We start from the raw sequence: 72,089 nt of genomic DNA, 5'->3' as shown, positions 1-72,089 counted from the left end.
GAACAATCACATTCAACATGCAAACTTACAACATTTGATATTCTTGACCTATTTTCTAACCCTTTGGGAACTGTTTTAGGATACCTTTCCTCATAACTAGCAACATTTGAATCTTCCAAATGCTGCCTTTGCTCTCGTTGGTTAGAAAGCTCTATGAGAACTACTGCTACTGGGGTAGGTGGTGGCTGTGGATGAGGTGCTTCTGTAAGTCTTCTGTCATTGCGTGACCTTGCTACTGGCATTCCTCTCTCAGTCCTAAGCCTTGCCCAAAGTGCACAGTTGAGTCCAACAAAATGCCCTTGACCACCACAATAATGGCATGCTCCTATTTGTGTAGGTTGTTGTTATGCCTGAAATTTTCCCCAAGGCTGTCTTGCCTGCATTCTTTTGGGTCTTGTAAAAGGTCTTTGAGGCACTATATCAGACATAATCTGATTAACTGCAGCTGGTTGCATAGGTCTAGGCCTAGGCTGCATGCATCATTGGAACATGCTGTGCTATCCTGACATTAGGATTATACTAGCAATTCCAAGTCTCATGGCCATTTCTCTGGCAGGTATCACAATACTTGTCTTTCTTCTTAATATCAAAAAGTCCAAAATCTTGTAGCTTCTATTTAATCTTATTGTCTAGTTTACTTTCCACAACCTTTTCTTTGATTTGATCTTTTGTTTTCTTACCTTTGCTTTTGATTGAAAATGACTTCTTTTTCTTATTTTTCTTATACTTCTTCTTATTTGAATCATCCTCATCCTCTGAATCATTGAAATCATCTTCTGAATCCGAACTAAAATCACTTTCCTCTTCTCCCGTATAACTCTTTGCTCCTGAATCCAAATCTAAATCTGAATTTGAGTTTGTATATGAAGAATCATCATCTTTTTGTGACTTTGACCTAGAAGTGCCCAATCTCTTTTCCACTCTCATAGCATCTCTGATCATAGTATCCAAAGTATCATTCTAACCAAGTTCCAAATTGACTATAGGGTTCCTCACCTGACTTCTAAGACCCTTGATAGTAAGTAATCTGCATTTCTATGGATGGTACATCAACAACATCCAACCCATTAAGGAGATTTTTAAACTTCTAAGAATAATTAACCAGCATACTCTTTTGCTTAATCTTCTTGATCTTCCTCAAAATGTCTCTAGGAGTGTTATCCTTCCAAAAACCTGCTTCAAAATGTAGCTTTCAGTGCATCATATGTATTGAATGCTCCCATTCCATAACTACTAAATTGATCCATAGCTTTTCCTTGAAATGTGGCTGCAAACTATTGCTTCTTAACCTGATTACCATACATCTAGTTAAACCCACTTGGTGTCCACCTAGTTTCAAATTAGGCTACATGACAATCAGGGTCTTCTTTTTTCTTTCCTTAAAACTTAGAAGCTCTAACCTTTGGGTTGACAAGCTAATTGGGATTCATTATGTTTGGCTTACGAGACCTCCACAACGTTGGTAATGGATTAAATTTTAAAGACTTCTTAACTTGGAATGCTGTACTTCTCAGTAAAATTGATCTCCCAAGCACTATATGTTGCAGCCTCTCCAATGCCTACTTAGGAGGAGTTTCTTGATCTTCAGGTGGCAGTAATGGTTCCTCATCTTCTGAACCATTAAGTGAGATTGAAGGAGTTGGAAATCACTCTTCAGATTCAGCAGTAGAATTATAAATAGTTGTTGTATCCCCAAAGGGACCCACATCCTGATCTACCTGACTATTAGGTAGGTACAGCCTATTCCTCATCCAGCCTGCCTAATGCTGCAACTACCTCTGCATCATTACGAAAACCTTCCTATTGCTGTGGTCATGCCAATGCCTCCCTTAATTCTCATGATCTGCTCATGCTAAGGATGGGATTGGATAGATAAGGATAATTGTTTGACATAAATGCTGCCCATAGGAGGCACCTGATACATTGCCAATGCCATCAACATTCCTGCAACTTGATCTTGCCACTGAATTTTCCAAAGATTAATTCAAGATCTACACCTAAATCAAGAGATTAATTCCTTGAAACTGGCAGGGATTGCCAAAGTGTTTTGGGCATTTGCAAGAAGGAAGCAAATAATGCATAAACACACCATGGCACTAGAATGAAGATCACAAACATAGATGTATTCTCTGCATAAACTTCAACCCCCATAACCAAAAATCATTTATGGTTCTAGAATACATAAATAGAGATTCAAATACTTAAAGAGCATGACAAAAACATTGAGAACAACCTGCAACAACCATCAAGACCTGGTGCTGACTCTCTTTGTATATTGAAATCATGCGACTATTTTCAAGAAAATACAACTACCTGCCTATCAGAATCAACACCTGAAATACTAGTATCCTATCATATGACATTTAAAGGCACAATCACATAGGTTGATCTCAAACCATTATATCCTTATATGAAAGTAAGAGACTAAGGTCATAAATAGAATTCAAGGCCTAGGGATTTATGCCCCTAACATTGGGATAGCTAAAGTTTAGTTAAATGAAAAATGGTATCTTATGGGAGATGCACCCACCTCATATTTCTTTGAAGCTCTACAGATGAATAAGTAGAGGGAAACAATCTCTTTGATTGAAGACAAGGGAAATGGACTCACAAATCCTATTGAGATTGCTAAGGCATTTACAACTCATCTTGCTGCCATAGTTGGGATGGAGCTTGAATACCCATATGATTATGATCAGAAGATGGGAGCTTTTATCTAGTGTGGTAGCAATTTGATTCAAATGAGTGAAGCAGCAATGCTATGCAAACCCTTCATAGCTGATGAGCTTAATTTTGTAGTCACCAAGATGAAAAGGGGAAAGTCACCCGAGATAGATGGTAAAAGCCTTATTAAAGGGTGCTAGCCACCATGGGTACTTCCTTGACTCCTTTGTAATTTGATCTTCTAATGTCCATTTTGAGTATTTTTTGACACTTGATAAATGACATAAGGAAGGTACCTACGATACAAAGAGATAAGGCCAAAATACAAGGAAATATGAAAAATGATCAAGAGGATTGACACAACATGAGGAGACCTTTAGCGGCCCAGCACAACCCAAGGAGAGGTCCCTTACAATCTCAAGGGCCCCTCCTCACATTATAGTATCCTTAAGAGCTTTTGGAAAATTTTGGATACATTATTGAATTAAAAGTACAAAAATCTACATTCTACATAAATCATAGGAAAAATTTGATGGTATCACCATGTCTAAAGTAGCCCAAAACCCCCCCACCTAGGGCTTCAAAAAGCTCAAAATGGACTCTCTAACACCCTTGCATTTGGGACCTTTTCCATTTCTTCATACCTTGGCATCCCCATGTCTACTTTGAGCATTTTTACCTTAGAAGGGGCTTTTGGGCCACTCTAGATGCAATAGTACCATCAAATTTTCCCTATTCTCCACCCAAAATATAGACATTGATACTATCAATTGAGTAGTATATTTGGAGTTGCCTAAAAGCTCCATTTGCTATTAAAAGAACACTCAAAACTAGGAGACAAATTGTGAAGAAGCTAGGTGATTACCAATACAACACAATAAGGAATTTTCAAGCACTATGTTGGCTTTCCTCTTGCATTGTGCTGGCCTTGGGGCATCATAACACAAAGGGGGTGAGGATTCTTTGATGTTCTTAGACCCCCCTCACATTGTACTGGCCCCACACTAGCACAATGCAAGAGGAGAGTTCACATGGGGTTTGGAAAGACATTTCAGCCATTATGTATATAATAATTAATAGATAATGTACCAAAATCTACATCTTGGGTGAAGAATGGGGAAGAATCAATGGTGCAATTACTTTGAAGTGGGCCAAAAGCCCTGTCTAGGATCAAAAAACTCTTAAAATGAACACTTGAATATATCTAGAAGGATCCTTATAGTACAAGGGAACCCCATATAAAGTTTGTGAGAATCTCCCTTGTATTGTGTGGATCGTGTTGAGTACCTCTTCTATTTCTTCATATATTGGCCTGTAGTATCCATTTTAAGCATTTTTAGATCCTAAATGAAGGTTTTGGGCTACTTAGGATGCAATTAACCATTAGTTTTGCCCCATTCTTCACCCAAAATGTAGACTTTGTTATTATCAATTGATTTGTATATCCATAATGGCCCAAAAGCCCTAGTAGATATCAAAAAAGGCCAAAACAAACACTAGGAGATCAAGTTATGAAGGAGTTGGATGGAGATCAACTCAATGTTATAAGGCCTTTCTAAACACTATGTGGGCTCCCCTGTTGTGTTGTGCTGGCCCAAGGCTAGCACAATGTGAGTGGGGTCCTAAGACCATTAGGGGAACCCCTCCCTTGCATTTTGTTGTGTTTAGAGATAGCAAAATGTTAGGAAGCCTTGGGCCAAGGACAACATGAAGAGGCCTTGTACTAGGACAATGTAAGCAGAGACCAAAGCTCCCCTTGGATTGTACGAGACTAACAAAAAAAAGGGATAATTTCAAGAAAATGATAGGGAGAATATAATGATGTATGGGATTGGCAAAACATGTCATTATTTAGTATCTTAAATTACTCATAGCCTCTTAATTTTTATGTCTAAACTAATTTCTCCCCCAAAAATACCTTCAAATGTTTTATTGGGAATTTTTAAAAATGAGGTTAAACATCTAAAAAATGAAAGACCATGTTTTATCTTGATGGTAGCCCTTTATTGGTTGAGAGACTTTCTTTCCATTTGCTCATATAGCTCATGGAAGTGCTGGCCCAATTGAATGATGAGCCTCTTGCAATTCTTTGTTACTTCATCTAATTTTACTTATAATTTATTTTTATCCCTACTCACTTTCGCTTTTTCTCTTCTTAGCTCCTTACAAACGTTCTTTAGGGCAACATGGCCCTATCCTATCTCACCACTATCCTCATTAACGTTGTTGTTGGTTAGTGGATTTATTGGCCTATTGTTATCCTCCTCCCAATGCAACCATCTCAATTGCCCTCTTCTTTGTTAATTCTCAAATGCCATTTCAAAGGGATTGTAGTGCGGATATAACATCAATGATGCCCGGGGCCCTCCACCACCACCTTCTCTTTGCCTTTGTTTGAGCTCTTAACCCATCTTTCTAGTTTGACTATCCATTTTTCTCTCTCTCTGTTTCATGTCTTCAAACTTGCATTACTCTATTTACGGCCTTATCATACTTGGATCTTTTCTTTCCTCAAACTCTCTCTTCTTTGTTAGCATTGCATATTGCCCTTTCTTTCTTTTCTTGCCATGTCTTCTTGTATCTCCTTTGGTGGGCACCATGAGCTGAATGTTGGGACTTTGGACACCCTCTTATTGATTCAAGAGGTTCAACCACTACATTGATCACTACCTCTCATATAGTTTCTTGCACATGAGTCATCATTCAAGTGTAGTGAATGCACAAGGCATACTTTCATGCATGACAAATGCTCTTACACATCTCGTCAACCCCCTATGGCCTTCATCTTGCAAAAAGAGAGCATGGATAAAGGCAAGAGAGAGTACACAAGAAGAGATAGGGGCTTTACTCTTAGTCCCTCACCACACACTCTCACTCTCTTTTCCTTAATCTCAACCTCTCTCTCTCTCTCTTACTCTCTCTCCCACAAGGCAAAAGCAAAAATGCAAGAGCCAAAAGTTAGAATATACAAGAATATATTGTTCCATTTTTTATCATCCTCTTTAAGTTTTTAGGCATCCCCCTTGGGCATTCCAACCCTCTTTTTGGCCAAGTGGCCAATCGTTCATCGTTCCTCCTTCTATGCACCTAGAGATATTGATTTGCATGCCTCTAACTCAAGTCTACTCATTTGTTAATACAATTTGGACGAAAGGGAGCTTGGCTCTCTTTACATCTTTCAATACAATGATAAAACATAGTAGTTTGCAAAAAATTGTGGCCCTTGCATGCTCTTTTCTTCTTTTCTTTCTTCAATGTTATTAACATTTTGTCCCTTCCTACTCAATTACCATTCCCATGGTACTCATGCCATGAGAATGTGATGTAGATGGTGAGATTTCATGAGTCAATTTGATGAAGAGATTCTCGAGGGAAAGGGTTCTTTGATTATATGAAGAAAAGGTGGGATTGGCAGTGTTATGTAGGTTGCGATGAAGAGGAGGAGGATGACCACCAAAGGTGGAGGAGTGAAATGTACCCGACCCTAGTCCCCTTTAGGGAGGGTAGTTTGATAGTTGTGTAGGGACCAATCCTAGTCACCACCATCCATGCTAACTTTGAGCATGCGGACTTAGATGAGTGGGCATTCCCTAGGTCTACCTCTCATCTGAAGTGTCCAGTCTCATCCCATGAGGATCAACCTACATGTTCCTAAGGACATGACTATGATCTCTAGCAACAATTTGACATCGAGCTTAAAATGAATGCATTTCACGAATGTCCAAGGTCAAGATAGGCAAGCACCATACTTGGTTCAATGAGAGTGAAAAATAAGGGGAAGCTTGAATATCAACCCCTTTGCCCATAAGGCATAGTCTCACATAGGCCCCCTAAAATGGTGCTTACTAGTTCTAGGACTAACTCTTAGAGGAAGAAGGTCATGTGTATCAATCTTATTTTTTAACTTGGGGAAAGGCATCTAGCTAATGGGGCCACTCGATTGTAGGACAATTTTATCAAAAAATTATCCACCTACTTCCCACAATGTTGAAGCATATTTTAGTGTTTTAAATAGGCATGCTACCATGATGTGATGACAATTAAAAATTATTTTATTAATTAATATTTGCAAAGGGCTCATTGGCACGCCCTTAAGATACGGACATTAAGCAAACCATTTGAAAACACATCAAATTTTTTGTTTCTATTCTCATATATATACAATTGCTTAAAAAACCAATCAACCCCAATCCGAGTTACCACCCTTGCCATGTTCATCTTGGGCCTTCCAATGCTCAACCGTGTTCGGATCATATAGGTTTCCAACCCTATTTTAGCTATTTGCAAAGGGTTCATTGGCACGCCCTTAAGATACGGACACTAAGCAATCCATTTGAAAACACATCAATTTTTTTGTTTCTATTCTCATATATACAATTTCTTCAAAAGCCAATCAACTCCAATTTGAGTTACCACCCATGCCATGTTCATCTCGGGCCTTCCAATGCTCAACCGTGTTCAGCTCATATAGGTTTCCAACCCTATTTTAGCTCTAAGATTGAGATTACAACTCAAACCAAAGCGCCCTAGTTCTCATCCACCATAAGGGCGAACATTTCTATATGAAAGACCAAACGTACCTAAGCGATATTGGTTGACCACATTAGAAAGTGTGCAGCCTTGGGGATTGCATCACACCACATTCATGTCTATGTGGCTAGATGAAGCCGCATATGTGGTTAGTATAATTATTTTCATCCTTTAAAGCATACCACATTGAGTTTTTATTTTTTTTACCAATCATTCCTTTCAAAATAAATTTTCAATAAATCAAATCAATGAAAAGATTTTTTTCATTTTCTCAATCAAATGAAGTTCATCTTCATACATTTACATGTACTTCACTTACGTGCATATTAACATATCTTATTTCTTATTTTTTCGTTCATGAAAGTAAACCAAGTATTTTAATGTGTGTGAACGTACTCTAATGAAATAATGAGAAACTAAATTAATTTTCTTTATAAAAATTAAATAAATTTATAGTAATTTAAGTATTTATTTTAATTGATATCAAGTAATTAAGCAAGATCAAAAAGTTCTAAGAAAAATATTCTTTTTATAGAGTTTAATTTTGAATTTATGATAAAAATTAAATTTATAATTTAATCATTCAATAAATCGATTACCTTAGATGCTAAATAAAATTTTTCTATAAATTCACATTGATTCCAAGTATTTATAAGAATTTTAACTAAAATTTTAATTGAAATATTTTTAATTAATATTTTAAATATTATTTAATTAATTTTAATTTTTAATTTAGTTTATTTCTTTTATTTTTACTTTTATCATATTTTTCTTAAAATCTTGGATATTATTCTATCAATATTTTAAACTTTAATAAATAAAAATACTAAAAAGTAAGATAAAGATTATTTTATTATTTTAGAGTAAGTTTCTATTATTAAATTTAATTCATGTTTTATTTTTTTACATAAAATTAAAAATACTTTTAACTCCAACACAATTGTTTAAAAATTTAGGTATTATTTTGATTATTTTTTAACAATAATATATTTTTAAAATAAAATACTATACCTCGACTATATTAATGGCTGAAAGTTTAGCATCACATCTATTTGAGGTCTTGCTATGTCAATACATTTGCGAGGGGACATTATGAATGGGAATGACGAGAAAAGAAAGGATTTTGAGACAGGGAACAACATGTGAACTGCTACTGCTAACTTTTTGTAGATTTTCCTCATCTCTAACTCGTAATTGTTCACTCCCTTTTAAGAAGAAATAGATGGCAAATAAGGTTGAATTGGGTGTATTTAACTGTGAAATTTTTTGTATGTTACATTCTCTTCCCCTTAGAGAAATCAAGATGTACTAATCTCAAGAGAAACTTGGGGTGTTGCTTTTGAAATATGGATTTCTCAATCCAGGTTGCATCTTCCTCTAGAATGTCTTTCCATTGGATTAGATATTCTCATATAAGGAGTGATTTCTTAATGGTTTTTCCTTGTTGATTTCCAAGATCTTATCATATTGGACTTCAAAGATTCCTTGGGTTGGTATTACAATTTGTTCATCAATTAAGGATGTGTTTTGGATTGGAAACAAGGGAATTTAGTTAACTTATGTGGATCCTTAGATGACAAGGTAAGGCAAGCTTGTATGCATGTGTCCCAAGGCATTTTATAATTTTGTAAGGCCAGCAACACCTAGGACTCAGCCTTTTGAATTTTTTAAGAGATAGAGAGCTTTTCTCGGGTTGGGAACCCTTAGGAAGATCATACCACATTCCTTCAAGGCTCAATTAGTTTTCTTTGGATCAATATAATCCTTATACCAATCATGTGTTGCTTTTATATCTTGACAGATTACCTTAACCTGCCCTTGCATGCCATCTAACATCCTTTTAGATGCTTCGACCTTTATAGTTGAATAAAAAAAGTTTAGAGGAGATAATTATTTTTGCCCAAATAGTGCTTGGAATGGGATTATTCCAATACTTGATTAGAATGAAGCATTATAAGCATTTTAATGCTTCATTCCAATGCTTTGCTAGAATGAAGCATTATAAACATATTCTACCAACATCAAGTATTCAGTCTACCTCTTTGGCTCTCGGTTGCCAATAAGCCCTCAAAATATCCTCCTAAAATTTCCATTTATCCATTAGTTTGTGGATGGTATGCTATATTGAAGCATTAAATTGGGCTCGAAAGATAGTAGTCCAAAATTTGGTAAATAGGGTATCTTGATGACTAACGATTCTTTTCGAGAGCCCATGTAGATAGAATATCTCCTTGATAAAGATTATGGCAATGTCAAAAGTTTTGTGCATTGATTTTACTGGAATAGCATGAGCTATATTGGTAAGCATATCTACAATCACTAGAATAGTATCATATCCTACATGAATAGAGCCTGAACAGTGGGTAAGCCAACTATGAAATCTATGCTGATGGATTTCCATTTTATCCAAGAAATATCAAGAGGATGCAATTCACTAGGAAGTTTGATTCTTTCAACCTTGATCCTTTGACAGCTCAAATATTGCATCATGTACCTAAGGACATATGCTTCATTCTAGGCCAATAGTAGATTTTTCTTACCACATTTAGAGTTTTGGCATACCTTAGATGTCCAACTCTACTAGATTGTCATGAGTTTTCCATAAAATCTTATTCTTCAGCTCCCAGATTCTGGGTACATAAAGCCTCTATTGATAATAAAGTATTTTATTTTGTAGGACATAATGCTTAAATTTAGCTTTTTTCTTCGAGATTTTCTTTTCTAGACAGATAATCCTCTTGTTACTATACATCCATTAGGCTTGACTCATAGCCTCACCCTCATGATACTCTACAGGCCCTAGAGGACATGGATAGAGAGTAAAGAGTCGAACTATGTTAATCTTCTCAACCAATCCTCCACATCTTGTACTCAAGGTTGCCAATGTGGTCAACATGCATACAGTAGTTGGTATACATCTAGTATCAACCCATACACCACATCCACTAGCAAGCATGAAAAAAATGGTAGTGGGAAGATACAAAAATCCAAATCGTCAAATGGAGTATATATGGCTCGAAATATCTCAAGACCCACGGACCGCTTATTGTTTCAAGTGTTTCAAGCCAAATGCTAATGGGGCTGCCTCTCACATATTGATACATTCTCTCACACCTCTATGCTTGATTGAGTTGCCTCCTCCCTTAAGCACTTTGATAGCTCCATGATCTAAGGTGCAAGCTCAAACAAGCTCGATCCTCAAGCTCCAAGCTCCATGCTCTATTGCCACGTGAAAGACAAGAGGAGAGAAGAGAAGAATAAGAAGAGAGTATAAGCTAGAGAGCTTCTTTACCACAGTCCCTCGCCCTCACACACTCACTCCCTCACTCCCTCTCTCAAGCACAAGCTCAAGCAAGCAAGAACAAGAAGAAGAGAAGAGGAGAGCTAGTTTTGGTCACACACAAGAATGAGCTTCTCTATTCACTTTTTGGCTTTTATACATGCCCTAATCCCTTTTAGGCACCCACCCCTTTTTTACATGACCAGCCATTTTCACCTAGGTCCTCTTTTCCTATTCCCTTCTATTTACATTGTAGCTTCACCCATGCATGTCTACTCTTCCTTTCTAGGCTCTTTCGTGACCTTATCCTCCCAGTACCTTGTAGACTCTCTTCTCCATAATGTGGGTTTTCTTGCCCTCTCATCCAACCACCACTTTCCTAGCCTCTTCATGACCTGGATGGCTCCTTCGACCACTAGAGGGGGTGGCACTCGATTTAGGGTAGAAGGGTAGAATAATTCAAATGCAAATGGTGTGTACCCATTCTCCCACTACTCCCAATGGTTTAATTCTAGTGTCCAATTGATCTTCACCTCGGTTTGCAACATCTGGACCTCGGGCATGTCTTGTGGTCCGGCATTAAATTTTCTCCTTGTGAAGTTAGCCAACTCTCTCCATTTTCTTTTGGCCTCGATGATTCTTTCTGCAATGGCCAGATCTTCTTCTTCTTGGCCTTGTGCTTCTATTGATGGAGGTAGAGGAGGGCTCTATTCACTAGCCTATGCCGTTGTGTTGGCATGTTGCTCAAAATTAGGCCCTTCATCCCTTGATGGTTCTACCTGAGCTGCTTTGGCTCGTTGCTCTTGGTGCTCCTGTTCTTCAATTTTGAGTTGCTCTAACTCCTCTATTGAGAGACTTGCTTACAACAAAAGTTACCTTCATTGCACCAGGTTTAGGCTAGTGCTGGTCCTTGGGGTGTGCTCTTGGAGCACCTATTTTATGGCTCACCTTGAGACCTCTAGCTTCCTCTTTAGCCCTTCCACAGGGTCATCATCCTTGGTCTGAGTTAGATGAAGTACAATATTGAGGAAGGCACGTTGCTGAACCTCTAGCCCTACCTTCACTGCCTGGGCCCTTATCTCTACCATGATTCTCCTACTTTTTACTAGGGCAAGGCATTCGGCCAAGTCCTTGACTTTTTCTAGGTTCCTCTCTGCCCCAAGGCCATGGCCTTCTCCTCCATCTTGGCTTGAGTCCTCGAGTCAGCTCCTACAACTCTTGTGACAATGTTGTTACCACCTCTTCTTGTTTTTTTCCATATTGGTAGCATTTTTTCAGTGTCTTGTTTATGGCAATTCAGCTCTTTTTGTAGTCTTTCATGCTCTTGGAGAGTCTCGGGGAGTCACTTCTCTGCCTCTAGTAGCTTTTTGGTTGAATCCTTGTCCTTTTGTGCCTTGGCCTCCTACAAGTCCTTGAGCACTTGTTCCTTTTGCCTTCTCTCTTTATGTTGTTGTGCATGATCTTGAGTCTTCCCTCTTTTCACCTCCTCTGTGAGTTCATCCACATTCTTCTTCAATTGCTCAAGGACCTCTTGCATGTCCTTCTATCCTTGCTGAAACTTGAAAAATGCATTTCCAATCTCATTTAATCCTCTACCTTCCCCAATTGGAGCTCCTCAGCCTGCTCTTTTGTCATTTGCAACTAGAGTTCTTATATGCCTTCTTCTTTTATCACCTCCACCTCCTTCTCCTTCTTCAAGTCGTTCAGTTGCCTCTCATAAAAATCGTCATCTGCTTCGTCTTCTTGGGCTAATAGGCAAAGAACGCCTCTTTTTCAATCTCCAGCCTGCCATAATGGTCTTTCTTTCCTCTTTCATATTTTCCAACAGTCCTTGGAGCACCTGTACATATTCATCATAATTAGCCACTGGTGGCAATGCTAGCAGCATGGATGTCATTGATGTTTCTACTTTGGGCTCCTTTGGATCCTTTCTAGATTTAGCATCCCATGCGGCCAGCCTCTTTGTCCCTATCACAGGAGCTTTGCCACTAGGCACTGGGCCTAGCCGCTTTGAGCTTAGCAAGTATTGCACCCACACCACCATGTTGCTTTGGTCCAATTGGACTTTTGAGGTCTCTTGAGTGGCAGCAGCAAGTGTGACAGTCAAGGCTAGAGATGGTGGGTGCAACGGGGCCTTTTCCTTGCCCATCTCCCTCATGATGAGTTCTTAGGCCCTCTCTTCTGTAACAGTGCTTGATCTTGGTTCTTCCCTTGTGTTAGCTCTCGAGGGTGAGAGGCCTCCTCATTTGATAGCCTCATGGCCAGGGCTAGCTGCTCATGATCTTCTCTTTTCAACCTCTCCTCCTCCTCTAGCTGCTTCCTCTTTCTTTCCGCCTCTACTTTTTGATATTCTTCTTCAATCTTCTTCAGTCGCTCATTCTCTTCCTCATGCTTCTTCCTTTGCTCATCCTCCATCATCTTCGACTCCCCCTTTGTAGCTTCTAAGTCTTTGTCTTTAGTTCTTGTTGTCTCCTTCTTCTTCCTTGGAATTTCCACCTTCATCTTTCCTTTTTCTTGTCTTGATAGAGCTAAACCCTCCTCTCCATGCTTTGTCCTCTACAGATTCAGACTCCAGACCTTTCACTTGAGACCTCTTGTTGTTGTTGGGCCTGGAGCAATGCTTCTCTCTTTCTTGCAGCTTGCTTAGCTTCTTCTCTTTGCACCCTTATTGCTTCTTCATCTCCTAAATTTCCTATGGAAAAGGAGACTGGAGTCTGAATCTGTAGTGGTGATTGAGGCGGTGATTCATGGGCAGGGGAGCACTCTGGAGTCTCTTCCACTACACTTCCAATGGCCTCCTGGATAATTGCAATGAATACACCTCCAAATCCTATAGTTGAGGCCTTGGCTGATGGTTTCTTCCATGCCTTCCCCACCACTATGAAAGCTGAGGACTCTCAGCTTGCTGGTCTTGCATTTGTGGCTAAGGCCTTTGTTGAAGCTTCAATGGTTTTTTGCACATAACCATTCTAATTTACTTCATCTAAGGACTTGGCCATGAGGCTATCTAGTAATGGTACTCCAATCCTTCTCATTAAAGCATTGTACCTCTAAGACTGGAGAATAGAGCATGGATTGACTTTGCCTGCAACTTGACCTCAAGGTCTGGAATGTCGACTAGCTAACTCCATCCCTGGTATGGACTAGGGCCTTGTCCAATCCTAGCATGCTATAGACATCTCTTTTAGGCCACCTCTCAACTTTGTTGACCAAGTGCAATGCTCTTTCAACCATTTTGGGACTCGATTCCAACTTCGACCATGTGGGTTTCTTCTCTTTGTCTCACTATTAGTACAGTGACACGGTTCCTGTTAGCATCAAATTTTTGTAGGAATTCTATGCATTTGCTGTAATCCACAACTTGTCTGACCTTCTCTACATACTTGCTCAAGTTGCATTGGTCGACAATATACTTCACAACCTATTCTTCCATGACCACGTCTTCCAAGTTCAGGATGTTCCTAAACTTAAATTGGTTGAAGTCCCTTATTTCTACCATTAGGCTATACTTCGTTTACTCTTCTTCAGTGTGAATGGAAACTTGCTGCCTACCATGTTGGATTCCTATCATGACATCGCAGCTCACCATTAGTTTTCTTGAGACAACTCTTTGCGACAAGATAAGTAGATAATGAATGCAAGCTATGGAAAGATGAAATGCTTAATTCTAGAATGAAAACTTTTGCTTCAAGTAGTCCACACATTCCAACAAAAATTCTTGAATTTTTCCTTGATCGTAAGTTGACCTTCATCCATCTTTTTATCTTTTAAAATTTGGTTGAGATTTTAAGACACGTCTTCTTTTCCACCTTACCCACTCCCTCCCAAGAATGATGTGAATTCTTCCTAGGATTGGAGGATGGAGGGTTAAGGGCATTAAGTGCATATTGTGGTGCTTCACTTTTGTATGAGCCAAGCATAGAAGTGTGGGTTATACTCCAAGTGAGCATGTTGGTCCATGTCGTTTGTAGGTTAGGACATCAGTAAGGAAGTCATTGGAGTTAATCCTGCTGGCGATGTGTAGCTCTTTCTCAGTAAGGATTCGATCTAAATAGGCGTGGACCATGACATGATATGCTAAGGGTTGATTGTGAGTGATGGCCAATATTCTCAAGGAGGTAGGAGCTACATAGTTGGGGTCATACTCAAAGGTTTTGATGGTATGTATATGCTCAGCATTGGTCATAATTGGGCATCCCTCTTGTTCCTATTGGAGGTAGAGAGCATACCATTTATGTAGGAAGGAAGAGTTTGTGTAGGCTAGCTTTTTAAGTTCTTCTAGCTCTTGGCTTGTGGCAGATACTTTGCTCTTGCTATAGGAGGTGATTAGCCTCCATTTTAGGAGCTTGCTCTTAAGAAATCTCATTGGCGAGGAGTTCTGTTGAGTGTTGAAATGACTTGTTTTTTGGCTGATTTTTGTTGTTTTTGAGAGCTGAATGGTTGATTTTATGAGATGATTGATTGATTTGGAAGTGGTTTGAGAGTGTTTTGGATGATATTGATTGTGTTTTGGAAGTTCATGATGTTTGTTGGTGGTTCTGTGATGTTCTGATAGGTTCTGAATGGTTCTGTATACCTTCTGTTTTGCTCTGTTTTGGTTTGTTTTGTTCTGATTGTCTTCTGTAAAGAGGGATGGAGTATTGATTGATGAAGAATGAGATATTGTGAAAGCTTATTGAATGGTTTGTGAGAGTTTGGAATGGTTTGAGAGTGATTTATGTGGTTTTGATAACCTTCTGTAACCTTCTGTAGGTCTTCTGTAGAGCTTCTGCTTCTGTTCTGTTTCTGTTCTGTTCTGTACTGTAGCTGTTCTGGTACTGTTCTGTAGACTGTTCTGTATGCTTCTGTAAGTGTTCTGTGGAATGTATGTGTGACTTTGGGAAAGTTTTCTAGCCTTGGAAAGAGGTGAATACAAGTGCAAAAGAGCTGAAAGAAGTGGAAGAAGTAGCTGCTGAAGACTCAAGTGAAGACTAGAGTGAAGTGACAGTAGAGAGCTATGAAAGGACACTGTAGTGGCTCTGGTGACTCTTCATATCAGACATACCTCTTGGGAGGGGTATCCACGACCTAAGAAGGATTATTGAGAATGATTTTGAGAGATTGTAGTGATGACATGATGTATTATTGATGGAGTGAGAGAGAGAGAGTCAGAGATAGCCAATTCTACTCAAACAGAGTGATTGTATATGAGAGATTGAGAGAGAAGACTATGAAGATATTGAAGATGAATACTATGTGATGTATTTCCATTCAAAGATGGTGTATTCCTTTGCTTTCTTTGTTCTATTGATGGATTTTGTAAAGATATTGAAGAATATGGTTGATTCTATTAAAAACCGTGGGAGATCTACATGATGCTGCACGAAGATTTGTTGTGCCTGGTGTTCTTTTCTTCATTGTGATCATATGAAACATGATAAACAAGCTTGTTGATGTTACAAGATAGATTTTCTTGCAAGAGAATTCCCTTTTCCTTGGTGTTCCTCTTGGGGCTCCATGTTTTTGGTGCGCAGCCGGGGAAACTTGCCATCAACAAGCACCAAAAGAGGCTGAAAATGAAGGAAATGGCATTGCCAAGAAGAGAAGAATTCAATGGATGTTTGTAAAGTTCCTTCTTCCACTAAAGAGTTGGAATTCCTCATAATCAAAGCCACTTTCCACAAGAAGTTCGTCCCACAATGGCGGAAACACATCACCATCATGATGCATGCTCTAAGTGGTGGACAGTTTCCTCTTCCTGTTGAAGCAGCAGAAACTTGCACCTTGGTGGCAAACTGTTTGGGAATAAACTGAAGAGCAGAAACAGAGAGAATGACCATCCATGGAAGATTTGACATTCATTGAGAAGTTTCCAGACAACATCAAGTGGGAGATTGTGAAGAAGCTTCAGGAGTCTTGGTCTGTAGAGGTTCGCAGAGACAAGAAGGAAAAGAGTTGGAATTTGTTCGTGGATGCTCAACAACAAGATACATGGGATGCTTGGTGTACTGATAATCTTCTGTTTGTTCAATTAGAAACCCACTGGAAGTTGGTAGACAGAGTGTTTTTCACAACATACACTGTTGAAACCATCAGAAGCTGGCATTACTATGATGATGGCACCACCACAATGCTCAGACGTATGCATTTTGACACCTTCAGAACCGAATACCTTCCTCTGTGTAGTGGCATGAAAGCAGAATTCAGGGACGTTGAAAAGAAAGAAGTAGAAGAAATGTTGGCAAGAGAGTCCTCTAGAGACTGAAGTCTTCTGTTAACCCTCTGTGGAGCACTAACAACATAGTGGAGCTACACCCCTGATGAATGACGCAATAAAAAGGCAAGCGTTAGAACGAGTCCAGAGGTACGTGAGAAGAGAGAAAGCATAAATCAGAACCGAGAGCGAGCTCGCAGCAGAAGCCGCCTTTGACGCCCTTGCGGAACTCTTTACAGAAGTCCCAATGGCACATCAAGCCCTTCCTCCTCCTGCTGGAGGTCCACTTCCAAGCCAGATCCATCCTGGAAATATTGATGACAGGCCAGCAAATGTAGTTCCATTGCCAGTTTTTAAGGGAGAGTACAATGAAGACCCCGATCTTCATGTAGCAGAGTTTATGGTAGCATGTGTGGCTAACAATGCCAGAACCCCTGAGCATTGGTTAGCAATATTCCCCGCCACTTTCAAGGGCGCGGCGTTTCAGTGGTATGAGAGACAAGCAGCAGGAACTTTTGGCACATGGGACGACCTGAAGTTGGCCTTCCTCACTAAATTCAGGCGTGAAGGTTTTGAAGAGCGGATGAGAGAGGAATTTATGAACCTAAGTCAGTCTTCTGGAGAAAGAGTGGAAGCTTATGTCTCACGAATGGAATCCATCCTGAAGAGATGGACTAACCATAATCTAGATGATGGCATTCAGAAGGGAGTGTTTCTCAGAGGATTACAACCAGAAGTCCGTAAGTTTGTGGAGCTGCAAAGACCAACCACCCTGCAAGCTGCAACAGAAGGTGCAAGTCTGTACGATGAAGTGGAAGCTAGATTGGCGATGAATACAGGAAGAGGAGTCCTACCTCCTCTGATGCCAGGAATGTTGTACCCACCAAATGCAGTTCCAGGGACTGTTCCCTACCCTTACCAACAGATACCCCCAGTATCACAGTACAGTGCACCAAATCCACAGTGGCCACAATCCATGCCTCAAATGATGGTTCAACCACAACAACAATGGTCCCAACCAATTTCCTCAATGCCAAATCAGCAGCAACAGTGGAATCCTACCAACTGGAGCCAACAGCCAACAGCCAACAGTTCAAACAGGAGCTCTGAATCAGAACCAGAACAGATACCCCTCTGTACCAGCCCAACCCGTTTATGCAGTGATTACAGAGACTCCTCAAAACCCTCCTGCCAGTACGTCCGGAGGAGAAAGCTTGAAGGATTATTTATCCAACTCAGTTGCAAACATCAAAAAGGAGTTGATGGATGTGATTACAGAACAACTACAGACGTTGAAAGTGAATACCGCTAGCATATCCAATGTTGCAGGAGCAGGAAGAGATGTGATGCGGTCAAACACTTGGTGTGGTAAGTGTCATCAAGCATGCCATTTAGCCACTGAATGTACACGAAAACCAACCATCCCTGGAGCCTTCTGTTCCTACTGTTTGCGGAAGAACCATACGGAGGACATTTGCTCTCTAAAGGAGATGCATGATAGGAGAAGGAAGGAAGAAGACACAAGATTTAACTTGCTAGAATCCAAAATGACAACACAGGATATTGGACCCAAGCCTAGAGAGTTTGGTCCTAATTTCGGACCCAGAAGATTTCCCTCTCAAAGTTACAGAGGAAGACAGTGTGGCGGTGGTCAGAGATCAGAAGTGGAGTGTTACAGATGCGGAGAAAAGGGACACATTTCACCAAATTGTCCAAATCCTCGAAGGTCAGTGGATTATAAGCCCTTATGCAGTCGATGTAAAGGAGAAGGCCACACTGCAAAAGACTGTCCAAGCCCAGCCCCAGTGAAAGACAGTGCTACTGATAGTCCGGCCAAGGCCCAAGAGCCTACCTCCAATTTAGTGAAATTGAAAGTTGCTGCCATTACGCGTGCAAAGCAGAAGGAACCACCTATCCAGAAGGAAAATAACCCTCCTGCCAGAACAGTGAAGTTCAGTCTTCCACCAGAAGAACAGAACAAAACAGAGCCTAACAGTGCCGTACAGAGCACTACAGTGCCACAGAGAGTTACAGAGGCAGGACCAGAGGTCCAGGAGACAGAAGAGGAGGAAGTGCCACAATTGGCAGAAGAAGCTCCTGTAATTCCTCTGTTGGAAGAAAAAGGGCAAATGAAAATGGGTGTTGCCCCATTCCCTAACCGGTTAGAGAAGCCAGTGGATCCTATTAAGGAATACGATCTGGTCAGAGATCTAGATACCTTTAAACCAAACCTTACATTCCGACAATTATTGATGTTGTCTCCCAGTTGCCGGAAAAGGTTCAAAAGTATACTGACAAGACGACGTGGTTTAAGGATTGCTCCCTCAATAGCAACAAAGTCCAACAAGGCTCCAGAGCCTGTAAAAGAAGTGGATGTGGCTAATGCTTTCCTAGATCCAGGTACTCCAGAGACTGGTGTGTGGATAGAAGGCTGCTTCATTGCAAATGCACTGATTGATGGTGGTTCATTAGTGAACATTATGACGGATGTGACAATGAAGGATCTAGGCTTACAAGGTGTGCAACCCACCCAATGGCTCATCAGACTGGCGGATCAGAGTAGAATCAAGCCTTTGGGCATTCTTCCATATGTGAAGACTACAGTGGCTGGAAAAGATTATTGGCTAACCTATCTGGTGGTGAAGCCAAACTCTTATGGTACATCTTATCCTCTGCTACTAGGCAGACCATGGCTTTTTGAAGCCAGAGCAAGGACGGATTGGTTCAAAGGAACCTTGACCTTGGGTAGAGGACCCAACAAAGTGGTGCTGAAACTGTATGGTTCTCAAAAAGGACATGGATCCACCTCCTTGGAATTATCTTCTGACTCCCCTAATGAGGCTACAGATGGAACATCAGCAGACGAAGATGCTGTCAAACAGATCCTTCCCAAGAAAACAGTGGCACATTCCTTAACAGTGGATACTGTAAGCCGACTTCCAAAAGATGCAAAGCCATTATCAATGGGTGAATACTTCCTGCCTGAACCAGAAATGACTTCTGAAATCACTTCTGACAGTGAGATCGAAGCATGGATGTACTGCTCTCCCTGTTACATGGCCATAGCAAAAACAGAGACAGAGGCAGAAGAGGAAACATAGAATCTATTCTTCTGTTACAGAGCTCCTACAGAGACAGAAACAGAAGCAGAAACAGAAGCAGAGACAGAGGCAGAAGAGGAAACAGAGAATCTGTTCTTCTGTTACAGAGCTCCTACAGAGACAGAAACAGAAGTAGAGACAGAAGCAGAAGCAGAGACAGAAACAGAAGCAGAGACAGAAGCAGAAGCAGAGACAGAGACAGAAGAGGATGGATATGATATGGACGAAGAGAATTATGAAAGTGAAACGGAAGAGTCTATCCCACCTGAAGAGGATACATTTGAGGAAGAAGTTCCAGAAGCATCAGAAGCCGACGAGCTCATGCTATGGGACAGTATGGTGATGGTACCATTTGGTCTGGTAAATGGATCTTCTCATATGCAAAACCTTTATAAGGGATGGATTAAGAAGAGCAAGCCGTCTTTCAGCAGTGGCTCATGCCGTCCTAACCCATCCTTGCCGAAGAAAGATGATGATGATGCACCGTGCCAACAAGCACCAGTCCCACAAACCCAACAGGCATCAGAGGGTCCCTGTTATGTGACGTTCCTGGATGTGTCATCTTCAGAAGAGGAGTCTTCAAGTCAAGAGGTAATTAATCTTGAAACCAAACCCGAAACGGCTCTTATCCCATTCCAACATCTTAAGGAGCAACCTAAGTCTCCACCAAAAGAAGAAGTTGGTTCTAATGGGACATCAGAAGAGGATACCACTCCCTTGAAGGAGTCGGATCTGTATCCAAAAGCAGTCCGTGGGACCTTCATCCGTGAAGTAGAAGGTGAAAGGCGGTTAACCTTTGCGGATGCAGAAGGCATTGAACGCCACTTGAAGGTGGGTAGCAGTCTCCCAGAAGAGGAGTTGTCAACCTTGTACAATTTGTTGAAAGAGAATTTGGACGTGTACAAAGACCTAAAGGGGATTGATCCCACAATATGTCAACATCATATTGACTTGGAGTCTGATGCCAAGCCAGTACGGCAACGACAGAGGCGAATGAACCCGAATTATTCCACATTGGTGAAAGCGGAGCTGCTGAAGCTTCTGGAAGCCGAGTTCATCTATCCAGTGGCAAATAGTGAATGGGTTTCACCCATCGTGGTTGTACCCAAGAAGAATGGCAAATTGCGAATATGTGTGGATTTTCGAAAGCTTAATTCTAAAACAAAGAAGGATCACTTTCCTATCCCTTTCACAGACCAACTGTTGGACACAGTGGCAGGATATGAGCTTTATTCTCTTCAGGATGGATTCAGCGGATACAACCAAGTCCAAATCGCAGAAGAAGACCAGTCCAAAACAACCTTCACCACAAAATGGGGGACCTACACTTACCGAGTGATGCCGTTTGGACTCTGCAATGCCCCTGCTACTTTCCAGCGAGTCATGATGGCTGCATTCCAAAATCATCTGCACGACTTTATTGAGGTATATTTGGATGACTTTTGTGTCTATAGTTTGATCCGTGAACACTGGGAACACTTGGAACAATGCTTTGACCGATGCCGGGAGTATGGGATTTCCCTCAACCCCGACAAATGCATCTTTGGGGTCTCTTCTGGAGTTCTGTTGGGCCACATTGTCTCTGCACAAGGAATATCAACAGACCCTGCAAAGATTGAAAAGATCGCAGCTTTGGCAACACCCACCAACCTCAAACAGTTGAGGGGATTCTTAGGTCATGTGGGTTACTACAGACGGTTCATAGCTCATTTCGCAACAAAGGCAACCTCCTTGCACAAGCTTCTGAGGAAAGATGCAGAGTTTACTTGGACGGAAGAATGTGACAAAGCCTTCCACACTCTGAAGCAGTGTCTGATTGAGGCACCCATACTGCAACCTCCTGATTGGACGAAAGAGTTCCATGTACACACGGATGCATCAATTGAAGGGTTAGGTGCTGTTCTCTGCCAAAAGGGCTCCTCCAAATTGGATCAACCAATCTATTATGCAAGCCGAAAAGTCACTGATAGGGAACGGAACTATACAGTGACAGAGCTGGAGTGCTTGGCAATGGTGTTTGCCCTAGAGAAGTTCCGCCATTACCTCCTATCTACCCACTTTAAATTTTATGTGGATCATGAGGCCCTGTCCTTCTTGATGAACAAAGCGGATGTGAAAGGACGAATGATGAGATGGCTCCTTTTATTCCAAGAGTTCGACTTTGAGGTGATTACTAATCCTGGTCGTTCCCATGTTCTGGCTGATCATCTGTTGTGTATCCCACAAACTGCAGACGAGGAGCATGATGATCCAGACCTCCCTGATGCTTCCCTATTCTTGGTAGAAACTGTAACTCCCTGGTATGCAGACATTGCCAATCTGCTGGCAACCCAACAGTATCCTCCTGGTATCTCTAGTCGGGAAAGGAAGAAGCTTATGCTAGAATCAGCCCCCTACACCCTGCTAGGCGGTGCACTGTACAAGAAAGGCAAAGATGAAGTGCTCCGAAGATGTGTTGCAGGAGATGAGATTGGGATTGTTCTGAAGGCTTGCCATGACGAGCCATGTGGAGGTCACTTTGCAGGAGAAGCTACAGCCAGGAAGGCTCTACTAGCAGGATATTGGTGGCCTACCATTCACAAAGATTCCTATGATTACTGTAAAAGATGTGATGCTTGTCAAAGAATGGGGAAACCCACCAAGACAAGTGCCATGCCACTGCAACCTATCCTTCCTTTGAAGCTGTTTGAGAAGTGGGGCATCGACTTCGTAGGACCGATCGATCCTCCTACCAGAAGAAAACAGAACCGATACATCCTCGTATGTACGGATTATGTCACAAAGTGGTGTGAATCTAAAGCCCTAAAGCGGGACGATGGTAACAGCGTGGCCTTGTTCATGTACGAGAATATCATTACCCGTTTTGGCAGTCCCTTAGAGCTGGTAAGTGATAGAGGCACTCATTTCCTCAACAAAGTCATGGAAGAGTTGACAGAGTTGTATAAGATCCGCCATCGCAAGTCCACTCCTTATTACCCTAGAGGCAACGGCCAAGTCGAAGTCACCAATCGCATCCTCTGCTCGATTCTGACAAGAACAATTGCCGCACATCGTCGTGATTGGGACGATCGACTTACAGAGGCCCTCTGGGCATACCGAACCTCCCATAAAGCCGCAACTGGACAGACACCCTTCCAGCTGGTGTATGGTACAGAAGCTCTTTTTCCTGTTGAATTGGAACTACCCTCTTTGAGAGTGGCTATCAAAGAGCGTTTGGGGGAGGATGATTCACTGCAACGCCGTCTCCTGCATTTGGAATGTTTGGACGAAATTCGCAGGATGGCTCTATAGTGCATGGAAGCCACGCAAGCCCGACGTAAGGCTTACCATGACAGTTTCATCAAGCACAAGGAGTTCACAGAAGGTGATTTGGTCCTAGCCTATGATTCACGCTTTGGCAAGTTTCCTGGCAAGCTCCAATAGCGGTGGATGGGCCCCTATAAGGTACTTGCCGTCAACCCTAATGGTTCTGTCCAAGTGCAGACCGTTGATGCCTCTGATGATCCCTTTCTGATCAATGGATATCGCCTGAAGAAGTACTTCCCTCCTTGGGGATCTTGACAATTACGGACACTTGATCTTTTTCCTCGTTGGCGCGGCACTGTACTTGTTATGATGCTATTTTTGATAGCCATTCTTCAGTCAGTCCTGATGAAGTGGACGCAACCCTCTGTCCCCTCAAAACCCCCTTTCAGCCTTGATCTCTTATCCTCTATTTTCCACCAGCATCAGTGGCGAGGTTGGTTCTGACACATGGTTTTTCTACCATTCCCTTGCTCAATTTGCAAAGAGAAAAAAAAAAACAAAACATATCGGTTATGGGAGAAAAGGACTTAGGTCCCTGTCATGCCGACCTATTCTTCGAGAAAAGGTGAAAATACCCTCGGGAATAGGGGAAAATAAGAAAAAGAAAAAGAAAAAGAAAAAAAAAATCTGTTATGAGAGAAAAGGAAGAAATTCCCTGTCATAGTAGGCATCGTTCCAAGAAAAGGTGGTAAACACCCTTGGACGGGAAGCTGGCTGTGGAAAAGGTGGTAACACCCAGCAGTCCAGAAAGTGGATTCATTAATTGATATTCCCTAGGATCCAATTCCGAAGCTACCTCCCTTGGTACGCTGTGTCCTGGGTCTCTCTGTAAAGTGAGTACCTGTCCTCTAGCAGACGACATGTTCCTATCCAATACAACGTTCGATTTGATGGCTACCTCCCTGGGTACGCCTCTTCAACAACTGACGATGCGATCTTCATCGACAACCCCTTGAGTGACGTGAGCTTTCATCCTAACCGGATGGGGAAGTGCGTATGGGTTGCCCTCTGTATCTATCAACAGAGAGTGAGATAGAGGGTGGGTCGAGAGACCAGTCTTTTCCCTTCAAATCAAATGAGAGGTGAGAAGTGTGAATGAAGTGTTGCACGCACGGGATGGGCCTCTCAATGCACAAAGCACAATTTGTTTCTATGCACTGCACCATAAGGCTCCCTGGCCTTCCTTCTTGCACCGTATGCCGGTACAGGGCGGGATGCACAGTTGCACCATCAAATGCGCACAAGGCATACAATCTTTGCACAAGTGACTGTGAGGATTACATCAATGGGTTTCAGGAAAAGGCTGCCCTCCTGTATCTATCAACAGAGAGTGAGACAGAGGGTGGGTTGAGTGTGACTGAAGTTTCTTCAATCAATTACCGAGAGGTGAGATTGAGGGACGTTACGACACTTGGAGTCAGGTATGTTCCCGTTTCCCTATGCATCCACGGGATGGGTCTTTGCCGTCATCACAAGACACTTCACCCTGTTCTGTACACTGCACTATAAGGCTTCCTTGCCTTTCTCCTTTCACTTATACCAGACCGGTTGGACGCACTAATGCACCATCAACTGTGCACCTTGGCATACTCCTTCTGCGCCATTCCCCCCTTGTTGATTCCTCAACCGGGTATGAGATATGGGTTTTAATCCTTTTTCCTCGAGTGATAATAGTCATGGGGCGCGTGACTGTTCTTTCATTCCAATTGAGTGACTGTGAGTTGAGTGTAGTATCTCTCATCATCGACGAATTTCCTGCGATTCCTTCAATCAGCTACCTCCCTGGGTGCTGCCGCGTGGTCCCTTCCATGACGAACGTGTGCCGAAAAGATGCCTTGGTCCCTCCAGCGCCGACAACCACCCTGGACGTGCCGTCGACACTCAACCTTGATTCTTGACGAAACGGGCCAAGTTTTTCTAACCCTACACTTTGGTTTCTTCATGATGGTCATGTTTTAAGTGTGGGGACATTAGTGGATGGTCTGTGGCGTGGTCCTAGGTCCCTGTTGCTCGATTAACCCTATCCGTTAAGGTTTTAAGTGTGGGGACGCGTCCCTGCGCGTCTACATTGTATATCCTCTGCATATGCCTCAACCTGCTCATGCATGTCTGCCATGCCTTGCTTTTACCTTGATGGGGTCCTTTCCCACCCACCCGTTTATGTTCCATCCACCCTTGGGGCTGTTCCCTTGCAGTTTTCCTTCATTCCCTGATTTTGAGGTCCTGCCATGTGAATGTACCCTACGTAGACCGAAGTTCAAATCCAACCTTATAGCCCTATTCCTCCCTTTGAACTGATCATTTTTCCTTTTTACCTACCCTTATTCCGGTGCACGGTTTTTGAGTTATTAATTTGTGAAGCATTTTGCGCAATTTAGCCGATTTTCCATGTGAACACACTTTTCTTGCTTCGGAACCATGCTCTGACATCATAGCCCTGACAACCACTTTTCCCTGACATTTTTCCTTTTTACTCCAAGTCATTCCGCTACACGATTTGTCCAATATTAATTTTCCGGTTTTTTACACCTTTTTCGTGCGTATTTTTGACATTTTTCCATGTGAACCTGCCTTGTTTGCATCGGAATTCCCATTTGATTTGACAGCTGTGTCCCTTGTGCCTTCCCACACCTTTTTCCTTTTTCCTCCCCCCTCTTTCGACTTCCGGATTTTTACTTATTAAATTTTCAATGAGTTTTTGGGTGTATTTTTGGAGTTTTTTGCATGTGAACCCCTCCTACTTCCACCGGAACTGTGGTTTAACATGATAACCCTGTGCCACTCCTTCCTGCGGACATTTTTCCTTCTTACTATATGTCATTCCGGTGAACGGTTTGTCCGATATTAATTTTCGATCCCATTTTCGGGTTTGTTTTTTGGGTTTTTCCCATGTGAACGCGTCTTATCTCCGTCGGAATTATGTTTTGAGGTAATAGGATTGTCGGGCATATCTTTTTGCACAGTTTTTCTTTTTTCTGCACCTCGTTCCGATGCACGGATCTTTCAATATTAATTTTTAATTGTGTTTTTTGGTTCATTTTTTGGGTTTTTTGCACGCGACCGTCCTTTACCCCCCCCCGGAACCTCCGTCATATATTTTTCTTGTTTTCCCCCTGCCGTCCTGCCCACTTTTTGTTTTTACACTATGTCGTTTTGACGTCCGGATTGGGAGTTATTAATTTTTCTTTATTTTTACGTGTATTCGCGAGCTCGTTTTGCGCGTGAACGCGCCCTTTTTTGATTTTACGCGTCTCCACGCACCCCGGTCCTGTCCGCATGACCCGTCCCGTCATCCCAGTGCCATTTCAATCCCGTCACGGCAAATTTTTTTACCCCGCCCCGCGCACGTGCGCGGGACGGGGGTATGCGCCCTTGGGCCCTGCCTAACCCCCTTGGCCCTCCCTCTACCCCCCCTTGGCCCTGCCCACCCCCCTTGGGCCCTGACCACCTACCCTGCCCACCCCTTCCTCCCAACCGCCCGACCCCTTCCCTCCAACCCCCTCCCTCTCCCTCTTCTCCCTGCGTACTCCTCCTACCCTCCTCCTCCATCTCCCTCCTCCATTCCCTCCTTCCTCTTCTCCTTCCCTCCCCCCTCCTCCTTTCTCCTCCTTCCCCCCTTCTCCTCATTCCCCTCTCTCTTCCTCTTCGCCCTCCTGCCCGCTGCCGCCTGCACAGGCGGCCGAAGCCGCAGGCGCTACCCCTGATCGCCGCAGGCGGCGCCCCAGGAGTCGCCGCCACGCCACCTGGATCGCGAGCCGCCGTGCCGGACTGCCGCCCTCCCGCCTCCAGTTGACGCCCGCGCCCGCCCTCCAGCCTCTGGTCGCCGCCAACGCCACCTCCTCCTCCTCTAAACGCCACCTCCTCCTCCTCTAACCGCCGCCCTCCTCCTCCACCTCCACCTCCCCGCTAGGTTGCCACTAACCTACCTGAAGTTAACACTAACCTAAGCTTAGTTAATCACTAACCTAAGTTAAGTTAACACTACCCTAGGTTAGGTTAACGATTAACTTCACATTAGTTAACCTCTAACTAACCCTAGTTCACTAGGATAACCTAACCCTAACTGGACCACTAACCCTAGTTACCACCCCACTAACCCTAAACTAACCCTCATGTAGTTAGTCTAACCCCCCCCTTAGGTTCACCTAACCCTGGTTAGGTTAGTTACCCCCTAGGTTAACTAACCCCCCTTAGGTTAGTCCCTACAGACCTAACTTAGTCTACTAACCTAACTTAGCCTACCCCAAACTAACCTGACTTGCCTTGCCTTAGTCTATCTACCTGACTTTGACTAACCTAGACTAACCTAATCAACCATGACTAATCTGCATTGATTTACTGTGACTAACATGACTTACCCAGACTAACCAGACTTAACTGACTTATTCCTACCTGACTTATGTGATTAACATGATTTATGTGATTTAATTCATTTTTAAATTAATTTTTCCATTAAAAAATTCAGAAAAATTTCTAAAACTTCCTTTTGCTTTTTGCCAATTTTTGGGAGTTTGTCCGCTGGCGATTACCTACCCTACAATTTCTGAAAATTACATATTTCCTAATTAATCCCCTAAATTGCCTATAAATGTAGAAAATTCATTTAAAAATCGTAAAAAATTCTAAAAAAATTCTCAAAAGTTCCCCTCACCTCCCTTGATCATTTTCCCTCTATTCAACCATAAATAATCACAACTTAAAAAAATAAAAATAAACATAAAAATAAAAATAAAAATAAAAAACCAACAAAACCCAAATTAACCCATCCGCTAAGGTGTTGTCTTTGTTGTTTCATCAGTGATATTTACTTTTCCTTTACTGGATTCACTTCTTTTGGGAGACTCTTCCGTGCGCATTTCTGCATTACATACACACCCCTTCTAGGTATTTATTTTATGTGCTTTATTTATTTTCATTTCCCCCTTAATCACAAATTAATTGTTAAAATGAACTCTTTAATTCACCCACAGTTTCCACGCGCATTCGCGCTCAACACACATACTTTTTAATTAAAATAAACCCGCCGTTCACTTAGCACGCGCTACGTGCGCTACAGAGGCACTTTAATTTTTAATTAAAAAGAACCAGCCGTCACATGAGCACGCGCTGGCAAAAAAGCGCTCCACATCACCTTAATTTGTAATCAATGAATTGCATTTAGAGACCCCATCGGGTATCGCAGTCCGGGAATCGAATAACTGCACTGCTTCACCTAATAATTGGTAATTTAATTTATCAAAAGGAACCGCCGTTTTCTTGCTAAGGTTTATCACCTAATAAAAATTCACCCATTTTTAATAATTGATTAAAATCAACCCTTCATTAAATTCTTTCCCCTTCACTGCACTTAATTCCCCTTTTTAATGAACCGTTTCGTGGGATGGGTATGCGCGGTCATTAGAGTTATTTTCCTGGTCCAATCTTGGTTTATCACCGATGTAGTCTTGATATGTGTCGGATGTGGTATTGTTTTGGTTTCCTGTTTTTGTTCCGGTTAAGGGTACGGTATGCAGTTTTTTTTTTCTTTTGTTGCCTGATACGGGGTTCTGGGTGTTTGTCTGATGCATCGCATGAAGCTTTCGGTCGCATTTGTCTCAAGGTCATGTCAAATTTTTTCTAGGATGTGGTTTGCTTGGGGTTAGTTGGTTGTGTCACGTTTTATTGGTTATTCTCTTATCCTTGGTTTTTGTTTGTTGCTTTGCAGGCATTCTCTTTAATTGTTTGTGTTTGTGGTGTGTGTGTAACCATCTGAATGGCGCCTTCTCATGCTCCTCCCCCTATCCAGTACGTCCCACTAGTTAGTAGGGATTACTCTTCCCTACTTACTTTTGAGCCTCTCACGAAGGCGGGACTTGCTGCTTTTGTGGCCACTCCTTTTCCATTGCTTCCAGAGGATCCGTCGTTATGTGATGAGTTTCTGGCCTCTTACAGCAAGAAGACAGGATTAGTCCAGGGCATGTCTATGACTTTGACATCTCGAGACCTAGGGAAGGCTCTGTCTCTACCCTTCAAAGGTGAACCTTTTGTGACCACTCGTCAGCTTTTCTCTAATGAAGAGATTCTAAAGCTGTTGGAGAAGCAGACAAGGGAAATCCTCGATGTTAAGAAGGTGATAAACTCTTCAGGAGTTTCCTTTTCTATGATCACTGATCCCGTATGGAAGACGATCTGTCAGTTCCTTCAGGACAGGTTTATGCTTGCCAAAACGCCATCCCACTATTCGTCCAAAGAGCTTTTTACAGCTTCCAGGATGGTGCTGAAAGGAGTTGCTATTGATTAGAGCACTTACCTCCTCACTAAAATGGATCAGCATTTTGTTAAAGTCACCAGGGGTAATGTTACCAATGTTACGTATGGATCATATTTGTCTGCCTTCTTGACCTATTCAGGTTTACAGAAGACTGTGCCTCCACCTCCTCCATCAGATCCAGTACCTCCTCCTCCACCTTCAAAAGAGTCAGAACCCATTGACATAGAGGATGATGATTCTCCGCCTCCCCTGGTCATACAGCGCAAACGCTTGAAGAGGGTAGCGGATAAAGCTCCTTCTGTACTTCCTTCAGTGCCCATTCCTGCTACCTCTGGCACTGAACTCCCTGGGTATCTCACTTGTAATAACCTGTTCAGAGCATATCAAGAAGGTTCCTTGGAGATATCAGTTCCCTCCCTGAACAGTCTCGTCTCAGGAGATGCCATTCCTTTCCTCTGCAAGGATATTCAAAGTTCCATTGAGTTGTCAGTGACAGCCTGTGTTCAACAGCTGTACGCATCTTTCTATGAAGAACTCATGCAATCTACGGACTAGTTGCATAAGGCAACATCTGAGTTAGCTTCTGCTAAGTATACCCTAGTAGATTTATTTAAGCAAATGGAACAGCAAACCCAACTGGTTGCCACCCAAAGCGATGAGATTTCTTCTTTGAAGACCCAGTTATTCGAAGCTCAATCCCAGGTTACTAGCCTTTCAGAAGAGAAGGAGAGGATGTCCAGAGAAGCAAGGAATTCCAAGCTATCTTAGATGACAAACTTTCAGCTTTACAGATTGCTAATGACACAGTGGCATCCCAAGCCTCCCAAATCCAGCAGTTGCAAGATCAGCTTGCAAAGTCCCGCTCTGTTCCTCCCAGCCCTAATGTTCTATTGATTCCTTCTCTTTCACAGCAGGACTTGGCTGCTCTTGAGAGACAGGCTACTTTGTGCCCTCTATTCCAAGATAAAGTGGAAAGGTTACAGTCCAGAATGGATTTGTTATGGTCTACCTTTGAACAGTTTCAGGAATATGTCTTACCAGACCATTCTTTCTTTGTCCACTACCACTTACAGAAGTTGGTCTTCTATATGAAGCTTTCCACGATGGATTTACCTTTTCCAGAGGATGGCTGGAGTGGGGCTTGGTCTGCTAAGTTGTTGACAGAGGTAGTCAGAATGGTCTTTGAAGATTCTGTCACGCCAGATACCATGTTGATGTCGTACATGTATCTACGAGGAGACTTGTTAATTCCAGATGAGGTGGATATGGCATGGTATGTGGGGGATGTGGTCTTACAGGCTGTTTTGTATGTCAATCATTTGGAGTTGCACATAGCTGACATGTTCCAGAGTTATTCCTCCAAAGTAGCTGATTGTCATGATAATTCGTGGCATCCCATGATTGATTCGGTGGTCCTCAATCAAAGACAAAACACAGCTCCTACCTTTTCCCAGAGTACTAATCAACTGAGGATGGATCTCTTAACCTTTCTTTCCAAACATAATCCATTTGATGCTACCTTCTTTGATGCCTATCATCGACGATCTCTCTTAGGACCTTCTGTTCCTACCCTCTTCTATTACCAACAAATGGCTCACCGCTATGCTATATATCTTTCCCTTTGTCAATCTAATTCCACAATAATTTTACCCCTTCTTTTCCAACCTTCATCTTTCCCTCAAATTCCTATTTTCACTTATTCTTCCTTTATTGAGGATAGGGTATTTTCCCCTTCTCCGCCCTGTTCTTCTCCCTCCATTAATGTACCCTCCACATTTCCTATTTATCAGTTAACACCGTTCCTTAGTGATTCCTTACAAATTTCTGCCACTCCTTCTTTAACCTTTTCTTCCTTTTATGATTTTTCCTATCCTTCCCTTCATCCACTTTCCCTTATTCCACTACCCTCTCCTAACACTTCCATATCTCAACCACCTCAGTTGGTTAGTGACTGTGACGGGTTTGATAATCAGATTTCCAGAAGAAGGGGATGGAGTTCGGATGATTGCCTTACAGGACCGCAGATCAATTGGCCAGTAATTCCAGGAGAATGGACAGCTTCCAGTCAAGCTTATCAGAACTATGTTCATTTTGCTCAGCAGTATTCACAGTCTGCAGATCCCTCAGTGCGATTAACTGCTCACTTTGCTTGGTACCTGGCATATATGAATAGACACTCTCATACTGATTCCAAGCCTATTCCAAAGTTGTGCATGAATGTCAATGTTAGCATTGATTCCCAATAGCTGGACATATTGTATTTTCATGCCCTCTGTTTGCCTAGCAGATACTTGGTCCTGTTGGAAAGGATGTGCTGTCTCCAATTTTTTCAAAATCCTCCCAAAAACTTTGTAGATGAATCCTTATCTATGGATCGATTCCGACAACATCAATCTTTTAAGAGGGATCATCTTCATTGATACCTTTCCAATGTATGGTGGAAGCTTTTAATGAAAAACTCTCTTTTTGAGGAGTCATTCAGATGGTTGTGTTGTGTATTAGTGTTTGTGTTGTGAGTTCATTTATGTAATACGAACGTGGTGGTTTCTTATTGGATTTCGTGTACGAGCTACGTTTTGGAGATTTGTGGTGTTGGGGTCGTGGTTGGAGAATTGAAGCAGATGCAGATGAAGAAGAAGCAAACTCTTATATCCTTTACAAATTTGTTGTGATTTTTAGTTTGATAAGGGGTGTTAATGTATAAAGGGTTTTCCTTTCTTTGTATTTTTATATCAGAAACAGGTTATAAGTTGGGGTCATGGTGGATGGATTCTTTGTGAAAAGCTATTGAAGATCAAAGTTGAGATTTTAAATGAACTTGTATTCCCTTTTTCCTGGGTCGCGAGGACGCTTCCTTATTAAGTGTGGGGATATGTTGAGTGTTGAAATGACTTGTTTTTTGGCTTATTTTTGTTGTTTTTGAGAGCTGAATGGTTGATTTTATGAGATGATTGATTGATTTGGAAGTGGTTTGAGAGTGTTTTGGATGATATTGATTGTGTTTTAGAAGTTCATGATGTTTGTTGGTGGTTCTGTGATGTTCTGATAGGTTCTGAATGGTTCTGTATACCTTCTGTTTTGCTCTGTTTTGGTTTGTTTTGTTCTGATTGTCTTCTGTAAAGAGGGATGGAGTATTGATTGATGAAGAATGAGATATTGTGAAAGCTTATTGAATGGTTTGAGAGTGAGTTATGTGGCTTTGATAACCTTCTGTAACCTTCTTTAGGTCTTCTGTAGAGCTTCTGCTTCTGTTCTGTTTCTGTTCTGTTCTGTACTGTAGCTGTTCTGGTACTGTTCTGTAGACTGTTCTGTATGCTTCTGTAAGTGTTCTGTGGAATGTATGTGTGACTTTGGGAAAGTTTTCTAGCCTTGGAAAGAGGTGAATACAAGTGCAAAAGAGCTGAAAGAAGTGGAAGAAGTAGCTGCTGAAGACTCAAGTGAAGACTAGAGTGAAGTGACAGTAGAGAGCTATGAAAGGACACTGTAGTGGCTCTGGTGACTCTTCATATCAGACATACCTCTTGGGAGGGGTATCCACGACCTAAGAAGGATTATTGAGAATGATTTTGAGAGATTGTAGTGAGGACATGATGTATTATTGATGGAGTGAGAGAGAGAGAGTCAGAGATAGCCAATTCTACTCAAACAGAGTGATTGTATATGAGAGATTGAGAGAGAAGACTATGAAGATATTGAATATGAATACTATGTGATGTATTTCCATTCAAAGATGGTGTATTCCTTTGCTTTCTTTGTTCTATTGATGGATTTTGTAAAGATATTGAAGAATATGGTTGATTCTATTAAAAACCGTGGGAGATCTACATGATGCTGCACGAAGATTTGTTGTGCCTGGTGTTCTTTTCTTCATTGTGATCATATGAAACATGATAAACAAGCTTGTTGATGTTACAAGATAGATTTTCTTGCAAGAGAATTCCCTTTTCCTTGGTGTTCCTCTCAGGGCTCCAAGTTCATTGGCTACATGGGGACTTTAATGGACATGAATTCAGATTCTTCCCAGGTGCATGGTAGCGTGCGTACATCAATTGCTAAAGGCTCTTCTAGGAGACATAAGTCCAACAGCTCGTAGCTTTTAGCAAGCATAGCAAAGGTGGCATCCCATTATCTAATGTAAGTGACCAAGTCATCCCCCATGTTCTCAACTAAATCTGAGGCCAAAGTGAGAATAGATCAATGCTCATAAGATGATCTAAGGCTTGTAGGAGGTTGGGGTTTGATTGGGCTAGATAACTCAGCAATTGATGCCCGGTGCATGGATTGATTAGTAGAGTGCTCATCAATGACTTATGTGAGGGGCTTGTCTTGGGGCTTCGAGGTTGCACTGCTTCCTACTTGTGGAATAGCAAGGAAACTAAAAGTTTTGGGTTGCATTAGTTTAGGGGCAGCAGGCTGTGGTTTTGTTGATAGACCCATTGAGGCTCTATGGGTTTGGTGGCTTTTAGTTCAAGCAGCTTCTCAGTTCTAGGCAGCTTAGAAGGTTTTGGAGATGGGCTAGAAGTTGGCAACTAAGAGGCATGCATGTCACTCATGATCTTAGACAACCAAATCTAGTTGTTGCCTTCATAATAGCCTTTACCATGCAATAGGGATTTAGGTACTCATCGTGGCTTTTGGCCATTCGTTTGGTTCTATATCACTGACTTTGTCTCCTAGGCTTAGGGCATGATGTTTGGGAATTATGGGTCTGTGTAGACTAGCTTTTAGGTGGTTGTGATTGTTATTTAGGTACCCATTTGAGTTGTGGCTCAATGTTTTGGGCTATATTTCTTTAGTTTGTTACGGTCTATTTATTCTGGTGGGGTGGGACGAGTCACAACCCCCCTCCTTAGAATTTGCACTAGGTTCCCCTATTTATGGCTCTGCGGGATTAGATGGAGCCACACTGCCCTTGCTGAAAGCTATCACTATGCAAACACTACCAAAATAGCAAGGTGAATACGATGCAAGTCATAGTCAACATTGCAATGGGCTTGCTTCCCTACTAGCAACCTTAGTGTTCGGTAACACATAGAAGATCATAGGGAGGCTTTCAATCTTGATAGAGACCACTACTTTGCACTTTTCCAGCAACGGTGGGTAGACTGTCCCCCAAATGGGTTGAGCTTAGTATTCGTGGGCTACAATTTGTGGGTAACCAATGAGGATCCAATGATCATGTGTAAGGATATTCCAGTCAGCTCCCTCATCAATGAATGCATCAAAGACATGTGTCTTTTGGGAAATCACTAATATGTGTAGGTAGGTAGGTGCCACTACTTCCTCACCCTCTTCCTTAATCTCAGTGATGGTGGCTACTCTTACATTTACAAGGGGTTCTAGCATTGGATACTCATGTGGTAGGTGTGCTGGTATTGGTTGTTACTAGAGCCCCTGGCCATCATGCAAAGTGGTATTGATGGTGGAACTCTACTCTTTGGTAGCAACTGAGATGATGTGACTTTTTGGAACTTACCAGCTGCCTTGGTAGCATTTTTATAATCCTTCTCTTTATCTGAGAATGATAGATCAATGATAGCTAGCACATGCATCCAATCCCGCTCGTCCTTGGGGCAAGGGATATACTTTGTTAATGGCCCATAGGATTTGTTGACTGGTGAGTTTCCTTTCAACATAGTAGAGATGGCATCTAGGTCGACCGGAGTGGTCTTCCAAGTATCCATCTCGACTCTTATAGCCTCTGATTTGTTATGTAAGAATATGAGACCGTTGTCCCAATATTTTATCACTAGTGCGTTTTGTATCCAAGGTTGGCCTAGTAGGACATCTTAGTTCACTCCCTTCATGACTATGAAACTCAGTGAGAGAACTGGACTTCTGCTATCTTCAAGGGCCAGTCCTTTAGCATTCCAAATGGTCCAACCTTCATTCCGTTAGACAATGTGATATTAAACCTTGTGATCTCCACAGGTGGGTTACCCCAAGCCTACAAGACTACATGGCTTAGTACAAGTACTCTTGTGGCAGGAAAGACCGTATGGATCTCTGTGTCTTTCCAAAAGGCATTCACATGCAAAGACTTAGGTACTAGGTTCAAGGTTAGGCTTGGTATGTGCGTTACTGCATCATGGTCAAGTAGGTCAGTTATGCCAATCTCATCATATCGTTCTACCCACTCCTTCAACCCTTGCCATAGTGTTGAGTTCTGCCTAAGCAATTTTCCCAAAGGTAGGGTCACAAGGGCTGATATCAATGTCATGAGCAAGTTTCCAACTACCTACTTTTTGTTAGGATCTACACTCTTTTGCCAATGATCTTGGGCAGTCTACCCACTTGTGTCTATACTCTGTCTATGTAGTGTTATGTGGGGTGTGAATGCATCTCTTGATTTGAACTGAGTGGGGGATACCAGTGTGCTCGCACTAGAGAGCTCATAGATTTTGTCTTCCATGATGGGTTTCATATCTTTTAGGTGCACTTGGGCTTCTTTCACCCACTCCTTGACCTTATCAACCACTTCCAATTGGTGCCTTAGATCAAGATATTCCCCAACCTTGGCACTCCCCTTCTCCACTATCTTAGGAGAAGATGTTTTTGCTTCTGCATCTGTGACTTGCTTACTATTCAGTAGTGTAGTGGCACTATTAGTTTTGAGTGTGACTTTTGTCTCAGCTCTCTTCCTTCTCCTCCTATGACTCCTCTTCCCTATGGAGGCTGCATCAAGGTTGCTAGGTCTAGGTAATGAGATACCGGACTACCTTGTTTATGCCTTGGTCATGACATTCAATGAGATGGGAGTGGCTTCGCCGTCAAGTGTCTCGACTCCAAATAGCTCCAAAGGTATAGATGGAATGATAGCTAAAACCAGTGGATGGTTTCCATCTCAAGCACTCGACATACAAATGAGTGATTCCACACGTAGGTCATCTCTAGTCGGCCTTTTCTCGATTATCTTGCTCTCGTTCAGGGCCATGAGATGAGATATGTCCTAGGTGGCCACAAGTGCAATTGGCTCTTGGTTTTGACCTCCTAGGCCTCTATCCCTTCCCCGACCTAATGCCATCTCACTGGTACTGGTCTAAAATCCATTAGAATGAGATTACCCTCTTCATCTCGTAGGATATGTAAGGGTTTACGTACGCCTCTTCCTTGTTTGACTCCTCGACATAATGCATTGGAACATCACTTGGTGGATGGGTCATGAAGGGTCCAGGTGGTCTAGGTATGCCCATAGGGTTGATGTCCATTCTGGGGATAGTTGGCTTGGCATCATTAGGTGTTGGAAGAGCTAATGGAGCTCCCCTTTTGAATTGTGGAGGCCTATTTCCCAAGTAGTATGGATGGTTGTAAGGCTGTGGGTATGGTAATCTCCTCAGTAAACAACAATGCATGGCATCATGGCCAAACCTACCACAATTGGCACAAAGGTCTGGATCTAGGATCCATGCACTTGACCGGGAGGTGGTTCCCACCACAATGCATGCATTGTACATGAGGTCGGTTAGGTCTCCTTATCATCTCTTGGAGCTTGGACAACTCTAGCTTTACATTCACCAATCCCTAGCTTGGGTCAATACTCTTTCCTTCCTCTTGGACACTCTAGCTCGACCTCTCTCTCTACTCGTTGTGGCTCTCTTTGAGATTCTAGAGGTTGTGCTATCTCGGCTTGTGGTCCTTGAGCTTTTGTCTTTGAGTAGGCTATCTACTCATATGGCTTCCTTAAAGACCCTAGCTAGCACATCCCTTTGTAGGTTCAAATTGCCCACCAAGGCCTTGTAAAGCTCTTTACTCCTAATTCAACTTATGAATATGGTAAGATTGCTCGCTTGCTAGGTCACTCTATGGCTGAGATTCTCTTGAAGAGCCTCTGCACATGTGGTTGACGTAGTCTCAAATATCCTCTTTATTCTTTTGACTAACAGTCATCAATCAAACAATAAGGTTATTCGAGTACCCTACCTCAGAGAATCTCTTGATAAAGAGACTCTTGAGATTGTTGAAATTATTCCATTTGGCATTGTCTACACTAGTGTACCATGTTTGTCCTTTATCCCCAAGGCAAAGACCAAAAGCATGTGCATGTTGAGTAGGGTCCGTTAGGCCGTTTGCCTCACTTGCATACGTACTCAAACTGCTCTACAAAACTATATGGGTCATTATCAAGCTAATACTTGTCGAGTTTCTTGGCAACTACGGGTATCTTTGTTTGGATTTTTGAATTCAAAGTAATGCCTAGTCTTGGTACTTCATGGGAAGCTTGCTCAATGTGAGATCAACTTCAAGCACTCTTTCCCTCTCAGCATTGGGTTCTATCCTGTTTCTATTGGCAAGCACTAAAACTTGCTAGACCTCTCACATTTCTATCTCCTACCTCAATCTCTAAGCTCGCTACTCCTGATTATAGGTGCGGCTATGCCTTGTAGTGCTTTCTTTGCCAGTCTCTACTCTTCCTTGAGGCCCGCTATGATGTTCTCAACTGATCTACCGTGGTGCTCCATTTTGGTTTGCAAATCATACCAATTTATCATTTGCTAGATGTCAACTGGGAAGTTTCCCAAGTCGAGCTCACCATTTTTGGGATTGGTGCCAGATCCTGACATTTTGTCGATCTCTTGAGCTCCTAGAGTGTCGATCAAGCTCATCAACTCATGTAAGATTGAGTCCCTAATCGTGTCAGCTCCTTTAAATTTTCTCTCCAAGAGGCTTGCTTTGAGGCTTAATGGGTTCGTTCAATTTTTCTTATCTTGCATGCGAGTTCCTTGTTATTTCAGACATTTCTCAATTTTAAGTGCACTCAAGTGCTTGTGAGCCTTTTGATGTGTCTGGAGGCCTAGGAGGGGGGTGTTTCTTAGCTCTGGGTTGGGCTCTATTTGGTCTAGAGTATGCTAATTTTATCAACTCTCAAGTTCTATTTTTAGTTTATGAGTATCAGTTGTCTGATTTCCAGAATCAGACTCTTCGATTCTGGCTCTATTTGAGTGGTCGACTCATATGGTTCGAGTCCGAGGGGTCGAGTTGGACTATCGGAGTCCAAGTGCCCAGTTTTGGGAAATCCAAGTTTGAGGGTTTGAGTCGAACAGCTGTCTAAGTCGGAGTCGCATGGTCCGATTGGCAAGTTTGACTAGGATGGTCCAAATAGGGTGGTCTGAGTCTGGAGACTTGAACGAACGAGGTATGTTTGAGTGGACAAGTGGTCCGAGTGTCCGAGTCTAGTAACTTGAACGAGGGAAGAGTGTTTGAATGGACAAAAATTGGATGGTCCAATTAGGGCAATCGAACCCTGGGGTGATGCACGTCTGATTACATCAGCGAGTTACCAAATGACAAAAAAACTTAAAAATCCTACACACGCCTTGCTAATGATTACAACAAGGGCATTGACATTAATCAACAAGCATCAAACAACATCCAAAAGATACCTAGAGGGCCCCTCACTTAGCAAAATCTCCCCTCTTTGTTTGTAGCTCTCTCTCACCGAGACCAGGTATTTCATCCTTTTTCACCACTAGTATGGTGAAACATGCTATCTCACGGTTACAGCATGGCCGTGCTCGAGACCAGTTTGATCTTCATGCAGAGCATATTATATATGGCAGAGACACATTGGCTCCACTCATTGCTCACCTCTTCAACCACGCATTGTCTAAGGGGTTCCCTGACTCGTGGACAGAGCACACCATTGTACCTATCCACAAGTCAGGGGATCCTATGGATCCTAACACATATAGGACCATCATGATTGGGCCAATTTTGTCCAAACTTTATGGCATGGTGATGGAGGAGGAGCTCAGCATGCTGGCAGAGAGAGAGAGTGCATGCGCACACCCGGACAGGCAGGGTTTAGACGAGCATTTTCTACCATAGACCACATCTTCACTCTCCGTTGTCTGATCAACCAGACACAAGTGAAGAAACAGAGATTGTACTGTTGCTTTGTGGATTTCCGCAAAGCCTTTGACACGGTTCCGAGAGAGAGACTTTTCAGACGCCTACTTGATCTGGGGGTGGATGATGACATGATGTGGGGTATTTATGCACTATATGAGCGGGTTACTGGCAGAGTCAGATGTCCGGGAGGTATATCAGATCCCCTTGTGAGCACCATTGGTGTGAAGCAAGGATGCCCACTCTCACCGACTCTATTTGGGCTATACATTGATGAGATAGCAGAGTTTATTCAACAGCAAGTCAGTGGAGGTATAGACCTTAGTGGAGCCACAGTTCATATCTTACTATATGCAGATGACATTGTGTTGGTCTCAGACTCAGCTCAGGGATTACAGCAACATTTATTAGCATTGGATGCTTTTTGCATACAGAGAGGCATGACAGTGAACCTTGGTAAAACCAAGGTTCTTATATTCCATACATCAGCTCAAATATGCAGACAGAGTATTTTCATGGCAGCAGGAGGGAGTATTGAGGTCACTGGATCATATGTATATTTGGGAGTCACCTTTACAACAGCTTCAGGGACTTTCTCGATGACACAGGCAGCTCGTGACCGCCTCACTAGAGGATACTCAGCATTGGCTCTTATGGAGCGACAGTGTCATCAGGCACATTTCCAGGAGCCCCGCACCAAGGGGTGGCTCTTTGATACTCTAGTCACTCCAGCACTGATGTATGGAGCAGCTATATGGGGGCCGGGCCTTGCCGATTATGTATGGACATTGATGGAGAGACCTCAGGTGATCATGATATCTAGATTGATTCGCAGCAAGGCCTCAGTCCCACATGACATTGTGCGAGCAGAGCTTGCCACACCGCCCATACTAGTCAAGGCATTATTTCAGACAGTCTGCTTCCTACACAGATTTCAGGATATGGACAGAGATCGCATTGCATATAGAGCATATATGGCATCTCAGGAGATGGCTCGAGCGGGGGATACCACATCATGGTATGCACAGACTAGAGCTTGGTGGACATTGATAGACTCCCACCTCTTCTATATGATACTCAGGTTCCCACTTACACCCTCTCTCTCTCTGAGAGGAACAGAGTCATCAGACAGGAGATATGGCATATTTATATACAGAGGACATGGGTCAGCCCTGCACAGCCACTGCCATCGAAGATGGCACATTATTATACACAGTTCTTGAGGATATCAGAGCAGGGATTCATAGAGATTCCGAGATATATGCAGATCTATATGGCACATCGATTGAGAGTTCTTATTGGACAGCTCAGGGTATCATCACATCAGCTTATGATTGAGAGTGGCAGAGCCAGTGGCATCCCGCGGGAGGAGAGGATATGCCCCCTTTGCAGATCAGAGGTGGAGAGTGAGGAGCATTTTGTTCTCAGATGCCCAGCATACTCAGAGTTGAGATCTAGATACACATTGAGCAGCTCACTTCAGGGATGTATGACTGATATGGATCAGAGATCATTTGGCCGTTTTCTAGGAGAGGCATGGCACATCAGAGAGCAGAGCACACAGTGGGTCCCAGTCAGAGAGGGGCCCACCCAGAACACTATTACACAGTTCTTTCAGACAGACAGAGTGAGAGCTACTGTACCAGCCTCCAGCCAGACCTCCGGGCTCACACTACAGCAGGCTGAGGACCAGCATACCCGACGCCGCACGAGGATCCGTGGGTTTCGGACCCCACAGCCACACCGACAGGAGATCCGGAGGATTCTTGATCTACATCGATAGCAGACTGAGATCCGACGACACTCGACACATTGGATCTCAGATCTCGAGTTTGCTCTTTCTCCACCGCCGATGTACCACATCCTGCATCCAGGAGGGATCACCTGCTATTAGCGACTTCGACGACTGCTACTATATCCCAGGATAGTATATCTCCCTGCATCTATTACATATACACATCGCACCATTTTATCATAGCCGACAGTTGTTCCCCTATCACAGCCGACATTTGTTCCCCTTTTGTAGCCATTATCTGGAGTACCAGAGCTACATACGCACATACACATACACGACACTTATCACACTCACAGCACCGTATTTTCAGTTTCCAGTTTTTAGCTTTTCATTCAGCACTTTTATTTTGGATAGCTGGACCTCATCAGTTGTATCACAATTTGTCTCATAGGCCAGTTTTGGTCTTTAGAAGACGTTAATATAACTTTCTTTCTTTCTTTCTTTCTCTCTCTCTCTCTCTCTCAAATGAGCAAATGAGCTCTCGCACCTCCTGTTCATGGCCTATGAAAGCCCTTCTCTACTGAGTTTCAATCTTTCCCCTTGCTTCCTTTTGATGCATTATACATTAAAGCTCTTTTTCTCTCCCTTTTTCCCTATTTGCATGTTTACAACAACACAAACCCTATTGTGTATAACCTTTTTTTTCTTGTTTTTTCTTTATCATAATGCATTCAAATCACAGCCAAATGCCTGCACTAATCTAATCTACTCATCTAGATCTAAGAAATTAAAAAACTTACTTGCTAAGGAGATTGAATACCTCTTCAAACTCCCTTTCTTCCCACCTATCTACCTCAAGCACTGGTTCGGGAAAAACCCTACAATACTTGATTCGAAGTCTGCAAGCACTCAAAGCTTGAATCCATTTCTCCCAGCAAATGGAACCAAAATCCTGGGAGCTTCTCACTCGACTGCCAAGACCCATCGACTACTTATTGTTTCAAGCATGTTTCAAGCCAAGTGCAATGGCTACCTCTCACATAGCCGTATGTGCTCTCACACCTACGAGTGTAGTGAGCTTACCTCCATGCTCGATCGATTTGCCTCCTCCCTCAAGCACTCTAGTAGCTCCACGATCTAAGGTGCAAGCTCGATCCCCAAGCTCCAAGCCCCATGCTCCATTGCCATGCATGAGACAAGAAAAGAAAAGAGAAGAAGAAGAAGAGAGGAGAAGATGGAGAGCTTCTCCACCGCGGTCCCTCACTCTCACACACTCACACCTTCACACTCCCTCTCTCAAGCACAAGCTCAAGCAAGCAAGAAGAAGAAGAAGAAGAGAAGAGGAGAGCTAGTTTTGGCCATACACAAGAATGAGCTTCTCTATTCACTTTTTGGCTTTTATACATGCCCTAATCCCTTTTGGACACCCACCCTTTTTTTACATGATCAGCCATTTTAGCCTAGGTCCTTTTTTTCTATTCACTTCTATTTACATCGTGGCTTCACCCATACCCACCTACTCTTTACAAATTGCATAGGAGGGAGCCTAGAGCTCTTTTACAAAGATTTAGGGGCGCTTTTGCATTTTAAAATGTGCCTCTTCCATTTTTGCACTCACCTTGGGTTTTTAAGGTGTCTTTGTGCTTTTGGCCTTTTTTCCTCTTATTTTTGCTGTCGGACTGCCTTTTTCCACTTGCCTTGTATTTTGAAATTTTCTTTTGCTTCCTTTTTTTTCTTGCCTTTCTTACACTGGGGTTAACAAGTTAGTTTAGAGGTCTCTAAAAGAATAAGCTCCAATTTTAGTCCACTGATCACAATGCTAAATTAACTTAAAAATCCTTATTTAAGAAATTTAAATATCATTATAGTGATAGAGCCTAGTTAAAATTTAAGGCTTTAATACCACATAAAACATAATTAATCTCCTAATCCCCTTAGGGAGGATAGTCCAGGGACCTCATCTAGGGACCAATCCTAGTCACCACCATTCATTCTAAGTTTGAGCATGCAGACTTTGATGATTGGGTTTCCTAGTCTACTCTACACGAGGAACATCCAACCTCATCCCATGAGGATCATTTATATGTTCCTCAATATACAACTACGATCTCTAGTAACAATCTAATATCAAGCTTAAAACGAATGTATTTTGTAAATCCTCCAAGGTCAAGATAAGGCCCAAGGGGTCCACCTATAAGAAATAATCTATATAACATGTGTTCAAAGAATATTAAGAAATACCCTTTCTTTACGTATTATAAGTCCTTAAAATTACCCATTTTACTTTACTAAACTTACAGATTTTTTTCAAATTGTAATGTTAAAATCTCTTTTGTAAATATAATCCTATAAATTTTACTAAATATAATACCCTTTCTTTTGAATTCACATGGTATCTTACATGTTTGCCAAACCCTTTTAGGGTAGGATAGCTAACTTATGGATCTACAAAAGCCCCATGAAGCCCTCCCACATTGCACCTTCTATAGTGCATGGCGACAAACTACTGATCATCATGCTATCTCAAGAATGGTGCATTTTCAATGTCTGCTACAATGTCAGCCTAATATTCCTCTAGTGTCCAAGTTTGACTTGATGTGCTGATGCACCTTCTTGAGCTGGGAAAGAAGTTCCTAGAAGAAATCAGGAGTCGATATGGCCTCCTTTGCTCACACTAGCTCCTCCAATGGAGGTAGGTATTGGCTTGCTATGGAGGTTGAAAGACCAAGATGAAAAAATGAAGCTTTTCTTGTGCACTTAGGTCCATAAGTTAGCTATCCTACCATGTTGAAATATCAAAGTGAGAGTAAGAGAGTGTGCACAAGAAGGAGAGAGAGAGAGCTCAAGTACAAGAAGAAGATCTTGCTTAATAAGTTGTTCACAAGTACAACTAGTACACTCTCCTCTACATTGAGAGTGACCTTTAGGCTATTTAAATAGCCTTTGGATGGCTAGGGTTAGGGTTTCCCCGTGCCCTCTAGTTCATTCACATCCAGCTACCCTTACTTGTGCCCACACCCTTTCACCATTCTAGGTGCACTAAACATAGTCCTTACATCTAGCCTTACCTAGTGCACTTGAGTGCACTTTGGTACACTTGCACTGACATTGACACTAGCACATGATATGCACTTGTGTGTGTGCATATACCCTTAGTCATCCTAAATCCATTACACATAAGCTTGCACTAAGCCTATCAATATGCACTAATATACTGCACTAGCGTAAACATATCCTTCCACTCTAAGCACACTACACAAGTGCACTAGCATATCACACTTGTGTGTAGTGCATGCACATAGTGCATATGTACAAGCACACATGAACAAGTGCACTTGACTAGCACCATTGTTGTACGCTTCCACAACTCTAGCACATTAATGTAGCTCCTAGTACACACACACCCACATGCACTAATCTTGTACACAACACACTTGCACTCGTGCACATGCATAGTGGACTAGTGCACTATACTAGCACACACACACTCGCAATAACCTTGCACAATATCCTAGTGTAGTATAACCACTTGCACTAGCATATATTGCATCCACATAAGTTAAATTATAGTGCACCACACTGTGTGCACTAACACATCACATGCCACGTGCACACACTAGTGCCTACCTAGTGCATATCACTTAGCACTCACAAGCACTAGCATGCCTCATTCTATGTCACCCCAATCTACTCATTCTTGCATATCTTGCACATAGATCACCACATTTAGACACTCTAAACCCCCTAGTGCACAACAATCATTAGGAAAAAAATGAACTCACAAATGGGCCCTTTAGCTCCCTCCTTAAAACAAGGAAAAGAGGAGAGAATAATAGTAAAATAATCCTCTTCACTCTCCACTTTTGCAATCCTGTTTGGCCTTTTTTATATTATCTACAAAGATATACTTAGATTCCTTCTCTCTCCTCATTCATTAAGTCTTTTTCGACCAAACTTTATATTAAAAAAGGAGTTAGTTACGGGAGTGTGGTGCTTCGTTTTCAATGAAAAATGATTAGTAGATACGAGGTAATTGATTTTTTAATCGAGAACAAGAAAAATGAAATTCTGAAAGTTCCTTTAAAGATATTTTGGGGATTTTTTATATTCTAGCTTTTGGTAAAAAAACAAGCCAACTAGTAAAATTTCGTGTTTTTTGGAGATGTTTTTGGAGGTAAAATAGAAACGTCTAAATAATGAAAAGTCTTGGACATCCCTACCCTCTGAGCTATTTCCCCCCATATCTATACTCTCTCATGGCTCTATTGTGACCTCTTTTCTATGTTTATGCAATTGTCATTAACAGAGTGAATTACTTACACCCTCCTTTCCATTGGCACCTTTGTGTGCCCCTCTATGCATCTTCACTTTACCTCCTGTGACAACCAAGTAGGATCCCCTTTCTATTAATAGTAAAATGAATACATGAAAGAAGGAGCTGCATATTAAGGTAGAGATTGAATATGCCCCATTATTCAAAAGAACCCAACGTACCAATGTCAACCCTCAGGTTTTGCAAAGTTATAGGCAAATGGGATTGAAACATGTAGATTTGTGGGTTGATGGGGGAATCTACCCAATTGACCCCTTAAACAATAGACCTCCAACTTTCTCAGGAATCACAAATTTGCTGAAGTATGTGTGCGAGTGTGAAAATGGGTTGCTCAGTTATACTAGACGGCTCAATGATCAAGCGTTCAAAGTATTTACAACTTGCCAAGCAACCATAAAAAATTGCCATGATGTGATCGCTGCACATTAACTTCATATACAACAGCTCATAGGACAAGTGGTATATCTGAATGACACTATAATTCAACAAAACAATCAAATTATTTCAATGCATGGCACTATCCATGACATTGGTATCTCATATGAGGAGGCAAAGGCACAATTGGACAACTTGAGAAAGATCAACAGCAAGCTAACACAGGAGCGCAAACGAAAGAAGAAGCCAATCAATGAGTTAATTGTGAATAGCGGCCAGTGGAAGCGACATATCAATGCATGTAAGGTAGCTCAGAAAGAGAACCTAGGTGAGTGTGAGATTGGATCATGCATTAGCAGATTGCTGAAGGCAAGTACATTGAAAAATGCTTTGAGCAATGCTAAGTTTAAGGTTGTGAAGGAAAAGGTGATTGAGTGCACATTAAAAGATGTGTCAAATGAGTTCTCACCTATGGATGCACAATCTATTTGTGACAGGGCCAATATTAGCACAATGACTTACTCAAAGATATTCAAAGGTGTGAAGGTTGGGTTTGGTCATGTGCTGAAGAGAAATAGAATCGTGCCTCTTCCTCAACCTTCAAAGTTAATAGAGGCTCAACGGCAACTTAATACAAAGATTTTGGAGCTGATAGGAGATCCCATACATGTTCAATATGTGAAAACACTAAAGGTTGGGACCAAAAATACATATGAGGTGAAGTTCACCAAACTCAACAATTACTCTTTAGATTTGTATAAGGTGCAGTCGGCAATGGTAATGTACTACAATGTGTTTGTTGAGGAATGTAATGGTAAATTGTAGTTTGTTATAAAATTAGATGAAAGTGAGGTCGTCAAAGGAGTAAAGCTTGAAAGAGTTAGTGTAACTCTGATGAATAGAGCTTTACAATTCGTTAAGAATAACCCAGGGAAATTTAGTGTTCAATCTGAGTGCCATGTGTGGTGGCTCGCTGCATTTGAAGTTCCTAAGGAAACATTTGAGGTGCTGCAGCTGTTCTTTATGTGCACACAAGCATTCCAAGCATCATTGATCGTCAGGAACATGGTGAGATGCTCTTAGTTGAAGGGTATGGTCAATACTTGGTTGAATGGCATCTTGCAGGAGACTTGAAAACTTTAAAATGCATGTGTGGAATCTCCAATGCTCTTAGTTGAAGGGTATGGTCAATACTTGGTTGAATGGAATCTTGTAGGAGACTTGAAAACTTTAAAATGCATGTGTGGAATCTCCAATGGTGCAAATATAAAGAATCCATGCCTATATTGCTTGACAGAGAGAGTGGAAGGAAAGGACGGAAAGAAGAACTGGCAAAGGGTGACAAGTTCTTCGCCGAAGCGCAATAGAGAAGATCCTACTTGGAAGCCCATCTTCAACATTCCATTGGATCGTATTCACATTTGTTCATTGCATGATTTTGTTAGAATCATGGAGAAACTTGTATATGGATACATTTGCTTTGCTTATAGAATGCAACCAGAAAAAGAAGCCATTGCAACAAGTAGAAATGTGGAGCGAGTGCTATCAGAAATTGGGCTACACAAGCATCAAGTGACGATTGAAAAAGATGAGAAGAGATCATGAAAATTTGGTAACTTGCCAAAAAAGCCTTGCTTTGGAGGAGAAAGGCTAGGAAGTTTCTCTTAGTACCCATCAATGAGGAAGGGAATGTCATGGTTCGTAGGCCGCAAGACTATGATGGGTGAAAAAAGTTATATTTTGCAGTTCCTGATCGAAGTAATGGAGGAAAAACAAGATTGGCCAAAGCTTAGGTTTGGATAAGTCTTAACAAATTGGCTCCCTTACTTTGCAAGATGGTGTTTAACAATGAAGATAAGCAAGATTTTATCAATGATATGCATAGCTTCTACGAAAACATGGTGGAAGCATGGGGCAAAAGCTCTATCACACGTTACATGGTGCGTACTAAGTTAATATTTTAAAATTGTATGAATTGTATAAACTATTGAGTATAGTTTTACTCATGTGTGATATGTGTCTTTGTGGCATATCCTTGAGACACATGGGCCATACTTTGCAGAAAAGAGAAGCATTGGAATTTGGTCCACACAAGGGATGGAAAATTCACATTGGATAGCACGTGGTGTATACCAAAGAAAATCTGATCATGGTGGAGGGGTGAATGGTAGCAATCCAATGATCCAATTGCTATCTTGGTGGTATAGGATTATAGTAACAGATAAAGCTAAACTCTCACAAAAGAGAACAAATGAAAGTGCTGATGAATCGGTTGCAGACATGATGGAATCACGTCGTGTCACTAAAAGAGTGCATTATGAAGGCTCAAGTGCCAAAGAAAACCATGCCAAGTGGCTAGAAACAAGGCTTCGACAAGGCAATAAATGGGTTCAAAGAGAGCTAAGATAGTAAGATGAACAATGTGTTCAATGTGAATGAAATTCATAGTTTAAGAGAGAAAGAGAGAGTGTGCATCTATGTGAATGAGTCTTACAGTTTAGGGTCATATAAAAGAGGGTTTCACTTTCTATCTTATTCATTGAGTTCTCACATCTCTTATGCAGGAAAGATGGCTAGGTCTAAGGTAGTTGCAAATAAGCTTCTGCTCAGAGCCCCATACCGTGTTCAGCCCCTTGGAGCATTTACTAGCTCAGATGCACCCCCTTCTCAACCTAACCCACCTTCCTCAAGCCGCCCTCACAAGGGTACTCCTTAGCATCCCCACAAGAAATGCAAGTGGGAGCTAGGTACAGTGGCCTTGAGAGAAATTAGGAGGTATCAATGCTCTTTTGATCTCATCATTCTGAATGCGAGCTTCTCAACACTTGTTTGTGAGATTGTGCAACATCTCTACTGCACAAAAAGCAGGAGGTGATTTTTGGCACAAGGTCAGGATAGACCTGATCGCTTCACAAAAGAATGTCTTCATGCTCTACAGTGTGCTACAGAGGCCTTTTTAGTTGACTTGATGACTGATGCTTAGCGTTGTGCAATACATACGAAGCGCATCACTGTAACTCCCAAGGACTTCCAACTTGTAAGAAATCTTCAAGCAGTGAAAGATGCATTCGTTCTAATGGATTGAACACAGTTTGTAATGTTATATTTTTTGGCATAGTGTTATCCTTGTGCATTGGACATATGACTATGTCCTAGTGCAAAACTATTGTATGCGTTCTTAAAATATGAATTAAAATTTTACACTTGTCCTTCGCTCTCAACTTTGACTGTGCATCTTCGCTATATGTTCAATTCTTACTTACAATTTTTGTTAGCATTGTCAATTTCAATAGGAAAAACATGTAAAAATTTATCATTTCTTGTTGTAAACTTTACTCATGATGCCTCTGTATAGTCTATGTGGTGCGAAGTTTCTAAGGGCAAATAGTTGCGATGTTGATTTCTCAATTGTCAATCCATCCATATTTTGGTGTGGAATAATTTTTAAAATACTAAACTGTATCAGAATGCGACGAAACTTCACACATGGACTTGTTAGGTGGCCAAGAGCCCAAATTATTATTATTTTTTTTTTAAATGCCTACAAATCCTTGGTCTGAAGTCTAGTGTCTGGAGCCACTTTTTTGCCATCTCCTGGCCACCTAATGAGTGCGCGTGTGAAGTTTTATCGCATTCCAATAAAAGGTTATGGATTTACGATCACACAATGGATAGTGCATATGAAGCTGCATTAACCCAGTTTTGGGGTTTAAATGGGTTAAAAGCTCATTCGTCTTCTCATTTTCACATCTTGCTTTCTTTGTTTCCTCCATTTTCACATCCCCAACCTTTGTCTCTTCTCCGTCTTGCCCTCCTCGAGCTTACATGGCACACACCAAGCAAGCATGTCGCCGTTTCGACCCCAGGAAGACCTCACGCCAAGGCCTACCACCTAGAGCACAAGGTGGAGCCTCCTCTAGTGCAGCAACAAGTGCTCCTCATATAGCACAAGGACCATCACAGAAGAAGAGGAGATGGAAACCGGGCACTATCGCCCTTCGAGAGATAAGGAGAATTCAACGCGGATATGAGCTTCTCATCCCGAAAAGTTCTTTTCATAAGTTTGTTTGGGAAGTCATGCAAGACTTGGAGGTGAAAGGGATGGGAAGATTTTGGGTGCGAGTGCGGGATGGCCCACCACTAGGAAGGTGGACTGGTGCAGCTATGGAGGCCCTATAAACAGTTGGAGAGGGGTTTCTCATCGACTTGTTTGATGATACACAACTTGTATCCATCCATGCAAAGTGTGTCACAATCATAGATAAAGACATGAACTTTATCATTCGGCTTCAACACGGCAAGGGGACTCTGCCATAGGTTACTAGATTAATGATGCAAGGTTTTGTAATGAGTGTTATAGCACCATAACATCTTGGAAGGCCAAAAAATTTTGTATACTCTGCCACATTGAAATATTTATTTATATATACATAATATCTCATGTGATGTGTACTGAATTCAAATAATTGAGTAAAGTTTTGTTTTGTTTCTTGAAATGCACGACTCTTAATTTTTGTTTAATGTACGAACGCATCGAAAGTAGTAATATGTACAGATACAAGTTACGTTATTGCTTATGCACAATCGCAAGTGTAGTACTATGTGTTGAATTATGTTAATGTATGCAAATGCATCATTCATGTACCACACATTATTATTACACTTACACAATCACAAGTGCAGTACTATGCATTGAATTATGTTAACGTATGCGAATACGTCATTCACGTACCACACATTATCGGCACACTTATACGAACCACATATTTATTTAATAAATATTTATTTATAAGAATAAATTAAAATATCTTATATTCATCAAGAAAAATATATGTGATGGCTACTAGTGATGGTAGATACAAAAAGCCAATAGCCAACAAGAACTCTCAATTGTTCCTTGGCTTTTTCATCGGTGGAGAGGAGAGGCCAGCTTCCGATGAAAATATAAGTTCCTTGTTTGCTTCAAAAATGATACGCTCCCCCTTCAGCTCTTTCTCCAGGAGAAGCGGATCTGACACTTTAGCAAGGTCACCTAATGTAGCAAGCACACACATTGCTCTACCACACGTTTGGTCAAATAAGTAAAGAAGCTTTGATCGCTTGATTAGCACCATCTTCTCTAGATGTCACAGGTATCACTTGAAAAGGTCCAAACTTGGTCAAAGCTCGAATTTTCATGATTATTTCTTGACCTCCTGGTGAGCACTTCTTATGGAAGACCACCAAGTCTACAACAAGGTTGCCAATGTACTCCTTCAGAGCTGAATCCTTCCGTTGATCCACATGTCGAGCTCCTCCTTGCCTTGATGCAAACTCATCTATGTATAGTATGTCTTGAATGACAAAGTCAAATCAAACAATATATTTAACGACTAACCTAGAGTTATCAAAAAGTGATGAAACTTGATGGTAGTGGAGCCCCAAGAGGAATACCAAGGAAAAGGGAATTCTCTTGCAAGAAAATCTATCTTGTAACACTAACAAGATTTTATTTCATTCTTTTGATCAACAACACAAAGAAAACAACAAATCTTCACACATCATCATAGTAGATTTCTCCCACGGATTTGATAGAATCAACCATAATCTTCAACATCTTCATAGAATCCATCAATATAACAAAGAACACAAAATAATACACCATCTTTGAATGGAAATCAATCACATAATATTCATCCTCAATGTCTTCATAGTTCTCTCTCTCAATCTCTCATATACAGTTACACTGTTTTGATAGAATTTACTATCTCTGGCTCTCTCTCTCTCCATCAATAGTACATCATCTCCTCACTACAATACTCTCATAATAACTCTCAATAATCCTTCTTAGGTCGTGGATGCACCTCCCAAGAGGTATGTCTGATATGAAGAGTCACCAGAGCCACTACAGTGTCTTTTCACAGCTCACTACTATCACTGTCACTTAGTCTTCTCTTCAGTCTTCAGTAGCTGCTTCTTCCACTTATTTTAGCTCTTTTGAACTTAGATTCATCATTTTCAAATGTTACAAAACTTTCCCAAAGTCACACATACATTCTACAGAATACTTATAGAAGGTCTACAGAATAGTTACAATACAGCACCAGAGCAGCTACAGCACAGTTACAGTACAGAGACAGAGTAGAGACAGAGGCCCTACAGAAGGTGATTAGAACCTCATAACTCATACTCAAATCATTCCAAACTATCAAAAACTATTCAATAAGCTTTTAAAAGATCTCAATCTTCATCAATCATCAATCCATGCTTCATACAAAAGATAACCAGAATAAAACAGAAGCTATACAGAAGGTATACAGAACCAATCAGAACCTCAACAGAACATCATAGAACTTCATATCTCCATTGAGAATCATCATGAACCTTCAAAACATAATCAATATCATCCAAATTACTCTCAAACATTTCCATTAACAACCATACATCACTCTAAATCCATAAAAAATCAATCATTCAGACCTCAAAAACAACAAACATCAGTCAAAAATCCAATATTTTTCCACTCTCAACATATCCCCACACTTAGAAAGGAAGCGTCCTTGCGACCTAAGGAAAAGAAGAATATAAGTTCATTAAAGAGCTCAATTTTATCTTCCGTAGGGTCTTCAATAATCTCGCCAAACCACAACCCCAACTTATCACATGTATCTGATAGAAAAAACTACTAAATGAAAACTTCCATTATTCAATAACTCATCTGATTAATCATTTAAAAGCCATAACAAATTTGTAAAGGATATGAGAGGTTTTCTTCAGCTTTCCACCATAGGCTTTCCATCCACCATCACCATCAATAGTTTGAAAAGAGCTCTCGAACAAATTATTCTCAATCAGCACGAACTCATCACATACAATTATTACAACACATACACAAACACTAACACAACCATCTGAATGACACCTCCAAAAAGAGATATATATCATTAAGAATCTTCCAAAATACATTGCAAAGGCATCAATGAAGATGATCCCTTTTGAAGGCTTGGTGGTTTCGAAAGCGATCCATGGAGAAGGATTCATCTACAAATGTCTTTGGAGGATTTTGAAAGAATTGCAGGCAGCACATCCTTTCTAGCAAAACAAGGTATCTGCTAGGTAGACATAGGGCATGAGAATACAGGACATTCGACTGGTGGGAGTCAATGTTCACATTGACATTCATACAAAGCTTTGGAATGGCCTTTTGATCATTATGGGAATGCCTATGCATGTATGCTAGATACCAAGCAAAATGAGCTGTCAATCTCACTGAAGGATCTAGAGATTGTGAATATTGGTGAGAAAAATGAATGTAGTTCTGGTATGCTTGACTAGCAGTTGTCCAATCCCCTGGAATTATTGGCCAGTTTATCTGAGGTCCTGTAAGAGAATCAGTCGAGCTCCATCCTCTTCTTCTGGGAATCTACTGATCAAACCCTTCATATTCACTAACCAACTGAGGGGGTTGAGAGATTGAAGTGGTAGGAGATGGAAGTGGAATAAGTAAAAGATGATGAAGAGATGGGTAGGAAAAATCATAAAAGGAGGAATAAGTTAAAGAAGGAGTGGCTGAAAATTTTAGGGAATCAGTTAGGAAGGGTGTTAATTGATAAATAGGAAAAGTAGAATGTACATGGATAGATGAAGAAGGGCATGGTGGAGAAGGAGAAAATACTCTATCCTTGATAAAAGAACAATAGGTAAATATGGGAATTTGAGGAAAAGATTGAGGTTGGAAGAGAAGGGGTAAGATTGCTGTTGAATTGGTTTGATAAAGGGAAAAATAGGTATCATAACGGTGAGCCATTTGTTGGTACAATAGGCTAGGAACACAGGGACCTAAGATAGATATTCTCTGATAGGCATAAAAAAAGGTTGAATCAAATGGATGGGTTTTGGAAAGGTGAGCTAAGAGATCCACCCTCAGTTGGTTAGTACTCTGTACATAGGTATAAGCTGTGTTCTGACATTGATTCAGGACCACAGAATCAATTATTGTGCTAGGAATTATCAGGGCAAGTAGCCACTTTTGAGGAGTAACTCTGGAACATATCATCTATTCGCAACTCCAAATAGTTGACATACAAAACAGCTTGCAAAACCACATCTCCCACATACCATGCCATATCTACTTCATCTGGAATCAACAGATCTCCCCGTAGATACATGTATGATAGCAACATGGTATCCGTCGTCACAACATCTTCAAACACCATACAGACCACTTCTGTTAGTAACTCAAGAGACCAAGCCCCACTCCAACCATCCTCTGGAAGAGCAAGATCCATCGTTGAAAGCTTCATGTAAAAGGACAACTTTTGGAATTGATAGTGGACAAAGAAAGAATGGTCCCGAGGAACATATTCCTGAAAATGCTCAAATATAGACCATAGCAGATCCATCCTGGACTGTAATCTTTCCACTTTATCTTGAAATAATGGATACAAGGTAGCCTGTCTTTGGAGAACTGCCAAGTCCTGCATAGAGAGAGAAGGGATCAGTGGAACATTAGGGCTTGGAGGAACAAACCGTGACTATGTCAGTTGGTCTTGCAACTGCTTGATTTGGGAAGCTTGTGATTCCACTATGTCATGAGCAGTCTGTAAGGCTGAGAGTTTTACATCTAAAAGAGTCTGAAACTCTTGAGCTTCTTTAGACATTTTCTTCTTCTCCTCTTAGATTTTAGTGACCTCTAATTGAGCCTCTGTTAACTGAATCTTCAAAGAAGATATCTATTCTCTTTGGGTCTCAATCATTTGGGTTTGTTGCTCCATCTACTTAAACAGATCTGCTACTGTGTCTTTAGCAGAGGCTAACTCTGATATTGCCTTATGCAATTGGTCTTTGGACTGCATCAGTTCTTCATAAAAGGAAGCATACATTTGTTAAACACAAGCTGTCACACTGAAAGTTCAATCAAACTCTGGATGTCTTTACACAGAAATGGAATGGTATCTCTCGATACTAGACTATTCAGTGAAGGGGCTGATATGTCCAAGGAACCCTCTCTATGTGCTCTGAACAGGTTGTTACATGTGAGATAAGCAGGGAGGTCACTGCTAGATGTAGCAGGAATTGTGATTGAAGGAAGAACTGAAGGAGCTTTATCTGCCACACGCTTTAAGCGCTTTTGTTGAATGACCAATGGAGGAGGAGAATCAAGATCCTCTATATCAATAGGTTCTGACTCTTCTGAAGGTGGTAGAGGAGGTACTGGATCAGATGGAGGAGGTGGAAGCACACCCTTCTTTAGGCCTAAGTATGTCAAGAAAGCATACAGGTATGATCCATATATGATGTTTGTGACATTTCCTCTGGTTACTTTGAGGAAATGTTTATCCATCTTTGTAAGTAGGTAAGTGCTTCAATCAATAGTCACTCCTTTTAACACCATCCTGGAAGCTGTAAAGAGCTCTTTTAACAAGTAATGGGATGGTGTTTTGGCAGGCATAAACCTGTCTTGGAGAAATTGACAGACTAACTTCCACACAAGATCAGTGTGATCATGGAAAAAGAGACTCCTGAAGTGTTGATCACTTTCTTGACATCCATAATTTCCTGGGTCTACTTTTGTAACATCTTGAAAATCTCATCGTTGGAGAATAGTTGTCTAACTGTAACAAAGGGCTCTCCTTTGTAGGGAAGAGACAAAGCCTTTCCTAACCCTCGAGGTGTCAATATCATGGAAGCACCATGGATCAGTCTCGACTTCTTGCTGTATGAGGCAAGGAATGCATCACACAAGGATGGATCATTGGGAATCAAGGAAAATGAAGCAGCCACGAAAGTCGTAAGTCTTGCTTTCGCTATAGGCTCAAAAGTTAGTAGGAAAGAGTAATCCTTACTAACCAGTGGGATATACTGGATAGGAGGAGGAGCGTGAGGCGCCATTTAGATGGAAAACACACACACCACAACATAGACAGTCACAAAGAATGCCTGCAAAACAACCAAAGGGCTATCAAAAAGTAAGCAATCAAAATAAGAAGGACACATGTACATAGACGTAGCTAACCCATTTACTACCCCAAACAACCCACATCCTAGAAAAAATTCGACATGACCTCTACACATATGCGACCGAAAACTTCATGCGATGCAACAAACAGGCACCCAAATCCCTGTATCAGGCAAGAAAGAAAGAACTACACACCGTGCCCGTAATCATAACACATAGACAAATCATAATACCATAAAAATGTAAATCAAGACCGGACCATAACCTTGACCACCATCAGTGTCAACTAAAAGACGTTTACGTGCCCATCCCACGAAGCGTGTTTATTAAAAAGGGAAAAAAAAGTACAGTGAGGGGGAATTATTTTAATGAAGGGTTCATGTTAAGAAATTATTAACAATGGGTGACATTTTATTAGGTTATAAACATTAATAAGAAAATGGTGGTTCCTTCTTAAAATTTTAATTGCAATTTATTAGGGTGAAACGGTGCTTTATCGCAACCCGGACTACGATTCCCAGACTGGGTCTCTAAATGCAAATTCCTTAATTAAAAATTAATAGTGATGTGGAGCACTTTTTTGCCATTGCGTGTTTTTTTGTGATGGTTGGTTCATTTTTATTACAAATTAAGGTGCCTCTTAAGCGTAGGTAGCATGTGTAAAGTGAACAGCTGGTTCATTTTTAAATTATTAAATTGTGTGTTTAGAGCAAATGCGCGTGGAAAAGATGTGTGAATAAATAGTTTATTTAAGCAATTAATTGTGGTTAAGGGGATAATGAAAATAAATAAAACTCACAAAAAAAAAACCTAGTAGGGGTGTGTATGTAATGGATTGAAGGCGCACGGAATAGTCTCCCAAAACCAATGAATCCAGTCAAACAAAATCAAAGACCACTGTGAGACTGAACAAAAAATAAAACATCTTAGTGTTTTTGTTGATTTTTATTTTATATTTTGTTGATTTTGTATGTTACGTGTGTTTATTTTGTGTATATTATTTGGCTTGAATAATTTGTTTTGTTATTTTATTGTGTGTATTTTTTTTTGAATTATTTTTATTTGAAATAAATAATAAAATCAGGATATATAACACATGGATATGTTATAAAGTGTAAGAGTGAATTTTCAGCCATTTAGCAAGTGTCCACAATGTATGTTAAGTCAGCCATGATTTTCAGCTGATTTGTAGGATTTTAAATGAATTTTTATGATGTGTAATATTAAAATTGGGGTTTTTTTACTTCAAATAATATTTTTACATTTTATAGAAATATTTTGTTAATTGAAAAATTAGTGAAAAAAGGACAAGTGAAATTTATCCATTTGTTATGTACTTTTGAATTAATTTTTAGATTTTTAATTTTTTGAAATTTATTTGTTTTAATTTCCACCTTAAAAATATTCCAAACAATTGCAGAGATATTGGTAAGTTTTCAAAGATTTTTTTGTAATTTTTTTATTTTAAATGAATTTTTGGAATCAACTAAATCAATTAAATGAGGTAAATCAAGGTAGTTGGTTAAGTGAGGTCAAGTCAGGTCAATTAAGTCAGGTTAGTCTTTGTAGGTCAATTAAGTCAGGATAAGTCAAGTCTGGTCTGGTTAGGTTAGTCATGGTTGATTAGGTTAGTCTGAGTCAGTCGAGTCTAGTGAGTTTAGGTAAGTTAGGTTAGTCTAGTTTAGTTAGTCTAGTTAGGGTAGTTAGTCAAGTCCTAACTAGATGTGGTTAGACTAACTAACCAGGGTTAGTTAGGGGATAGTCAACTAACCATGGTTCAGTTAGTGGGGTGTAAACTAACTAGGGGTTAAGTTAGTAGGGTGAACTAACTGGGGTAAGGTTAGGGGTCAACTAACCCTAGGGAGGTTAGTGGTGGGAACTAACCCTAGTGACGTCAGTGATACGAACTATAGTTAGGTTAGGAGGTACTAACTCTAGTTAGGTTAGTGGGGACTAACTCTAGTTAGGTTAGTGGGGAGGGGTCAACTAACTAGGGGTGAGTTAGTAGAGGGTTAATTAACCAAGGGTTAGGTTAAGGGGTGAATTAACTGTAGTTAAGTAAAAACTAACTGTAGTTAATGAAGAGGTTAACTAATTGTGGTTAAATAAAAACTAACTGGAGTCGGGTTAAGACTAACTAGGAGGTGGTGGGGGAGGTGGAGGTGGGAGGAGGAGGAGGAGGAGGAGGAGGAGGAGGAGGAGGGAAAGGGAGGTGGAGGTCGATGAAGGCGTTGGAGGGAGGGCATTGGAGGTGCTGGAGGGCGCTGGAGGCGGTGGAGGGAGGGCGGTGGAGGCCAATGAAGGCACTAGAGGCCGATGACAGGCAAGGGAGAGAGAGGAGGAGGAGGAGGAGGAAGGAAAGAGGAAGGAGAAAGAAGGAGAGAAAGGGAAGGGGAAGAAGGAGGGAGGAAGGAGGAGCGAGGAAGGAGGAAGCGGCATGACAAGAATAGATAAGTATTTGTTTTTTTTTGTTTTAAAGAAAGAAATTAAAATAACTTTTTTTTGTTATTGCTGGTGTTTTATATATATAGATATATATAGAGATATATATATATATATTCTATTTCTTTCTTGGTGCTTTTTATTTGTCATTTTTTTCTCATTTTCTTTTTTTTTGTGGTTTTTTTGTTGTTTTTTTTGTGTTTGTTTTTTTAATTAAATTGGTTATTTTTCTATTTGTTATTGTTATTGTTAATAATTATTATTATTATTATTAGTATTATATTCATTTATTTTTTGTTAAAGGAAAACTAGAAAAATAAAATGAAAAAAAAGGAAAATGGAGGGCAAGAAACACACCCCCGGCCAGCACGCATGTGCGGGCGGATATTTTTTTTTTTGCAATGACGGGGTCAAATGGGCAGGGACGGTGACGCGCAAGCCACGAACGCCATGGGGACATCCCAAGGCGCATAAAACCAAAAACAAGCTCGTTCACGTGCGAGGCGAGAAACGCGGTTAACAGGAAAAATGAAGAAAAATTAATAAAATCCAAACCATTTGTCAGATCAAAAATCCGTAAAAAGGAAAAATGTGTCAGGAGACGAGGAGAAAATTTTGGAAACATGCAATACAGGTTCTGGGGCAAAATCAGGGTGTTCACATGGAAAAATGCAAAAATCAACCCCGAAAACACATATGGGTATTAATATCGAAAAATCAACACATCGAAATGAAGTGCAAAAAGAAGAAAAAGTGTGTAGAACAATGTGTCCAACAACCCTATTATGATAAAACAAAGTTTCGAGAAAGATAGGACGCGTTCATATGGAAAAAACCCCAAAAATGGGCCCGAAAGGGGACTTGGAAATTAATACGGGATGAATCGTGCGTTGGAATAGAGAATAATAAAAAGAAAAAATGTCTCAAAGAAAGGGATTCACAGGGTTGGCACATCAAAATGCAGTTTGGCGAAAATTAGGATGGGTTGACGTGGAAAAAACACAAAAAATGCATCTGAAAATACTTGGAAAAATTAATAACTAAAAATCTAGCAGTCAGAAGAGGGGGAGGAAGAAGGAAAAAGTGGGGGAAAGGCTGGCAGGACACGATTGTCAAATCAAACTAGAATTCGGGTGAAAATAGGGCACGTTCACATGGAAAAATGTGAAAAATAGGCACGAAAAGAACTCGAAAACCCAAAAAATTTAATAACGGATGAACCGTGCATCGGAATGACAGGGAGTAAGGAGGAAAAATGTCAAGGGGAATGGGTAGGACAGGCTTGACATATCAGATCCTGGTTCCGAAGCAATAAAGATGCGTTCACATGGAAAACCGTTCCATTTACGAGAATTGTTTCAAAAATTACTAACTTGAGAATTGTGTGTTGGAACAGGGGTCGGTAAAAAGAAAAAATAGGCAGTTCGAAGGGATGAACAGGGCTGTAAGGCTGAACTGGGATTTCAGTGAATGTAAGGTCTGTTCGTATGAAAGAAACACAAAACAAGAATAAGGGCAAACGGTCAAGAAACAACCCCGAGGACAAGGTGAAATAGAACAAAAGGGTGGGGAAGGGACCCCATCAGGGTAAAATAAAATCACGGCATAGATGCATGATCAAAACAGGGTATATGCATGGGGGTATGCAACATAGACGCGCAGGGACACGTCCCCACACTTAAAACCTTAGCAAGAAGGGTAAACCAAACATCAAGGACTTGGTACCTCACATCAGACCAACCTGACGTCCCCACACTTAAGACATGACCATCACTGAGAAGCAGAAGGTGTAGGGTTAGAAAAACTTGGCCCATATTGCCGAGGAGGAATGTTGACTATCGAGTTTGCGTCTGGTGTCGTCGTCGATTGCAGGAGGTAACAAGGTATCTTCACAGCACTCGTCCAATGTCCTTTGTGGCAGGGACCATGTGGCAGTACCCAGGGAGGTAGCTGGTTGAAGGAATCACAAGAAATTCGGTAATGGCGAGGGATATTGCACTCAACTCACGATCACTCAAATGGATTAAAAGAGCAGGCACTCGCCCCAGACTAACATCACTCGAGAAAATAATGATGACACCCATAGCTCACACCCGGTTTAGGAATCAACAAGGGGATGGTGCGAAGAGAGTATGCGAGGGTGCATAATTGATGGTGCATCAGTGCATCCAACCCCCTCTGACATAGGTGCAAGGAGAAAGGCCAGGGAGACTTGTAGCGCAGTGTATAGAACATAGTGATGTGTCTTGTGTTGGTGGCAGAAACCCTTCCCATGGGTGCATAGGGAAACAAGAACGTACCTGACTCCAAGGGTCGTAACGTCCCTCAATCCTCACCTCTTAAGAATTGATTGAAGAACATCAGTCACATTATTTAGCCCACCCTCTATCTCACGCTCTGTTGAAAGATACAGAGGGCAACCCATTCCTGAAACCCATTGATGATTTTCTTTACCGTCACTTGTGCAGAGGTTGTATGCCTTGTGCGCAATTGATGGTGCAATTGTGCATCCCATCCTGTGTCGACATACAGTGCAAGAAGAAAGGCTAGGGAGCCTTATAGTGCAGTGCACAGGAATAGGTCATGCTTTGTGCATTGAGAGGCCCATCCCTGCATGCAACACTCCGTTCACACATCTCACCTCTCATTTGATTTAAAGGGAAAGACTGGTCACTCACCCCACCCTCTATCTCACGCTTTGATAGATACAGAGGGCAACCCATACTCACGTCCCCATCCTGTTAGGATGAAAGCTCGCATCACTCAAGGGGTTCGTGATGAAGATCATGTCGGCTGTTGTTGTCATGAGGATCTTGAAGACGAGGCGTACCTAGGGAGGCAGCCAACAAGTCTCATAATTCAAGGACTTGTAAGAAAGGTCATCTATTAGAAGGACAGACGGACTGATATTGTAGAGACAATGCACCAAGGGAGGTGGCTTCAATTTACTTTCTGAAGAGGTTCTGCTGGTGATGAGTCAGCTATCCTGAACTGTGGGGTGTTACCACCTTTTCCACAGTCAGCTTCTCGCCCAAGGGCGTTTTCACCTTTTCTTGGAACAAGGCCTGTTATGACAGGGAATTTCTTCCTTTTCTCCCATAATAGTTTTGTTTGTTTTTTCTTTTCTTTTCTTTTTCTTTTTCTTTTCCTTGTTTTTATTTGTGTTTTTTTTTTCTTTTCTTTTTTTTTTTCTTTCGGTGAAAAAGAGAATGGTAGAAATACCATATGCTAGGACCAACCTCGCCACCGTTGTTGGATCAGACGAGAAGAGAACAAGCTCGGGTTGAGATGTTTCTACGAAGGGGTAGTAGAACGAGACTGCCTCATGAGGAGAATCATAATGGCTATCAGAAGCACGACAAGAAGGACAGTGCGACGCCCAGAAGGAAAGGGGTAGGTCGATTGTGATTGTCAAGTTCCCCAGGGAGGGACGTACTTCTTCAGGCGATAGCCATTGATGAGGAAAGGATCATCAGAGGCATCAATGGTCTACACCTGAACAGAGCCGTTTTAGGATTGACAGCCAGTACCTTGTATGGGTCCATCCACAGTTATTGAAGCTTGCCAGGAAACTTGCCAAATCTCGAATCATAGGCTAGAACAAGATCACCTTCTTTGAACTCCTTGTGCTTAATGAAACTATCATGATAGGCCTTGTGTCGCGCTTGAGTAGTTTCCATGCACTGTAAGGCCATCCGCCGTATCTCATCCAAGCATTCCAAGTGCAGGAGATGGCATTGTAGTGACTCGTTATCTCCCAAGCGTTCTTTAACTGCCACTCGCAAAGAGGGCAATTCCAGCTCAATAGGGAAGACAGCTTCTGTACCAAACACTAGCTCGAAAGGGGTCTGTGCTGCCTTATGGGAGGTTCTGTACACCCAAAGGGCCTCTATAAGTCGATCATCCCAGTCACGACGATGTGAGGCAATCGTTCTTGTCAGAATTGAGCAAAGGATGCGATTGGTGACTTCAACTTGGCCGTTGGCTCTAGGGTAATAGGGAGTGGACTTGCGATGGCGGATCTTATATAGTTCCGTTAGATCTTCAATAATTTGTTAAGGAAATGAGTACCTTTGTCACTTATCAGCTCAAGTGGACTGCCAAAAGGGGTGATAATATTCTCGTACATGAATAGGACTACGCTATTACCATCATCCCGCTTCAGGGCTTTAGCTTCACACCACTTTGTGACATAATCCGTACATATTAAGATGTATCTGTTCTGCTTCCGTCTAGTAGGTGGATCAATGGGACCCACAAAATCAATCCCCCACTTCTCGAACGGCTTTAGCGGAGAATGGGTTGTAGTGGCATGGCACTTGTTTTGGTGGGTTTCCCCATCCATTGACAAGCATCACATCTCTTGCAGTAATCGTATGCATCCTTGTGGAGGGTCGGCCACCAGTATCCTACTAGCAGAGCCTTCCTGGCTGTCGCTTCTCCTGCAAAGTGTCCACCACATGGTTCGTCATGGCATGCTTTCAATACTATTTCCATTTCATCCCCTACAACACATCTTCACAATATTCCATCTTTGTCTTTCTTGTACAGTGCACCGCGTAGCAAGGTGTAGGGGGCTGATTCTAACAAAAGCTTCTTCTTCTCACGGCTTGAGATGCCAGGAGGATATTGTTGAGTTGCCAGGAGGTTGGCTATGTCTGCATACCAGGGAGTAACTATTTCAACTAGAAACAAGGAAGCATGGTCTGGATCATTCTGTTCCTCTTCTTTTATTTGAGGGGTCCGTGATAGATGATCAGCTGGGACATGGGAATGGCTAGGCTTAGTTACCACTTCGAACTCAAACTCCTGGAATAGGAGCAACCATCTCATCAGTTGTCCTTTAACATCTGTTTTGTTCATCAAGAAGGACAAGGCTTCATGATCCACATAGAACTTGAAATGTGTCAACAATAAATAGTGTCGAAATTTCTCCAGTGCAAACACCATTGCCAAGCACTCAAGCTCTGTCACTGTATAGTTCCGTTCCCTATCAGTGACTTTTCGACTTGCATAATATATTGGTTGATCTAATTTAGAGGGGCCCTTTTGACATAGGACAGCACCTAGCCCTCCAACTGATGCATCTATGTGTGCACATGGAACTCCTTCGTCCAATCAGGAGGTTGTAAAATAGGTGCTTGGATAAGGCACTATTTTAGGGTATTAAAGGCTTCTTCATAGTCATCAGTCCAAAGGAAATCCACCTCTTTCCTTAGGAGCTTGTGTAGAGGGGCTTCCTTGGTTGCAAAATGTGTAATAAATCTTCTATAGTAGCCCACATGGCTAAGAAATCCTCTCAATTGCTTGAGGTTTGTTGGTGCTGTTAAGGCCGCAATCTTCTCAATCTTCGTCGGGTCTATTGCAATCCCTTGTGCAGAGACAATATGGCCCAACAGAACTCCTGAGGAGATGCCAAAGACACATTTGTCGGGGTTGAGAGAGATCCCATACTCGCGGCATCTGTCAAAACATTGCTCTAGGTGTCCCCAGTGCTCTTGGATCAGACTATAGACACAAAAGTCATCAAGATACACCTCCATGAAATCATGCAGATGATTCTGGAAGGCAGCCATCATTACTCGCTGGAAGGTGGCAGGAGCATTACAAAGCCCAAATGGCATCACTTTGTAGGCATAGGTCCCCCATTCCGTGGTGAAGGTTGTTTTAGATTGGTCCTCTTCTGTGATTTGGACTTGGTTATATCCACTGAATCCATCCAAGAGGGAATACAGCTCATGGCCTGCCACTGTGTCTAACAGTTGGTCTGTAAAAGGGATGGGGAAATGATCCTTATTTGTCTTTGAATTGAGCTTTCAGAAGTCCACACATATTTGAAGTTTCCCATTCTTCTTGGGTACTACCACAATGGGCGAAATCCATTCACTGTTAGCCATGGGATAAATGAACTCTGCTTCAAGAAGTTTCAATAATTCAGCCTTCACCAGAGCGGAATAATTAGGATTCATACATCTTTGTCTTTGCCTTACAGGTTTGGCATCAGGATCTAGATCAATGTGATGTTGGCATACTATGGGATCAATCCCCTTTAGGTCTTTGCAAGACCAAGCAAACACATCTAAGTTCTCTTTGAGTAGGTCTCGTAGGACCACTAGTTCTTCTTCTGGAAGATTGAGGCCCACTTTCAGGTGAGGTTCAATACTGTCAGTATCCAAGAACGTTACTTGTGTTTCACCTTCCACTTTGCAGATAAATATCCCACGGATTGCTTCCGGATAGAGATCTGACTCTTTCAAGAGAGTAGTATCCTCGTCTGATGTCCCGCTAGAACCAGTGTCCTCCTTCTGAATATATGATTCATTTGTCTGCTTAGGTTGCTGGAAGGGTATCAAAGCTTTGTTTACTTCTGTGTGAGTGGTAATTTCTTCTAGACTTAGGGATTCATCTTCAGAGGATACGTCCAGGAATGTCACATAGCATGGACCTGCTAGAGGCCGGGGCTCTGACGGCTCTAGCTTCTGTTGGCAAGGGGCATCATCATCATCTTTTCTTTGGACTGAACAGTCAGGGCGACAGGAGCCACTGGTGAACTTAATTTTTATGCTTTTAATCCATTGCTTATACAAATTCTGCATACTTTGTGGTCCATTGGCCAACCCAAATGGAACCATGGTCATTCCATCCAACACCGTGAGATCTTCGGCCTCTGAGGTCTCTGTAGGAACATCAACAAGATCATCTGCTATCAGATGAAATTCTTTATCTGCACTTTCATAACCTGCTTCATTTTCTTTCTCATCATTTTCATCCTCTTCCTTTGGAGGCTCTATCTATGTTTCTATAGAGGCTATGTAGGAGAAGAACAAATCTTCTGTCTCTGCATCTACTTTTACCCCTGTCAGAGCTTTTGACTCTGCTTTTGGCTCTAGCTCTGTATCTGTTACTGCCTTTGTAACTGTCTATGTATCCGCTCTTTCTCTGTTCTGTAGCCGCTCTGTATCTGCTCTGGCTCTATACTATCTCTGCTCTATCTCTGCGACTGTCATATAACAGGGAGAACAGTACATCCATGCTTCTATTTCACTATCAGAGGTGATTTCAGAAGTTGATTCTAGTTGAGGCAGGAGGTATTCACCCATGGTCAAGGATTTTGCTCCCCTTGGCAATTGGCTTACAGTGTCCACTGTTAGGGACTGTGCCTCTATTTTCTTAGAAAAGATCTACTTAACAGCCTCTTCATCTCCTGATCTACCATATGTTACCTCGTTGGAGGAGTCAGTTTTGACTTCAATGGATGTGGATCCATTGCCTTTTTGTGATCCATACAGCTTTAACACCACTTTGTTGGGTCCTCTGCCTAAGGTTAGGGTTCCTTTGAACCAATCTGTCCTGGCTCTTACTTCAAAAAGCCAAGGTCTTCCCAAGAACAAAAGGTATGAGGTCCCATAAGAATTTGGTTTGACCACTAGGTATGTCAGCCAATAGTCTCTTCCTTCAAGGGTTGTTTTTACGTATGGGAGGATACCTAACGGTTTGACTCTGCTTTGGTCTACCAATGTGATAAGCCACTGTGTAGGTTGAATTCATTGCAACCCTAAGTCCTTCATTATGACATCCGTCATTATGTTTACTAATGAGCCTCCATCAATCAATGCATCTGAAATGAAGCATCCTTCTATCCATACACTAATCTCTGGGGTTCTAGGATCTAGAAAGGCATTAGCCACATCTACTTCCTTTACAGGCTCTGGGGCCTTATTGGTCTTGGTCACTGTTGAAGGAGCCATCCTTAATCCACGTCTTCTTATCAAGATGCTTGTCTAGGTCTTTGACCAAGTAATAATCTTTGATAGGATCCACAGGCTTCTCCAACCGGCTGGGGAATGGGGCTACACCCATTTTCATCTTTCCTTTTTCTTCTAACAATTGCAGCATCGACACTTCCTCTGTTTCTGGAAGTGCTTCTCTATCATCTATCTCCTGGGTCTCTGGTCCTAGCTCTGGGACTGTCTCTGTAGCTCTTTGTGGTGCTACAGTGCTCTGTACTGCACTGTTCTGTTCTGTACTACTCTGTCCCTCTATAGGTAGGTTGAACTTCACAGTCTTAGCAGGAAATTTATTTTCATTCTGAACAACTGGTTCCTTCTTCTTGGTGAGCGTAACAGCGACAACTTTCAACTCTACTAAATTGGAGGCAGGTTCTTGTACCTTCTATTGGCTATCAGTGGCATTGGCCTTTACAGGGGCTGGACTTGGACAGTCCTTTGTAGTGTGGCCTTCACCTTTGTATCGGCTGCATAAAGGCTTGTAATCCACAAATCCTCTAGGGTTTGGACAATTCAAGGAGATATGTCCCTTTTCCCCACACCTATAACATTCCACCTCTGATCTCTAACCACCGCCAGACTGTCGGCCTCTGTAACTTTGAGAGGGAAACCTCCTTGGACCAAAATTAGGACCAAACACTATAGACTTTGGTCAAATATCCTGTGTTGTCATATTGGATTCCAGCAAGTTGAATCTTGCATTTTTATCCTTCTGTCTTCGTTCATGCATCTCTTTCAGAGAGCAAATATCCTCTGTATGGTTCTTCCGCAGACAGTAGGAACAGAAGACTCCAGGAATGGCTGGTTTTCAGGCACATTTAGTGGCCAAATGTCCCGCTTGATGACACTTTCCGCACCATGTATTAGAGCACATCACATCTCTTCCAGCTCCCGCAAGAGTGGATATATTGGCGGCATTCACCTTCAGCGTCTGTAGCTGCTCTGTAATCACATCCAGAAGCACTTTCTTGATCCTTGCAACTGAGTTGGATAAGTAGCCCTTCAGATTTTCACCTCCTGAAGTACCTGTAGTGGGATTTTGGGAAGCGTCTGTACTTACTGCATACACTGGTTGGGTCAATCCAAAAGATCCTCTGTTCTGGCTTTGATTCAGAGCTCCTGCTGAGACTTGGGGTTGTTGATTCCAGTTGGTAGGATTCCACTATTGTTGAGTCGCCATTGAAGGAACTGTTTGAGGCCACGGTTGCTGTGGTTGAACCATCATTTGATGCACTGTCGTCTGCGGTGACCACAATGGGTTAGGTGCATTATACTGCGGCACTGTTTGCATCTGAGGATAGGGGTAGTGAACTATCCCTGGGACTGCATTTGGTGGGTATACCATTCCAGGCATGGGAGGAGGTAAGACTCCTCTTCCTAGAGTCATTGACAGCCTTGCTTCAACTTCGTCATACAATCTTGCACCTTCCACTGCAGGTTGCAGATTGACTAGTCTTCTCAATTCTATGAACTTGCGAACTTCTGGTCGTAGGCCTCTAAGGAACACTCCTTTTTGGATTCCTTCGTCCAAATGATGGTTAGTCCATCTCTTCAGGATGGATTCCATTCGCAAAACATAAGCTTCTACTCTTTCTCCAGAGGACTGACTTAGGTTCATGAACTCCTCTCGCATCCGCTTTTCAAAACCTTCATGCTTGAATTTAGTGAGGAATGCCAACTTCAGGTCGTCCCATGTGCCAAAAGTTCCTACTGCTTGTTTCTCATACCACCGAAACGCCACACCCTTGAAAGTGGCGGGGAATATTGCTAACCAATGCTCAGGGGTTCTGGCATTGTTAGCCACACATGCTACCATGAATTCTCTACATGAAGATCAGGGTCTTCATTGTACTCTCCCTTAAAAATTGACAATGGGACTACATTTGATGGCCTGTCATCAATATTTCCAGGATGAATCTGACTAGGAAGGGGACCTTGAGTCACCATGGGGACTTCTGTAAAGAGTGCTTTTAGGGCGTCAAGGGAGGCTTCTGCTGCAAGCTTGTTCTCAACTTTGATTTTTGCCTTCTCTCTTCTCACGTACCTCTGGACCCGTTCTAATGCTTGCCTCTTTATTGCGTCATTCATCAGGGGGTTGGCTTCAACCAATGGGTCTGTACTCAATAGGATAGTATCAGAGAGGGCTTCAGTCTCTGATGGATTCTCTGGCCAACATCTCTTGTACTTCCTTCTTTTCAACATCTCTAAATTCGGCTTTCAAACCACTACAGAGGGGGAGATATTCCATTCTGAAAATATCAAAACTCATTCTTTTTAGGATCGTTGTTGTGTTATTATAATAATGCCAGCTTCTGAGGGTTTCAATAGTGTATGTTGTGAAAAACACTCTGTCTACCAACTTCCAGTGGGTTGCTAATTGGACAAACAGAAGATTGTCAGTGCACCAAGCATCCCACGTATCTTGCTGTTGAGCATCCACAAACAAATTCCAACTCTTTTCCTTCTTGTTTTTGTGAACCTCTACAGACCAAGACTCCTGAAGCTTCTTCACAATCTCCCACTTGATGATGTATGGAAACTTCTCAATGAATGCCAAATCTTCCATGGATGGTCATTCTCTCTTTTTTTGCTCTTCAGTTTGTTCCCAAACAGTTTGCCACCAAGATGCAAGTTTCTGCTGCTTCAACATGAAGAGAAAACAGTCCACCACATAGAGCATGCATCATGATGGTGATATGTTTCCGCCATTGTGGGATGAACTTCTTGTGAAAAGTGGCTTTCATTATGAGAATCTCCAACTCTTCAGTGGAGGAAGGAACTTTGCCAACAACCATTGAATTTTCCTCTTCTTGACAATGCCATTTCCTTCATTTTCAGCCTCTTCTGGTGCTTATTGATGGCAAGATTCCCCGGCTGCGTACCACAAACATGGAGCCCCAAGAGGAACACCAAGGAAAAGGGAATTATCTTGCAAGAAAATCTATCTTGTAACACCAACAAGCTATTATTTCATTCTTTTGATCAACAAGACAAAGAAAACAGCAAATCTTCACACATCATCATAGTAGATTTCTCCCACGGATTTGATAGAATCAACCATAATCTTCAACATCTTCATAGAATCCATCAATATAACAAAGAACAAAAAAGAATACACCATCTTTGAATGGAAATCAATCACATAATATTCATCTTCAATGTCTTCATAGTTCTCTCTCTCAATCTCTCATATACAGTTACATTGTTTTGATAGAATTGACTATCTCTGGCTCTCTCTCTCTCTCTCTCCATCAATAGTACATCATCTCCTCACTACAATACTCTCATAATAACTCTCAATAATCCTTCTTAGGTCGTGGATGCACCTCCCAAGAGGTATGTCTGATATGAAGAGTCACCAAAGCCACTACAGTGTCTTTTCACAGCTCACTACTATCACTGTCACTTAGTCTTCTCTTCAGTCTTCAGTAGCTGCTTCTTCCACTTATTTTAGCTCTTTTGAACTTAGATTCATCATTTTCAAATGTTACAAAACTTTCCCAAAGTCACACATACATTCGACAGAACACTTATAGAAGGTCTACAGAGCAGTTACAGTACAGCACCAGAGCAGCTACAGTACAATTACAGTACAGAGAGAGAACAGAGACAGAGGCTCTACAGAAGGTCATCAGAACCGCATAACTCATACTCAAATCATTCCAAACTATAAAAAACTATTCAATAAGCTTTTAAAAGATCTCAATCTTCATCAATCATCAATCCATGCTTCATACAGAAGACAATCATAACAAAATAGAAGCTATACAGAAGGTATACAGAACCAATCAGAACCTCAACAGAACATCATAGAACTTCATATCTCCACTGAGAATCATCATGAACTTCCAAAACATAATCAATATCATCCAAAATACTCTCAAACATTTCCATTAACAACCATACATCACTCTAAATCCATCAAAAATCAATCATTCAGACCTCAAAAACAACAAAAATCAGTCAAAAATCCAATCTTTTTCCACTCTTAATAGGCAGGGTGCGTTGGGTCCCTCGAAGTCCACCGGTGAAATCTTGGCAAAAAATGATGCGTGCAGCTGTCTTGTCCGAAGACTCTATATATATATCTCATTTCTTTATTATAGACAGGTAATAGCAAATGCCAGTCTTCGGATAGGGCAGTTGCAGGCATCATTTTTTGCCAAGATTGGACAAAAAGTGGCCCCAGACACCAGACTTCGGACAACCCAATTGCAGGCATCATTTTTTGCCAAGATTTCACTAGTGGACTTCGGGGAACCCAACACACCGTACCGTCAAGTTTCATCACTTAAAAATATATGGTAGTTAGAAATCTCACCTTCTCTAGATCATCTTGTATCTTCATTTCCTCGTGTGTCAGCAAGGACCTCTTTGGCGATAAAGGGATCTACAAACTCCTTGGTAGGAAGCTAGGGCCTTGGTTCGAACAAATCATGCTATAGTGCTTCAAATTTAGCATCCGACACAAGGTAATCTTCTTCGACCGAGGTAATATGCTCCTGTGCTGCTATGATGGCACTCATTGTATCTAAGCTTGTGCCATCATATCTTCCAATCTCTGCCATCATCGGATGCACATCCATGTAATCATAATCGATCAGGTCTTCCATCATCGAATCCCTACCTAGGATGGAAAATAACTCTTCTTCCTTCATTTTCAAGTATTGTAGCACATCTGATAGAAGCAAGTATTGTACACCATCTACTTCAATGGGTGTCAAGGAGGCAAGGCTGGGTTTGTTGACTTGTGGCTATTTTGAAGAAGATGGCACCATGAGAGCCAACCCTTGCTCTACCACCACCCGATGTTCCTCTTCAACATTTATGAGCTCTTTAATCAGTTCTTCTCCCATGTATGTGATAGCAACAACCTGTGGAGTTGTATCTTCATCGCTCTCCTCCTCTAGGGGTGTATCCAATTCAAGGAGGTAAATTGCCAATGCACAATCACACTCCATGAGATCCAAAGCTGATGTACCTGATGCACTGCCCATGCGAACAGTGCATACTCTGTGCAAAGGATCCACATGGGCCAGACACCTATTCACCACTTTTTGGTGATTCTTCCCTGCCGCCTGAAATACCATGAGCTCTTCTAAAGGCACCCAAGTCATGTCAGATCCCTCGATGGAGTATGTGCAGGTAGCAATGGTACCCACAAAGTCTTCCAAAACCTAAAGGGGGGATCCAACGATGAGAGCATGCTTTCAAGGTTGAAGTTCTTAGAGAAAACCTGTAATATCTCATCACCCTGGTTAGCAAAGACAGTCTCGTGGATTCATCAAATCTGTGGAGCATCCATCATAGCAGGTAGGAGGGATGTGGTGGATATAAAGAGATGAAGAGAGAAAGTGTGAAATGAAACAAGAAAACAAGAACTAAACTAGTTCTACTTTAAAAATCTTAAGTTTTAAACCATTAAGGGATGTTCGCATACGATATTTAGTTATGGCTTTACTTACGTCTTTGTAAAGTTTACATGCATATGTAAATGTGTTGATGTGGAAAGTGTATGACAAGTGTATGATTTTGTATAAATCCATAATTTTTAAATATTTCAAGTTTGTAAGCGACAATATTCTATTGGCTAAAAACAATCCAAAAATTTATAGGTGTTGGATATTACAACTTGTGGTGTTGGGATTTTTAGGGAGACTCTACAATTTCTAAAATATGTGGAGCCACACACTTTCCGCTAGTATCAGTATCCTCAGCTCGGCTTCGAAATTTCATGCCATCTAGTTTAAAATAGAAGCTAATAGGTGGATTCTACATTAACATTGTAATTTCCTGACGCATTATACTCAAGGGCCAATCATCCTCCATTTGCAACACTTAGGGCTCGCGGCCCTCACAAATGACAGTAACATCCACAGCTGCACTTTTACGCATGTCTTAATTAAGGCACAACCATTTACCCTTGAGCATCCTCCATCTATGATACTTGAACACTAGGCATAAAGTCTATCTTGTGACAAAGTACCTATAATTGGAAAGGAAAGTTAGCCGATTCATCCCAAAGTAAGATAATAGTCAACTAAGAGAGAAAAATTTTACCTGAAAGCCATGTCCCTTGTTGTGACTCAACACCCCACTGTGTCAGGACTGTGAGTTATTTTTTATATCCAAGTTTTGCCTAGAATCTTTGTTACATAATCCTCTGATGCACTTTTTATGACATACGTGCTTATGGTATGTCTCAAACCCTTACATTCCTTGAACATGTGTGCAAAAATTGCAATCGGTATGAACCAACTTAGATGTACATTCTTTGAGCCAGTGCTTGGCTTCATAGAATTCAATATGT

The sequence above is a fragment of the Lygodium microphyllum genome, chromosome 4 (assembly GCF_053477565.2).
Source record: "Lygodium microphyllum isolate KBCC chromosome 4, Lygodium_microphyllum_v1.1.10, whole genome shotgun sequence".
NCBI lineage: Eukaryota > Viridiplantae > Streptophyta > Polypodiopsida > Schizaeales > Lygodiaceae > Lygodium > Lygodium microphyllum.
Note: the sequence above shows the minus strand (reverse complement) of the source record.